This window comes from Falco rusticolus, chromosome 2, assembly GCF_015220075.1.
Source record: "Falco rusticolus isolate bFalRus1 chromosome 2, bFalRus1.pri, whole genome shotgun sequence".
Lineage (NCBI taxonomy): Eukaryota > Metazoa > Chordata > Aves > Falconiformes > Falconidae > Falco > Falco rusticolus.
In genome coordinates, this window is record NC_051188.1 from 31,680,133 (window position 1) to 31,752,221 (window position 72,089).

Here is a 72,089-nt window from a genome sequence, read left to right on the forward strand (position 1 = left end):
TCTGAGCAACCTCAGCTAGTGGAAGCTGTCCCTGCCTGCAACAGGGCAGCTGGACGGGATCACCTTCAACGGTCCCTTCCGACCCAAGCCGTTCTGTGAGTCTTTCCCACACCTCAGCCGCACAGTTTTATCATCCCCGCAACGCTGACCGGCTTAGGCCGAGGCTCTGGGCTGGCAAACCCACCTGGGGCGCTCAGAGCTGCCGGGAACGCCGGCCCGGCCGGAGCCCCCCGAGGCGCCGCAGTCCCCGCCGACGGGCAGCCCCCGCGCGGCGCGCGCGGCGCACACGACCCGCCTTCCCCGCCCCCCCCAACATGGCGTCTCTGCCGCTTCCGTCCGGCCCGCCAGCACCGCCCTCCTCCCCATGACGTCATCACCAGCGGCGGGGGGGCGCGAGGGCCGCCGGGAAGGGTGCGCGCGGCGGTGGCGGCGGCGGTTACCCAGCGGCCCTGGCGCGTGTGCGCAGGGCGGGAGCGGCGGGCGCCGTGCGGCTGCGGGAGCGGGTGGCGCTCCTCGTCTTCCTCTCCGTGTCGCTCCGCGGTCAGGCCCGGGAGGACGGACTCCCCCCTCGCCCCCTCCCACCCTCTCCGCCCCGGGCGGCGGCGGAGGAGGCGGCGGGGAGCGGCGCGGCAGCGGAAGGAGCAGGTGAGTGCGGCGGTACGGCCGGGGGCGCGGAGGGCGGGGGAGGGGAGAGGAGGGGAAGGCCGTGAGGGAAGGAGAGGCGGGGCGAGTCCAATCCGGTCCCTGCCCGGGGGCGGCGGGGCTCGGGGGCGCTCGGCCTTCGGAGCGGAGCTGCGGGGCGGCCGCGTTCCCGCCCGGCGCGGTGCGCCGTAGGGGCGGCCCGCCGGCGGCCGCGGGGCCGCAGCGCAGGTGCCGGTCATCCGGCAGTTTGCTTGGGGTGCGGTTCCGCCAGTCGGCGGCCGCGCTGGAGTCTGCCTCCCATATACTCGGATCTTCGCTGTTCGGGTTTTTTTTTTCCACTTCAATGAGGCTCTTGGCCCACTTTCTGGCAGTAAAATAGTTTCTGCTTTATGCGCTTAGAGGAACTACTAATTTCGCTTGTGTAAGTTCACTCATCACCATTTCTCTAGATAGTGGCTACAGCTAACTCCCATCCCTTCCAGAACTTGTAAACTGGGCATAGTGGGTTACTGTTATGGGTGGTTCGCTTAGGTCCTCACCTTTGACTTCTCTGCTGGATTATCACTCCAGCACTGATTTCTTGTCAACCTTCTGCAAGACGGAAGAACAGGTTTTGACAGATACTGGATTAGCAGCCAGGACCTTAAAAGGGATCTTGCTCTGATGGTGAAATACTTATGATTCCTCTGTGCAGATGGGAGTGGACAGCTCAGCCCATGAACTGAACGTATCTGAAAACTAGAAGTGTGTCTATATGTGGCTGTGCCTGAGATGATGCACCACATTTCTCAGCATGCTTGCTGGAGTGTGACAGTATGCTAATGTGGTGATCCAATTTACAGATTGGAGATACCAAGGGTTTTTTGGGATACATGTTATGAAGGCTGAGTGAGCTTGGATCTGTCCACACCAGTTGCATAGACTGTCACTTAGTCTGGTGAAACATCTTCTTTGAGTATGAGGACTCTGTTAGACAAGATATGGAATACTGTGTACTTTCTTTTGTGATACTAGGGCCTGATGGTTTAATTTATTTATTTACATGTAGAAAGCCAATCATGATTTTATACTTGTGAAAACATAATTAGCAGTTGCTTATCACTACTAATGGAGAAATAGCATATGTTAAATTCGAGGGATAGGTACAAGTTAATGTGGTGATGGGTTAACAGCACGGAGTTGTTGAAGTAAACTTGGAATAACTTCTAGTTTTCTGTCAAACAGGCTTCTTTGTGTGAGTTGAAGAGTGCTAGACTGACACCACATAAGTGTGCAACCAATATTTGACTGTTTTTTTTAAAGTTGGTTAACAATGTATTTTAGTATTTTTAGCATTATTTTTAGGTAGTAAACCTGTGGAGCTCCTTCAGATATCACTACTGTATTAGTATTGTGACATGGAAACATTAACTTTGTAATGAGAAACAAAACCTTTTCAAGTAAAAGCTCTTCATTTGGCAAAGTGAAGGGAAGCGCTGACATTTTCCTCTTCCTAAGCTGTTCTTTAGTTGTCCGCAGGAATTTAGTTTATCCTAGAGCATTATAATCAGTTTGTATCTCAACTTACATAGGATTTTAAATTTAAAATTTTGCTTGTTATTTTAAATAGCATATTTATCACTTCACAGGTAGGGGTTTGTAAGTGACATAATGTTTAGCCTGTGTATGGTATGCACATATGCATGCACAGATATTGACATGCTTACTAGTGATGTCTTCAACTTCTTAAAGAGATCTATATCTCCTTACAGTATTTTGTGAACTTTGCTTTTGTTCTGTTACATCTCAGTTTCTAATTTTCCTGGAGAAGCAGGATTATTTTTTACAGAGGACTGGATTAAGTTTTTCTAACAGAAAAACAGGTGTTTCAGATGTGTTTCTCTCGATCATGGCTTATGTAATGTCATACTTCTCTTGAAGAAAAATATTAAGCATGCTTGACACCAAAATGTAGGAGTACTGATAATAAAAAAATACAGAATTTCACTGAATATTGTGTCAATCATATCATACTTCATTGATTCCAATTACTTGGTTAGTGACCACTAGTTATACTCACTTCTCTCAAGTCTGTCTACATTTTAGATTAATTTGTGAAGTAACAGTGAGATATATTTTACTTCAAATGGTAGTATAATTAGTGTCATGAACAGACTGTCTCTCACCCTGGAAAAGTTACCTTGATTAAAAAATTAATCTGATTCATCTGTGAATAAGTAAATGTAGTGTTAAAATACCAAATTTATTTTTAAAGGTTCCCCTGGATCTTATTTGTGTACGGGAAAGTGATACCTTACACTTAAAGCCTTAGCTAAGATTTCTTTCAGGAATACAATGCTCATTTCACTTAGTGGTAGTAAGCTGTTGCAAAAGTTGCAGAAACTTCAGTGCCCCTAAGTAGATTTAGCAATGCAATGTCAGGTACCTGAAATAGAGAAGTACATAATTTTCTACTTAGAAACTTTTTATAAAAGAAAACTTGGTAGTAATTATTTGAAATGTTGAAATATGAATGCTCAGGCTCAGTCCATACTGATACTCAGTTCTGTCTAATCCATCTGAGTCTTTGGTAAGGAGGTGGTAGTTCAGAGACACAAGCATTTGGTGGAAAGGAAAATCATTGCCCTGGCCATCAGTGTGGGGTTGATAGCAGGACTGTGATATATCAAGGGTAAAGCAACATATGAGGAAAATGTGGGAGAATTGAGCAAATCATGGGAATTTTTATGGGATGTTCCATTTAAATTGTTCTTTATTATCCATTAGTGTGCAGTCTGAAAAACTTTGGAAATTAAACATTTCACTTAAATTTTTTGCCCTTCACACTACTTCTTTATAAGCGAGGAAGCGTGGCTGATATAAAACTGCCATTATGTATCCGAGATTTCAACAGCAGTATCGTTTTAATAGTCTTTACGTTTCAACTTGATTGGTCTTTGAAAAATGAAAGTGGGATTGATTGCATTTTTAGATACAGTCTCTCAATTGTAATGTTTGACATAGTGAGAATTCCTCAGTTTGCCTCTGAATAATGTGTCTGGACTCTTATCCTGCAGCCTGTAAAACAGCTGTATTCACTTAACGGTGAAATCTCATGCACTTCTGGTTGCAGGCGTGGGACCCTCATGTGATAATATGTGCATACAGAAAGTAATATGCTGTGCAGCTGCAGCATGCAGTTCTTGTTTGTTTAGAATAATTTCTCATGCAATATCTCCTGTATTAATAATTTATCTGTTCTTAGTTACAAACTGGTGGATATGAGCCAGAATGTAGGGATAGAATTCTTGAAATAGTACATTTATTTGTCTCACATTCCAAGTTTTTAATTTATTTAAAATAAGGGTATTTACAAACCTTAGAAGATTCAGGGCTGGGTGATGTTCTCTTAATTTCCTTGCAGGAAATTATCAGCTAAAATATAGGGAAGTTGGTAGCCGGAATTAAATTATCTGTTGAGTTATGATGATGTCACCCCCTTTATCCTCTCCATATTTATAACTATTCTTTTAAGCCTAATCATCATCATAACTTCCTATAGAAGTTAATTCCAAGAAGCTACTATTTGCTGGGTGAAAACTAACATTAAAAACATAAAGATGTTTTGCCTCTGTTTCTTTGAAAATAAAAGGACATTCAAATTAGGAGGCAAAATGAATGTAAATTTTCGGCATTTGTATACGGCTATCATGTCAGTGTGTACTGTACTTACATATTAGATGCATTCATTTTATCTGTCCTTTGTGTGTTGAACCCTCTTCCTATGCCATTGCCAGTGCCGTTCTTCTAACCCTTTTTGTTTCAGATATGGCTTTTCTTACTGTAAATATTTAACCCAAAATCAGTATTTGGTATATGATCGTCTTATTAAAAATGCTTTTGCATATGTCAGTCGATTTTTGTATCCTCTGTTAAAGGGTGTAGCTGCATGAAAACATAGAAATTTAGTGGGGTTTTTGCTGAAATGCATTGGGAAACAATCCTGAAATGGAAGGGTGCTCAGCTAGGTGAGATGTGGTATTGTTTTGCTTTCTAACTTTAATGGTTTATCCTGTCAGACTTTATAACTACTGCTGCACATTGAGCTGTCCACAATGACTCCTAATTATTTTTCTCAGAAGACTGGACTAATTTGAACTCATAAAGTATTTAGATAAAATAATTTTTCCTTGTGTGCATTACATTATATTTATTTGCATTTCATCTGCTGTTGTATTACTCAATTTTCTAACTCATTTAGATCTTTCTAGAAATCTCTATTCTCCTCAATTTTTACTAATCCACATAATTTCTTACTACTGGCAAATTCTACTGTTTCACTGTGTGCTTCCACTAATTGATGTTAACCATTGTTTTTAATGTCTGGTATAAACCACATGGTTAACTTCTACCCTCTCTGAGCATCTTGGTTAATGTCTTGGTTATCTGAACCTCATTTATGAGATAAAATTCTTCAGATAATCCGATGCTTGGAGAAGTAGTCGCTAGAGCTGAGCTGAGAAATCTTTCAAGTACGTAGTGTAAGCTTGCTTTCTTCTGTTTATAAAGGAGCTAAAGTGCTCAGCAAGAGCTTCAGCACAGAGTTTTATTTGTAGAAAGTGCACAGGTGTAAGACTTCCGGAGAGGTCCCGTTGAAGTAACCACAGAATTCAGATAATGATGTTTTACCAAAGTACAAGAGAGAAACCAGGTATTACCGAAGTATCGAGTATGTAAGTTACAGCAGTATTACATTTTATGTGCATTTGTCCACATTTATACATTATACATTTTTTTGCTGTAGAATGGAACCTTCCAGTCTGAATGCTATGGGAACATATTGCTCATCAGATCAGTGCAAATTTGTATTAGTCCACTCTGGTGGGTGTTAGTTTAAATTTGTATTATTCTGACTGTATGGGTGAGCTTTTTGCCATTTGTAACCTCTTTGTGCGTGAAATTAGCTTAAGTGTGTGTGTTCTAAATGCAGTGATACTTGAGTAGGAGCGGAAGAGACAGCAGTAGGGCAGGAGATTGGTGTTTAGCTAATCAAGTTATATTGACTAAAGAGTTCTAGGGTGATGGCACTTTGCAATATGACAAAGAGGTGGTTTTTTTGAGCTGTATCTAAATAGTCCAGCAACTGGCAGATTTCCCCAAAATTATTTTATTTCTGTGTAGATCAAGTAGCATTTTGAGAATGGACAGTAGTTTTTGGAGCCTATTTTGCCCTTTTTCTACAACTTATCTCTAGTGCTAAATATATATATATATTCCCTTTTTTAAAAAAATAAAAAAACACCAATGGTTTACTTTCTATATTCAGTAACTCCTTCCTTTCTCAGGTAAGATAAATTGCAACTTCTTATTTATCAGACTTACACTGTATTTGTTTTAAAATCTGTTTTTATTAATGAAAAGGAGTTACTTGAGAAGTGTGTCACTGGTGTGGGGTTTTTTGTTGGTTTTGGTTTTTTTTCTAAACTCGGGTGATTCCAAATAGTCATAGGATACAAACCAGTAACAAACACAGACTGTGGATGATATCAAGGTGGTTTTTCGGTAGGTTGTCACATACTACTGAGGAGGAGAAAAATGAAGCTCTCATTTTTGGAGATTTGTTTCTGAAAATGGGAGCCATTGTAGTCAAGAACCTGTTTCTGAGAGGTTGGTGAAGTAACATGAAAGGCTCTTTTCACTTGAAGTCACTTGAGTTCATGTACAAAACATCTATGACGAAGGAAAGCATCTGTTCTCTGTGGTGTTTGCTACCTAAATGGATATGTCATATGATCTTTCCCAAAGGGAAACTGAAGAATCCAAAGCAGGTCATAAAACAAAATGAAAAATTATCATTACTGATGTTCAGCTGACTAGTTTAAATCAGAGACATTCCTTGTTATTAGATACATTTCACTCATTTATGACTTCTTTTTCTTTCTTCATCACCTCTGCAGCAACTCTTACAACGTTTATCATACTATTTTATTCATGTGAGTTCAGTGTCGATAGCCCCAAACTGAAGGATTTTACAGTTTTGCTTTTTTTTTTGGTTGAAGTAGTACAAAATGTCAAAAATTAGAAGGAAGGTCACAGTGGAAAATACCAAGACCATATCCGATAGCACATCCCGAAGACCCAGTGTGTTTGAAAGGCTTGGACCCAGCACTGGAAGTACTGCAGAGGTGAGTTGTAAAAGCGTTCTTCTTTTCCTCCCCATCCCAGCATCTTCTTTTCCAGGATTTAGGTGGTGGGAAAGAGTAGCTCACAAGTGTCAAATACTCAGATGTCACTGATGTTAGTAAAGGTGAAAAGAACTCCTTAACACATGGATGTTCGACATACTAATACTAGAATTTTCAAATAAAGCGTGTTGTCCCAGCTTCTGGAGAGGAGCAGTAGTACTGTACATATAATAGTATTTCCACCAACCTAAATTTTTCTCTGCCAGACCTGATACTCATTGTTGATTATTTTTTTAATTAGTTATATTACTGGTGGACAGAAATTACAGATAAATGGGAGTTAATGTGGAGTCATTTGTTTGTTCTGTCACACTCACACCAATGGTATTTCCAGAAATGAGTGTGAAATTCACCCAGTAATGTCTGTCTCTTAGACACAGTGCCGTAACTGGCTGAAGACTGGCAACTGCCTCTATGGGAACACATGTAGATTCGTACATGGCCCTTCACCACGAGGTAAAGGCTATAGCAGCAGTTATAGAAGGTAAATCAAGAACTCACTTTGAATTCTTCACATGCTGTAGGAAAATAGCTTTTGCAACTATGTCTTCTGTTTTTGTTTTTTTTTTTTTTTTTTAAAGTGAAATGCTGTGGTGTGCCTAATGGTATGTTTCATCAATAACCAATTGCATTGTGAAGCTGCTCAAAACAATTAATTTGGCAACTTGCCATGGGTTTTCCCAGGATTTTTGTGTGTATGTAGCTTTATAAAATGGAGTCCGCTGGATACAGATTAATTTCTTATATTACTTCGAAATGGGAAGTTCAAGTACCTTAATTTTTTGTGTAGTGTCACTGCAGCTTCTGATATGCCTTTCTGTCCTTTACTAAATTGCTGTTTTGAAGCTACTTACAGCAGTACTCACATACTTGCAGCCCTTCTGCCTTCGCTATATTATTTGATGAATAAGTTGTCTATGCTTTCTCTCCTGTTGTGAGAAAACACTTCTCTTTAAAACATAGTTTTGTGACTTTCTCTGTTCAAATATAGAACAAATACCCTGTACCATAGGAGATCCAAAAAGCTACTTCATTTTTCTGAAGAGAGTATTTTTTTATCTGCCCCTTCGTGTGTTACTATAATTTTAAAATGTTTTTTTCAACTGTCCTTTGTGTAGCGTAACACTTAACTGAAACTAAATGTGGCAGTAAGTTTGTAATATTCTTGCTATAAAGGACAAGATAGTACAGTTTTAGCATAGTACCTCTGTGTGAAGGCTTCACATTTTACAAACAGCTGTGCTTCATAATGGTACAGTAATGTCAATGTTACCTCTAGATGATGGATGGGCACACTGAAGCATCAAAGTATAAAGCAACAACAGGAAGGTTGGCATGAGGTTAGGGTTCTGTTTCTGGTTCTTTTTCCTGTTCCTGTGGCATACTCTGAGGATGATCTTGACTTTGCTTGTTTGATCTTTCTTTGCTTCTAGGGTGGTAGCAGCTGGGGTACAAAATATATCACCGAGTGTAATGTTTCTTTAGGTGTGGAAAAGATTTTATTCTGTTCTGTACTGAGTATTCCAAATGGGAAAAATGAGTGATTTACTGATAGAAATTAAATTTTAAAGCTGTTAGAATGTCACTTTCTCCTGGCTTTCAATGTTTGAAACGCTCAGTGTGTAGTTCTGCTTGGTCATTGCAAGAAAAGTGACATTTCTTTTAATGATTAAAGCTGTGTTTCTGCTTCACTGTCACCACTGACATTTAAGAGTAATGTTGATTTACTTCATTTTATTGCTGACTTTTTTTTTTTACTAGGACTGTATGAAAAAGTCAAACGACAAATCTTGCTGCTTATTTGCCTGACATTCAGCATTTAATAAAGGTGTTCTTAAAAAAAAAAAAAAAAGGGTGTGGAAGCCCCTACCTACTTGCACCCCCTGCCCCCCCCAAAAAAAAAAAAAACCCAAAAACCACCCACACAAAAAAAACAACCAAAAAAAAACCCCAACCAAAACAGTCAAATGAAAAAACCCGTGTTTGTCTTTAGAAGTTTCTACTGATAGCTCTTGGCCAGGCACAGAAAAAGCTGGTTTATGTACATAATAAAATGTTGGCATTTTCATGCCATTTAACGTTACAGAGAGTTTTACAAATGTTGTCCCAGTATTTTGAATGCAGTTTTATTGGCTTCTTGCAAGCCAAGCTAACGTTGCTTCCACATCAATTGAGTTCAAGCAGTACCCTTGTTAAATTATCTGGGAGCTCAGCCAGGCCTGCTGGTGAAGTCTCTTGTCTGCTTTGCAAGCAGTTTGGTAGGACAAAGAACGTCTTGCTGCCTTTCTGTCTTGGCCCTTCAATTCCATACCTGTCTGAAATAAATACCATTGTTAATGGTTTTATCTGACCATAATGCCTTCCAGAGTTCAGAACATCACCAGACAGTAGGAAAACTTGACTCTAAAGTGTGAAAAAGACTCTTAAATCTAATTTCATTATAACACTGTTTCAGCATTAATGCTGTCAGCATGAATTTTAGTCTTGCTGTTACAAAAATAAAACCTAGCATGTTTTTACATATAAAGCTTTCCTGATGAGGATAATTAAGAACTTAGAGTAGGCATGCCAGTCTTCCAAGTATCTGAAGTAAGGAGAAGCTAGCAAGGAAAGAGCTGTCTATAAACATGATATCCCACAAGGAGTTTTGCTCTCTTGCTCCACTTGTAGATTGTTGGGTAGTTGCTTGGCAGCTTCCTGCTTGGTACCCTTATACTTTTGTAAGGATCTATGCCATCGTAGCATCCCTCTGTTAGCCCATCCAGTCCTCTTCATTCTGGATCATTACACTGGATTTAGAAAACAAACCAGCAGTAATAATAGGTAAGAACACATGGATTGTGCAGGGTTCAAATATTGTTGTGTGGGAAACTGAAAAATGGGACGATGTTTCCTGAGCATTCAGTAATAATGCATACATTATACACCAGTAATTGTCAATGCCTATACACACGTGTGTGTGCACATACACACAGGTATTCGCAGATAAGTGTGTTGTAATGTGTGCCTGTTTGTAGGTTGTTCCTGACACTAAGAGATACAGAAGCAAATGGAGGTGCTGGTATGAAAGTGCGTTTTCCTAACCAAGCCACTGAATATGGAGGACTGAACTGTTGCAGAAAGTGCTGCTGTTTAAAATCACTTAACTGCACTGCTAAAATTTCAAATTACGAAATTTTGCATGTTAGGCCTTACTTAAAAGATGGGCCCAGCGCAGAATGTTAAGTCATAAAAGAGAAATTTTTCATTGAGAAGTTTTCTTCTTTCAGTGTACAGGGATAATACTGTGGAGCCTTTTGTGTGAAAGGTTCTACCAGTTGCAGTCTAACCACATAATCTTAAACTGTAGAGGTAAAACTGTAGTTATCTGTTGAAATTCAGCAGTGTGCATTTTACCAGGAATAACCTAAGATCCCTTTTGGAGGGAAGCAGAGGGAAAGTTATGTAGAAAAGAAGCCATTGTGTAAAAATTAAAACTGTGGTACACCTGAAAGAAAGCAGTACCTACTACTACAGGTAGTAGACCAGCTTGTTTTTCAGTGCATTAAGCACTGTTTTCTGAAGTATCTAAAAATGCTCACAGCTTTCTGAGTAGTTATTTCTTAACATTTGACAAATTTTCAATCTTACTTTATTAGACAGTTGGGGGGGTTATGATGTGTTTGGGGAAGGAAGGGTAGGATGGTTACCATGAGTTTGCTCCAGCGTTCTCATAAAGCTGAAAAAAACCCGCAAACCCAAAGCAACAAAACCAAACAAAAAAACCCCAAACAAACCCCAGCTCTGAAGCTTTTTTAATTTCTGTGATTTCTTTTGTATCTTTTGTTTCTTTTTGATAACTTTTGTAATCTTTAAGTAGATTTGAATAATGTTTTGACAAAATGGGTTTTTTCTTCCTTCCCATACTGAAAAAAGTATTAATGGAGGGTGAAATAGTTTGGTTGCTTTTTCACTCCAGCATATAACTTAAAAAATAAAAAAAGATTAAAATATCAGATGTTTAGAAAGTACATGAGCTGCATTCAGCATAAGTTCTCTTGCTTTCTCCTTCAGCTACTGGGTTTTTTCCTGAAATTGCTCCTCTTGAGGAACAGTGTTTCTAGTACATTATGTATAATCTTTTTGCCTGTTAAATTAACTTTGTTTCACAGATCCAAATCCTTTGTGCCGTAGCTGAAATATTATTAAAAAATAAGGCATTGAATTGCCTTTTTAATGTTGAAGGACAGTTTATTTTTTTAGGTAGCTGATGGTATGCTTCAGAGAGTTTTGGTAATGCAAAGGAATTATCTTTCTAAGATGGAAAGAGGGGAAAAAAAGATACCTTTGCTAAAGCCAGTCACTTTAAAGAGGATATAATCATGTGTGCAAAGAAGATGACTTGTTTAGCTTTATATGCTGGATATTATTTGATCCTTAGTGCTGAAAAGAGCAACACGCTACTGTTTTGTACCTTTCCTCTGATCTAGATTGACCTGTATTTACAACTATATGAAGAATTAAATGCATTTAAAAATGAGAGCAGTCATTGGTCTTTTTCTTCTTAGATCCTAAAACACTTAACAATGTGATGCAGTTTAAAGGATTCAATATAGGTAACTTTGCAAAGGAGGAAGTGAAAACCAGTTACTGTTTCAAAAATGCACAGGTTGGAAATGACATCATACTAATTCAGGTTTTTGTATGCATAAGCTGTGAAAGACAGTTTACCCTTTGTGTATTATGTGACACAGGAAGGGTGGGAGAAAGAACGCTTTCTAAATGGAAACCCTAATTCAATCTGAAAAACAACAAATGTAAATTTCATTACTTAAGTATTATATATAACTCTTCTAATCAACTAAGGCAGCATCAGCATCTCTTTGATTCTTTAGTGTAAACTGACAGGTACATATCCAGTACTTTCATACAGCCAGTTCACAGAAGAATCTGTAATTATGGCTAACAGTCATCACAGAAATACCAGACTCAGGTTCAAGCCAGACTTACATGAAGAGAAAATTTGCTTTCTTGAACTGAAAGATCATTTGAAGCAGCTCATGCATCCCTTTTGCTTAGGAGCTAGTTTGAATGCAAGGGTTGTTCTCTTTTAGTGCATAAGTGTAAATGAACTTGTGAATCCATAGTAAGAGGTGACAAAGTTGTATAGATGTCTTGTGGTAGTGTAAGATGTTCCCCCTCTCCACATCACAGTAATACATTTTACAGGAAATATACCTTAGCTGTGTGACTTTAGAGTAGAGTTAATGCAATATTTTTTTAATTAAATAATGAAATAATTATGTTACTGCAAGATAGAAAATGGAAGAGGCCTCCAAGAGTGATTTTCTGGTGCATAGTCCTGCAACAGGTTTTTTTGTGGCACTCAGCAAGGTCATGGGAGGATGGCACCTAGATCCTGTTATCTCCACTTGCAGACTTCATCTGTATTCAGAGTTGTGCTTCTGTGTGACTATCACTGCTAGTCTACACTAGTTTGACTCTGTGTTAATTGTGTGTATATATATATGTATATATTTAAAAAAAATATATCAAAAATTGGCACAGCTTAGAATGTGGAGAAGGGTAAAGAATATCTTGAAAGACTTGGTAGGAGTGTTTGTGAAACACATTTGCATGATGATCAGAAAAAGATTTGTTCTGGATAGGACCACCTGAAGCTGATCTATAGTTCCTGAGTCATGCCATATATACATGCAGTAATTTCTCTTCTTAGAGTCAAGTCTTCCTGGTGTTCTGAAAGAGCTCGATTTTTAGAACGCTTAAGCTCATTAAAATGGAATCTTTTTTTATTCATCCACTTTGTTTCTGGGTGGGAGGTTTAGATCTTTCTATATATACTAATAAAAAAGATAATTAAAAGACAGATTGTATTCCTTTAAAAATAGTCCCATAGAACTGGTTATATTATGTTTCTGTATTATACAGGTCGCCAGAAAGACCCACTGGAGATCTTCGGGAAAGAATGAAGAACAAACGTCAAGATGTTGAGTCAGAGCCACAGAAACGAAGTACAGAGGAATCATCCTCTCCTGTTAGGGTAAGAATGGAGTTTGCAGAACTCCAGAATCCCTCAGTAGCAGTTGGGCAGTGTGTCCTAGAAACCTGATTGTGGTGACTTGTAATGTTTAAAATGTTTTAATGGACTGATCATTTTGTACATAGCATGTGGCATGTTTATTATGAAGTGTCTTAATGATTGTATTATTTTGCAATTTTATAGCACTTTCTGGTCTTTTGGTTCCCAAAGATTTTATAAATCCAGCAGACTAAGATATGTTCTAAACACTGATAAACAGGTATTTAATAACAGTGCAGACTCTTTGATTATTACCAAGAAAGTGTATTAACTGTTGTTCCAATCATCCACTGTTTCCCCCAACACTTATTCATGTCCATTGTATACATGCATCCCGACTCCAGTTATTCATCTCAAATTTGCTTTTGATCAGACCATGCAGTTACTGTTGTGCTGGTTCATTTTGCCCTCATCCCATACTCATCAGGCATCCCAGCTGCTCACTTTTGGATTTTGCATAAAATTCATTCGTTATTGTTCTCATTTTTTAATCATCCTTCTACAGCCCTATACCCCTCAAATATCAGAAGTTAACTTATTTTTAATTTGTGTTATCTGTTCCTTTTGTTACAAAAAAATAGGGGCAGAAGCTTGTAGTGTGACCCTGCACCTGTGTAACAATAGCACCAGTTATTCCTGTGTCATGTTTTTTAAGACCATCTTCATATGAATAATGATTACAAGTTTTTATTTGTGAAAAATTGGTTTTGCTTCTGCAGGTATTAACAGCATTTTTTTTTTTTCCTCGGTCGGTTCCTACTTGCTGTGTAAACTGGATTTTTGTCAGGTGTAAAGAAATCAACAGCAGCTGTTATCGTTAAATTAACAGAATGGCTTACCTTCCGATCATGTTTTCAGTTGCTGTTAATTTGTGTAAACTTTCAATCTTTTTACTCTTGAATGTGTTCCTTTTATTTTCTAATAGTTTGAATAAACTGTTCAGTTATTGAGTACGTGGTTGGTGGGAAAAGTGTTTTTTCCAACCGTTATTAAAAATTTACTGTAACTTTTTCTGTCCTGGTACAACTCTAATTTTGATGTAATTCTTACTTTTGGTTAGTTAACCCTGCTTTTTATAGTGTTCTATTAATGTAATAATAAAATACTCTTAAACAACTAAATCCCAAGTAAAGGTGAAACTGGAAGCAGGAATCAAAAGGAATTGAAGAATTAGTGGGTCTGTTCAAGTACCAAATAAGTATTTACAGGATAAGCATGCTACAGAGGAAAAAAAATGCTTTGCTTGAATCTCATAAAACAAGGCTGAGGAAACCACTGAGCTTTTGTATTATTTGCGCGGAGGCAACTCTCAAAATACGGGCTATCCAAAGGAAATATTCTGGAAAAAGTAGATGAAGAGGGGCAGTCGTCAGAAGTTGGCATTGCAAAGAACCAGGATATCTAAGCAAACAGAAGACCGAAGTGACTGAACTGTTAACATAGATCTTGCTCCACTGTTACAGCTACTACTATGGTGGAGATGTAGTATCTGATGTTTCCATCTCTTGTTAAAGCTTTTGGGATAACAGAGGAGCTGGATAATAAATCTTAACTTTGTTTTGAAATAACAAGTAGCTTGTTCAATAAAAAGTTTCATAATTGTGGGTTGTTTTTTTTTTTTAAAAAAAGCAGCACTGTTCCTTCAGACAAAGTTTGTGCTTCACCAGTCTACTAGCCTGAAACTTTAATAGAGGGTAGTGGCTAAGAGAACTGTCTGATACAGGTGAAACTTAAATAGCTGCTTTTGAAGCAAGGTTTTTGGGGGTGTGTAGGTAGTCAGAATAGCAGATATAATATTGTCGGGCTTATCAGCCAGCTAAGGGGAAAATTTTAGATTATTTTCAAATGATGAAGTTACAGAGGATGCTGTGGTGCTTATCTAAAGACCTATAACTTTTTAAGAATCTTGAAAAACTTTTGGACATCCCAAATGCCAAACTTTGCAGAAGATATGAAAACAGTAGTTGAGATACTGAAGTCTGAGGAATGCCATAGGGGTTGGGGAAAGATAGTTTCCAGCAATGGCAGATGAAACTTGCTGTTGGCAAGTGCAAGGTAATGCACAATGAAGAAAGCATTTAAAACAAAAAATCATGAATGAATATTTTAAAAGTAACTGAAACTATCCAGTAGAAAAAGAAGTTATTGTGGACAGCTCAATGAAACCATCTGTTCAAAGTGCAGTCACAGCTGCAGAAGCAAACACTCAGGTATATAAAAATGAAATTAGATCAATATTATGCTGTAGAAATTCATGGTCCCGTTTTATTTGAAATGCTGGTTGGTTGTGATCACCTGTGTGCAAGAGAATACAGTTGAAGGTCTTTTTGAAGTGGGCAAGGAGGTGAGAAAGACTGCAGAGAAGAAAGGACATGTGGCAAATGTATGTAATGTGTGGTTGAGAGAATGTAAATTAGATGCGTCATATTCATACTTTATCGTAGTAGAAAGAGTGGCAAATTTGAGAATGACAAGGTGAAATGCTCTTTATGTTATATATGACAATTCTGCCTGATTGCCAGAAGATACAGTCAAAAACCTGAATAGGTTCCACAAAAAGTTGAGACAGTGTAACTAGTATAAAATATTTTTAGAAGAGATTTCTTGGTTTTTGGAAACATAACTAGTACAATCTGTATATATTTAGTTAGAAATTTCCTATATGGACAGCTTGTAGACTATATCCCTTACTATTTCTTCACATCTTGTATTGTTATTTTCAGAGGGAATATGCTGCGTTACGTGGACAACTACATTGAACTCAGTTGTTTCTGTGAATCTCAGATCTGTATTCAGAATTATTTCAGCACTGTATGTTAGTATATCAATTATTATGCAAATAATTAGATAAGGTTACTGCCTTTATTGTGTTTAGTCGGAAATTTTTATGTTGCGTTTTTCTCCATATTATGAGAAGACAGTTACATTGCAGTATGTGAAGTATTACCTGGGAGTTGTGTGTAATTTGGGAGAAACAGTGGGAAGAACTTGAATGTACATTTAGGAAAGGTTTTTGTAAGGAATCTTTACCACTTGTTTCATGTCTGTGGGTTTTGTCACTGTGGCTTTTGAGTATCTCCACTGGAAATGGATAGTCAGCATTGTCTTGCATCTCTGAAATGGAAACAATACCTGCCCATTTCAGGGAAACTTCAGGTCCATTTTCTTCTATGTTTGTGTAGGGTGGTAGTAGCTTACGCTATAAAGGTGTTATACCTAGAGTAAAATAGTTTTGTGCTTGCCCAAAAGATTCTAGCTGCAATACGTGATAGCTTATTCTAGATTTAAAGGAAGCTGTGCTTTTGAGTTAGTTAATATTGCTGCTGCGTGTACGTGTACTAAGGCTGAAACTGAAGCTTCTGCCTTCTAAGAATTGTAGGCTGTAAGAGTCTTACAAATATTCTCTCCGTTGGTGTTGGCAAAATAGCACTTCTTGATCTTAAGTAGCATTTCTCCTGAATGTCAACATGAAACTGTAATCATCTATCCAGCACATGTAAATAGTTTAACTGTGAGCACATACCTGAAAACAGCATAGACAAAGTCTACTAAGTTGTTGTTTACTCTTAGGACAATCTACAATGTTTTTTTCAGTAAAAAATTATATTATAAAAGTTCATTGTTTCTCATCTAGTAAATGGCACTTTTTAGAGTCTGCAGTGGATACAGCATCTTCAAGTGCAAGTGAAAGACACGCTATTGGCCTTTAGGAGCTTGTCTTATATTATTCTTGGCTTATTAAGGGAGAGGCGAAAAAAAGCCTGTGTAAGGATATGAAGGAAAAATTACTCCCCATAGTACGAGGGGATTAAATGTGTTCTAAGTGGAACAAGTACAATAAAAGGAATATGTTGAAGATTTTTCAAAGAGAAAATTCAAATATGACTTCTAAACCATCATAACTTAAGTTCTTCATTTACTTGCCCCAGGAAAATATACTCAATTTCTAAACTGAGATTTGTTTTTCAAGATGCAATATTACCAGGATCTTTTTTCTTGATAACTAAACTGAAGTGATTTAGTGTATGAATGGGCTCGGATCAAGTTGTCTTGACTTGTAAAATAGCATGCTTGTATGAAAATTGTCTATTCCTTTCCCCTATATTCAGTAATGCAATAAAAATCTTTTCGTAGATGTTTTTGTTCTCAGTTCTGCAGAAGTATGATTGTGCCACTACTGAATCTCTCCATTGAAAGGAGAAAATACAGGCTGTTTCAGGATGCTTGTGGTTGGTTGTAAGTCTGGAGAATAGGCGAGATACATACAGGCTACGCAGTTTTTTTAACATGGGTTATTAAATTGGTCTTGAAGCATTCTGTCTTACCTGCACATTCTCTGCTAACAACTTATTTGGGGAACTGGCTTTGAGAAGGTTTTTTTTAAATCAGTATATAGAGGATGTCCTAACGTGTATTTCAGTTTGCTAGTAACAAATAGTGTTGAATTAATAGAAACCAGTATTTGTGTTTAAGAAGTTGTTTATTGTTTGTTTATATTCTAGGAATGAGTTGGAGTATATAGCAGTACACAGTTTAATAGAACAGATGCAGCCTTCAAGGAGGGCAGTCTAGAAAAATAAAGATACTCTTAAAAAAAATGGTTAGAGGAGAGGCTTGTTGATAAAGTTACAGATTTGCAGATCTCATCAGAGTAATTTTCTGGTAAAGCAGTGTGCTTTAAAGCGTAGTACAATTCTTGCTCTTCGACTGAAATGCCTTTATTGTGATGATGGCTTAGTTGATGTGTAGACTTGTCTGAGCAACAAACATGACTTGATAGTTTAGGATCTCATGCAACATTTTAGAGATCCTGTCATGAAATGGAGAAAAAAATAACTTTTTTTTTTTCCTTATTCTGCAAGCTGCTTTAAATTAAACATGACACAAATTAGTTCTTTAATGTGAAGTTCCTTCATGTTACATAGCAACTGGTCAGTTTTTTCCAAACTTTCTAAAGTTTTGAATATGATATACTGAATGTATCAAGATGAGAAGCTTGAAGATAACTGTGCATTGAAGCATCTGGTTTAGTTCACTAGGTAAAATAATTGCAGTACTTGTTCTGTCATCGTTTACGCCATTACACCAGAGATAAGATTTTAACATTGTTAGTGAATAAGAAGGAATAGTTGAATTTTACTCATTTGGGAGTGACTATCCACAATGTTATTTCCTTACTGTATTTCTAAGGTGACGTTAAGGATTTAATTTTACTCAAGATCTAACTCCCATTAAGGAATAGGTAGTGAAATTTTCAGGCATCTCCTTTTCTTGGCATAAAACCAAAGGTTCCTACATACCAACACTGATGAATCCCAAAAAGAAGGCACTATGGGAGGTGAGAACGAAAGGGATATGGGACAGACTTTCATTATTTGCTCTTTCTGATTTTCTACTTAATAAATAAACCCGAGATACTGCTAAGCTTGAATGTTCTTCCCTACCCCACCCCGCAAATAGTGGAAAAACTTTGCCCTGTACTCCACTGGAGCTTAGGTTGATTATTTAGAGAATGTCACTTCAGCAGAGGCAATGATGCAGTTGTGCAGCTTTACTACTGGAATTTAGCAGGGGGAGAAGAGCAGCACAGGTTCAGTTGCCTTTTGAAATTACCTTCTTTCCTGTAATAATAGTCTCTGGCTTCCTCAGGTGCCTGTGGGACCATCTGCCACATGCAAAATGGGTGCTATTGCAATAGCTAGACTTGCCTAATAGCTTGGGGACAGTGAAAGGTCAAATATAAAGCTATCAACAAAACTCGATTCCAGTGTGTTGCTTTAGATGTTTTTCCCCTTCCTTCTGCCAGCCAAGGGTCTCTGTGGGTTTTTTTTTCATTATTCCCCCCCACCCCCCTTCTTAATCCTTGGAGAGTTAAACAGCTCAGCTTCTGAGGCTCATCTGCATTGCCAATAAATATTCTTACTTACAGCTGAGAACTCTTACCCAGGCTGTTAAAATTATACTCTTCAAAGTTCATTAAACTTCTGGTCTCAAGAACCTGCTCTGTTCTTTCAGTTCGTGTTTTAAACTTTATTCTCTGATACATGCTTGATTCTTGCCCTGCCTTTAAACCCTCTTATGAATACTCTCTTCTCTTTTCCCCATCTGCTATTTGCATATTGATTATATGAAATTGCATTAGAACATGTTGCCTGTGGAGTCTCTGCTTATTTAAGAAGGTATTTGTTCAACAGCCTAAAGGGGAAAATGCTTTTTGTACTATAAAAAAGAAACAGCCAAAATACCATGTAAAACATACCTGCTTCTTCAGGCTTCTCTTAAAATAAAGTTGTTTACTCTAATGCAGCATTTTTCCCTTTATAGAAAGAGTCTTCACGAGGAAGACATAGAGAAAAGGAGGATATCAAAATTACGAAGGAGAGAACACCAGAAAGTGAAGAGGAAAATGGGGATTGGGAAACAAATAGAGAAGGTAAGTATAATTAAACTAGGAGTCCTCCTACAGCTCAAAGAATTGCAAGATTACTGAGCTGTGTGTAAAGCAGAATGCCTGAAGATCTGGTCTCTTGAACACTATTACACTGTAGCCATTAATGTTTATTTTTGGAGGAGAGCAAAGGAGCAATCTGAGTTGGACTGTTAAGAGTGGTAAAACCAACTTACTTTAAAAACATAAGCTTTTTTTTTTCTTGATTCCTGGGACAACAAGGAACTTGGCCATAGGCTACTCAGTGGCTGAACCTTTCACATTTAGATCACTAGTTGAATCCACATTACATCCAAAGTACTTTGGAAACTGGTCGGTCTGAGGAGAGAGCATAGCTTCTTTGAATTAAAAAGTCAGCAGGTTTTTGTTGCATAATTTGTAATGATGTGACCTGTCTCATTAACAAGGGTTTCATGAGAATAACAACAGCTGAAGATAAAATTGAACTAGTTATGTTCTGAAAACACTTGAAGGAGAGCAAGAATCTTGCATTACTTTCTGTTGTTTCTGTTTGGGTGTTTTTTTGTTTGGTTTAAGTGTTCAGTATTTCAGAAGTAGTTACAATATTGCAAGAGAAGATAGGAATTCTGATACATTCTGAGTGAATTCAGTTAAAATGTATGTATTTGCAAGAAAGTATATACAAGTTGTTTGTGGAATGGAGCTCCTCCATAGATCTCATTAAGTAGGTAGCTTTTCTGTAGTATGTGCTGTAAGTATTGTGAATACTGTTTTGCTGTATCGTAAGCACAATACACGAACAGAAAAGTAGCCATAATATATTTTCATTCCTTTCTAAATTTTGTGTTCAGCGTGATTTAAGAAGCGTTGACCTATGATATGTATGCATGGAAATAGAATTGAAGTAAAAAAAAAATTTGGAATATAAAACCCTCAAGTTCTATTTAAATATATAGTATGAATGTCTTAACTCTTAGACACTGAGGCTTTCAGCTTGAGGATTATGGGGTTTTTTCAAGATCGTGTTAATCATAGGTATGTGGATGAAGTAGAATTACTGTCTCTTAAAGTTCTAGTGAGTGCTATGTAAGCAGACAGGTGGTCTGGGAAAGAACCTATGTTGTTAGGAAATGTACCTCCCTATAAGCTGTTCCCGTGCATTTGTGACATATGAATGGAATTTGTAGACTTCAGTTTAATTATTGCAAAACCTTTTATATAGTTCCTGTGTGTAGGAAGGGGAGTGAAAGCTAATGACTTTTTAATGAAGTCATCTTTTCTCTGACAGTTATTTTCCTGAAGTGTTTTTTGAGCATGACTTAAATAACCATTAACAAAATACATGTAAACAGGGTGAGTAAAACTGCTGTAATTTTCAGTAAGATTTCAAGGCTTGAAGCGTATGGTATAAGCTAGCCATGACTTAATGAAGTAAGTGAAATAATCACCTTTTCTGATGTGAAAACCAAACAGTAATAATGTTGTAAAACCAGAAATAAACTCTTAAGATATGCATTTATCCAGTGAAAGAGGTCATACAGACCTCTTTTATTTTAAAATCAATTTGTAGATGTAATCAAGTGTATCAATTGATTTGTGGGATGCTCTGTTAAACAAAATTCTTTAGTATCAAGCATCACTATTTAAACCTGTTCCATGTGAGATTTCCCAATTAAATAGTGCTCTACATATTTTTGATCTTTGTGAAGACACACTCTTAATTTTTTTTTTGTTATTTAAATATAAATAAATGGTTTCCTGGGTTTCCCTTGCTACCTCAGCTTTAATAATTGATGCAGGTCTCTGAAAAAAGTTAAGGTGTTTTTTAAATAAAGCTTATGAATTTAACTGCAGGTTATATGGAACTAACTGGAGTTATTTCAGGTTTACACACATAATTAGAGAAAAGATTGGCTTAGCTTCATTGAGCCATTCATACACTGCTTAAAAGTCACAGAAATACTTATGCTTGGTATCCAGTATGCTACATATTATTATTTCATATGTAATTGTTTACTAATTATTTTCTTTTTTTTAAATAAAGACTCTGATAATGGAGATGTTAATTATGATTATGATCATGAGCTGTCTTTGGAAATGAAGCGCCAAAAGATTCAGAGAGAACTCATGAAATTGGAACAGGAAAACATGGAGAAACGAGAAGAAATAGTCATTAAAAAAGAGGTTTGTATTACGTAAATGTGAAATTAAAATAATAAGTCATCAGCTGCTTCATAAAATTGTTTCCTGGAAGACTTGAGCTTCCTGGGCTACCAATGTGCTATTGTGTTACATAGTAGCAAGTATGTAGGTGTATAACTTAGTATGTGACTTGGATATTAGTTGTGAGTATTCGGACAGTCATTCAGCACCATAACCAAGTTTTCTTTTTATGAAGTTAGCTATAAAATGAGTAGGATTTAATGCATGTTAATGATAAAAAGCTAACCTTTAACAGAGAAGATGTGTAGAAGAAAACACAAGCCATTTGCCAAGCTGCTTTTCCAACATGTCTTGTAGTAACAGAGTAGAGTGACAAAGGCAAAGCTGTAAGTGTTAGAAACCCTGACATTTTGGTGAAGATGTAAAAAAAAAAAAAAAAAAACAAACCACAAAACCAAAACCCTGAAAGGAATTCTTTCTTTTTCAAACTTGAGTGCTATATGGGAAAGTACTGATTTTAAACTTGTAGTAACAGTTTTTGTAATGTATTACAGAGTGCATCTTCTCTTCCCCCACCATTTTCCTGTTGTCTTCCCTTTATGGTGTTCTTTGAAAACAGTGTGGTTACTTTATTTGAGGTAGATGTGTACATGGTTAAGATCTCGGATGTGGGATGATACTGAATTTACGTATTTGACACACATATCAACATACAGTTAAGCTTTTGAGCATCAGTATCTTACCAGTTAATATATTCTTTTCCTCAAGATTTCTCCAGAGGTGGTTAGATCTAAATTATCACCATCACCAAGAAAGTCTAGCAAATCTCCAAAACGAAGATCCAGTCCCAAAGCATCTTCGGCTAGTAAGAAAGAAAAGAAAGCATCTACTGTGTCTTCCCCACTTTTGGATCAGCAAAGGTCAGTATGTCGATGCATCTTGTGAGAAAGAACAGAATGATGCGGATTTTTATTATTGGGGTTTTCATAATTAATATGGTTTTTCATTTTCCTTGCTTTCAGGCCTTTGATTAAATAACTTTAGGGGAAGGTCTCTAAATTGTGCACTCTGAATCATCTTATGCAAAAAATTGTTAGATGCATGTAGTTGTCAGTTGATTGATTTCATGGTTTACAAGCAGGTCTTTTCGAGTATCTAGAGTCTGGCAGGCGATAAGGAAATGCAAACCATTACAAAGTGGGAAGCAGTTTTATTTGAGATGCTTCAACCTGTGAAGTAGCTCCTGTAGACTGAAGTAAAATGTTTAAAATTTGATTGACTGCAGATTCTTTTGGTATTGCATATTGATGTTCAGGAAATAATGTTTGACTTTCAAGGCAGGGAATTTCTCAGAATTTAGGAGGGGAAAAGAAGTGGAGGATGTGGAGTGGGGTGGAAAGGTAAGGCCCAGGTACGTGAAAATCACAGGAAGTTGAAACTGGGCACCTTGCCACAAAAGGTCAATCTCCAAAACCTGTTTATAATTCTTGCTGGCTGCAGGACCTTTTCAGTCACTGCTTACAGCTTTTAGATAGGAAAGTAAGTACTGTAGCAGTGTAAGCAGACACTTTTGTATTTGCTAAGTAAAAAAACCCTTTAAAATAGGTACAAAACTATGTTGTGCCTGCTGCATGAGTGTACAGCATGGGCTAGAATGCTACTGACATTCAGCATGCAGTGATATTTGGTTTATAGGGTTTATGTCAGCAGTAGTTTATATGGAAAGATGTATACTATTTCATATTGTGAGATGCATATTCAAAAATATTTGGATGCTCTATCCTGTGTCAGGTAGCTAACGTTAAAAAGAAGACATGATTTTTTTCAAGTCATTTTGTGCATATGATTGGGGTATTGCATTGCAGAAACAGGAGTCTGAACAGGCAAGATACTCTGCAGAGTTCTGGTCCTCTGATGTGTGCAGTTCATGCAAGGGCATTTTGAGTTTGAACACTAGTTCTGTCTGAACAGGAGCAATTCCTGTTTTTGTTCACTTGCTTTAGAAATAAAGGTTTTAAATTGAAGAACTCAGTGTGAGTTTTTACCGTCTGCATTTACCCTTCAGTCACGTACAGTTACTGAACACTCTGTGCTAATGGAGTGGTGATTCCTATCATAAAAGCTCCAAGGTCCTTTACATTGTAACTTTCCTGCCAATACTGGAGAAATAATTACTTGAAATAGTTGACAGTCCTTCATTTTGCCCCCACCCCTGCTGTTAATTTATCTCTAGGAGTTCTAAAAGTAACCAGAGTAAAAAGAAGGGTCCTCGTACCCCTAGTCCTCCTCCTCCAGTACAAGAGGAAACTCCCCTGGGGAAAAAACACAAAGAAAAACATAAGGCGAAAGAACGTTCAGAAGAAAAGACAAGGGAGGTCAAAGAGAGAGGGCGTGACTTTGAAAGGCACAAGGAGAAAAAAGAGAAGCAGAGGTAAGTTATATTGCTTTATTAGCTTCTAACGTTAATGTAACCTTGCTTTTCAGGTTATTTTTTTAAACACTGAATAATAAGGGATTTATACCTGCTCTGCCAAGAACCTTTTCAATACTCATTAAATACTTTACGTGCGTTAGGTAGATTGATAGACTAGAACTATCAGATTGGTAGGCTTAATTACATAACTTAGTAAGCTTGTAAAGTGCCCTTTGGAGAGATTCACTACTTCTCAGGAAGCTGGACCTTCACCAATGGAGCAATTCATTTGCCAAAATCTTTATCAGAGTCGTTCACTTGTCCGCTTGCCTGCTTTTCTGAAATCTTTAGAGGACTAATATCTTTCTAAATTGGCAGTGGCATGTTTAAACTCTCCCTAATCAGTAAGTTAAAACTATTTCTGTAGCAGTCAAAGACTACTGCCATTTTAGCATTACTTCACTTTTGCTTATCTCTCTCTCTCTCTCAAATGGTGGATTACTATGACTATTCCCATTATTTTCTGAAGCATAAGCATCTATTTAAGTTGAAAAATAGATCATCGTCATTTTTAAGTCCTGTATTCCCTTGATGAAAATAGGGTATGTGTCGGTATATGGGTTTGCTTTCTAATGTATAGTGAAGACTAAGGAGTGGAAGACTGCTGAACTGTGTATTTTTAATTGATTAAATAAGTTACACCATACTTTAAAATATATTATTTCCTCATGCTTTAACACTCCATTACTGGAAGGAGGTCATAAGCAGTAGAAAAGAACATTCTAGGTAGTGCTGATGAAAGGACTAAGAGAGTACTTGGCTTATCGTACTATAATCAGATATTGCTGTAGTGACTACAGCCTTTTATTTCAGTGTTGGATTTTTGTGTCTTTTTTCCTAAATAATAATAATAATTAAGAAATAATGTCAAATCTTCATGGTGTACAGTAAGTGAAATAGTTGAAGGTTCCGACAGATCTCTCATCCATTTGCAACTGTGGTGAGTGTTTGAAAATGTCTGTGAGCTTGAGGCTTCTTAAATAAAGTTCTGACATTACAAAATTTTTTTAAATAGGGTTGCAAGATAATTCTCCATTGATAGGGATTCCATTTCATGGCCACATTAAGTATTAGGTAAAGTTAAAAGACTATATTTTTGGTTTTACATGTTCTAGTTTTCTATTTTACAGTCCAGTGATTAGCGAGAACTTTAGTGTATATCTTGCACTCTTAAGTTTTGCTAGATTAAAGTAATTTCATATGTGAAATCCTAGATGGAACAAATGACTCTAAGATAGTTCCTGATCTTGTAAGAACAGGTTCTGTCTTGAAGTTGTTTGTAATTTCTTAGAAATGTACTAATGCCGTATTACACCTGTTAAACAACCTGCTGTTTATGTTTCCCAGGGATCCCTCTGAAAGCTCCCATAGACAGAAGCGTTCTCCTAGTCCTGCAGATCATTCTGGCAGTAATTCTTCCCCTTCCAGGGAGTATTCACCACCTGCTGCAAGGCGAAGACAGACCTCCCGAGCTCCAGCCAAGTCAACCACTCACAAACATAACTTCTCACCCTCTCGCAGGTAGGAGGTCAATTGCATGTATTTTATTTCCATGAATAGTTCTAATTTAGAAGCTTCTTCTGTTGGTTTGACTACTTGTTTATGTGTGTCTGTTGTGGGTATGTGTGTGCCTCAAACACTTGAGCTCCGAGACTTTCGGGGTTTTGCCAAATTACTATGTTGAGAGTACCTGTCATGTCAAGAACACAAGTCATGATATGGGCTTCCGTTTATCAGTTCCTCTCAGCTGTTCAGCTTCAGGTGGAACTTCAGAAGTCTGATATGAGGCATAGTCTATGATCCTTTGGAATTTTTTTTTTTCTCTTTTCCTCACCTTCCCCCTTCTTAAAAAGTAGAAAATATGAGAAGTCTTCTGTCTTGGAGATGGGGAAGGAGCAGGGTTTCTCCATTCTAGAATGGGTAACAGATTTTGCCTCTACAAATCTTTCCTGAAAATCAAGCACAGCTGGCTAAACAGTACAATATGAGGACAATTTCAGAGACCACTCTTGCAGAAAGCTTCAGGGAAGATATCATCCTGCTAGTTCTAGAGGCCTTAGGAAAAAAATCTTTTACCACCCATTAAAAAGAAAGAAGGAGGCTTCTTATTTTGGGCTGAAGGAGTCTGTAAGCTTAGGTTTAGAAAGGCAGTGCTAAATACTGCTACAGTCCTATGTCCGTATAATGGAGAGGGAGGCATACTTATCTCCTGCACTTCTGTTGAAGGATGAGGGGAAGACGCCAGATGTCACATATATCTGCATGCTGATAAAACAAGCAAAATAAAACCCATCCATTCAGCAGTCCTAAGAGTCTTAAGCAAGCTCTTTTGCTGCTGTGGTGACTCAGTTCAGCTGGAAAAACTGTATTGTTTCAAGCTAGATGTCACTGATAGACATTTTCTCTAAATTAGAATGTTTATAGCAAAGGAATTAGAGCAGCCCATTCCCCCTGCAGCTGGCAGCAGTAAGGAGACTGAAAAATACATCTGCAGTACCCTTTTCCCCATTTTTTTCTGACCTATTCCAGTATTTTGCTCATTACTGCCTGCTTGGAGGTTCTGTGCAAATGTATCAGGTGTTGTGCAAGGGAATGTTAAGTAGGGAAGATAAATGGGCCTTCTGCTAGAAGCAGGAAAGAATATTCAGAATGTTTTGTTTGTCTCCAAACCATTGATAGCCTTCCATGCAAGCCAATTTTGATAACCCCGTGTTTCATAATAATGTTTTCATGACGAAAAGTAAATGTAGTCTTAGTTTAAAGACTGGAAATCATGAAATTATATTGTATTCTGTCAGGGTCAGGAAGGACTGACAGAATACAATATAGAGTGCTTTGGAAATTTTGCTACTAATTCCAGGCCATCTGTTTCGTTTGTATGTGACCGTGTGTACAAATTGTCATCTTAGACGTATGCAGGCTCAGTTCAAGTATTATTTCAGCCTGTCCTGCAAAAATTTTGTTTGACTTCTCTCAATCAACAAGTCTGAAGTGCCTCAACAATCAAGTCAAGACGCTTTCTTTGGTGAATATATCTGATTCTGTAATGGAATCTGGCTGTAAAACCACCATCTTCACGAGATTGGTCCTATGGTAATCAGCATACTACTCCATGGGGCTCTGAAGGTAATTTTCTTGAGTCACTGATATTGACTAGAAGGAAAGGTGAAATACTGATACTAATAGATTTCCACCACGTTGTCTTTTAGCTAAAAAAGACTTCATTACAGACTTGAGTTCCTACCTCAGATTGCCAGTGATTTCACTTCATTTTCCATTCCTGAAGCTTTGCTCCTTCGAAGCTGAATCATTGTTCTGTGTTCTTGACATGAGGAGAATCTGTTTACCTGCGGAGTCTGGGTCTTTAAGAAGCATTAGCCAGGAGATCCACTAATGAGTATCGTCGGCTGGGCAACTGTCTGTTTGGCTTTTAGATAGTGTCATGACAGGTTGCAAGTCTGCTAACCTGAATTATGCCAGAGCTCATTCTCTTCAGAGCTCAACTGACAGCAACTATCTTGCTGAGAAAAATTTCTTGCAATGTTTGCAAGTTATTCAGCAAAAGCTGCGTTACATATATATCTTTACCAACTGTTATGTTATTGTAGAAGATTGCAGGGAGGTACTACTGCCTTTGATGAAGTAGTCTGTCATTTGTGTGCCACCTGAAACGGAGAGCTTCATCTGTCTGATCTGGATGTTTATTTGAAGACACCAACACTGTGTATGGACATTCAAAAGCAGGGACTAATTTACTTAAAATTAAGTGGTATTTTTGAAGACGTATTATCCATGTGTGGTTTTTCTGACTCCTGTTCTTCTCTTTGGAGAATTTTGTGAAGTGGGAGGGAGTTGGGACTTAAGGGCAATGCATATTTCATGGGAAGAGATACTGGTAAGTTGCTTTGATTCTGATAAGGGAAAAAAACCACTACTGAACCTAAAGGCTTGAAGTGTGTGTTTGTCCGTGTTAGACTGTATGGGATAATGTATTATGAGGAATTTTTTGTACTGCTGTGTAGATAATCTTTAGTTAAGTGATGGGATTTCAAAGATGAGAGACACTTCATATGCTTTTTCTTATTCTATTAGATAAGAGTTTTCCCTGTTCGTGTAAACATTAATGCTCGCTAAAATATGAAGTAGATATGCATATGAGTTTTAAGGATCCAGGCCTAAATTGTTTAAAGATCAGTGCTTATAATAAAAGGAAGTAGTTAAAAAATGCACAAGGAGACAGTTTTGCTTTAAACAAAATGAGAAAAATTACCCGTAAGTAACACTGTGTAAAAATTATCTGCCTGATTTTACCATGACCTCCAAAAAGCATTTTACATTGAAGAAAACAACTGTTCTTGGTTTTGGGGTGGGCAAGATAATTTCTGACTCCTCCCTCCCTTCCCCAGGAAGGCGTTCTGGTAGCTGTGTAGTACTGTGTAAAAAACGTTTTGATTGGACGACTTGCTCTTGGATATTAAATAAACTGTAACCATTTAAAACTAAGTGTATTTTGAAAGGATATGCTTGGTACCCTTGAGGGAAGACTACTTTGATATTTTGTAGAGAAACAGCACTTATTTTCATCAGACAAAGGGAAGAGATGCACAGATTATTTTAATCACTTTTTTTGTAGGGCAGGGTAAGAACCTTTCAAACCAAGTTTTTACATGTGTGCCTATTTTGACTTTTCCTTGCAGGTCTGCTTCCCCATCAGGTCAGCATCATTCTCCCATATCCTCCAGACATCACTCCTCTTCATCACAGTCAGGCTCCTCTGTTCAGAGACATTCTCCTTCCCCACACCGCAAAAGAACTCCTTCTCCATCCTATCAAAGGACAGCTTCCCCGCCTGCAAGGCGATCTTCTTCTCCTTATCCCCCCCACTCTTCCTCTTCTCCTCAGAGGAAGCGAAGCCCTTCAAGACACCGATCTCCTGGAAGAGAAAAAGGAAGACATGATCGTGATCGGACTTCACAGTCTCATGATAGGCGCCACGAAAGGCGGGATGGTATGAATAAGAAATAGCACTTCAGAATAATTGTTACTTGTTTGCAAATTGCATTTTGAAATTTCATTTTCAGATTGTGGCATTATCTGCACCTATCCCAATGGCTAGGTGGTGAAGAAAATACTGGCAGTATTATTGTTCCTGTGCTGGTGGTGCTGTTTTCAAGGACTGTGCAGTGGAGTATTCCTGACAGGACTGCTTATGTAGGGTCAGCTGATTGTAAAGGTCCTGTAGGCATCTGTGTAGATGTGGTGTCAGTAATACGCAATGTTGGTGTCAGCAGGTAAGTGGTCTTCTCTTGGTGTCAGGCATATACTAGTGGATCAGCTGAATGGCAGCAGGATACTGTAAGTAACTGTTACTCTTTTCTGTGAGATGTATTGTCTTTTTAACTGACATTACCTGAAGTTTGTGCAAAGAAATGATCATTCTCTGGAAATCTGTAAAGCTGGTTGAGTAATTTGTAATGGGGAAATGCACTGCTCCTCTCAAAAGACAGATTACAAAGAGTATATATGTCAGCTTTTTTTAGACTGTCTGTAAACTTGCCTCCCTGTAGCAGTAACATTATAAACATGTAATTTAAAAAAAAATAATAATAATTCAGCAGGGCATTGAGGTCTTAAAAGCAAGTGGTCTAAATGTGTGTGTCTGTAAAAAAAAGGAATCTGATGGGAGGAGAAATGACCCTACCTTAAAATTATTGAAGTGTGCTTGCTCTCTAATGTGTTTGAAATTTATTTTTAGTATACTTGCTGTCTTTTGAACAGGTAAATATTTGTAAAGTACAGATTCAAATTCACAAAAAGATCCTTAAAACTTAGTGAATATATATGTAGATACCCAATATGATCTTCTACTTATATATTAATTTTTATTTTCTCTGTGTATGTCAGAAGTATGTTTTGACTGTATTACTCTTTTAAACATTTTACAGAAACTAGAGGGAAAAGGGAGAAAGACAGAGAAACAAGAGATGATCGTGATTATGACCAGGAGCAGAGTACCTCCAGGGATCACAGAGATGACAGAGAGTCTCGTGATGGAAGAGATCGGAGGGAGCCAAGAGACAACAGAGATCGGAGGGAGCCAAGGGAATCCAGAGACACTCGAGACTCCAGAGATACGAGGGATTATAGCAGAGATACCAAAGATAGCCGTGATCAGAGAGACTCGCGCTCCACACGGGATTCCCATGACTACAGAGACAGAGAGAGTCGTGATGCCCATAAAAAGGATGACCAGTATCAGGAGGACTTGCGCAGCTATGGAAGATCACATGGCAGAGAGGACAGCTCTCGTGCTGAAACAAGGAATGACTCCAGAAGTGACTCCAGAAATGAGAGCAGAAGTGATAGAACTGGCAGAAGTCGAGGCAGAGGTCCAGAATTATCTGACAAGGGTATTGCGTGATTTAAAAAATTAATAAGTGTCCATATCACTGGAGACTGAGTATTGATATTCATACTGTCGTGTTTAATATTTGTTATGGAAGTGCTGCCAAACAGTTCAGTGCATGCTTTTAAAGCTTTGTTCAATTCCATTGTCGTTAAATTGGAACAGTTGCTTAAATTTATAGCACTCCTGTGTTCTCCATTCATTAAAGTGGCATAACACTGGTATTCTGCCATCCCATTTTAAAACAAACCCTAACCCACCCTTACACCACTCTATTTAATGTTTCTGCAACCCTAGGTTTTCCCATGGGCTACACACACGAGAGGCTGATGTGTAGCAGAAGATTCATAGGGGGCAGTTTGTCTCCATGTACTGGACAGCAGGTTTTTTGTGTTCTCAGAAACAGCTGCATGTCTTGGGTACTTGCAAAACATCTTTCACACAGAACCACCTTTCACCACCCTGCCCCTTCTTAATTGACCAAAAAAAAAAAGTGGGATTTTAACCTGTGGCAGTAGTTTTGAAAGTCTGATGCACTTTGTAGAACAGCTTCACTTATCACCTTTTAGTTGCCTATAGTAAATATATTTTGGCTTTCTCAGGTTGGTTATGATGTTTTCATTAGGGAAATGCCATACAATTTGTAATTCTCCGCTTAGTCCTGCTTCACTGTCTATAAGCTTACATCCTACTCAGAACAAATGTGAACTGGCTTTTGGACTGTTATATTTCCAGTCAGGAGGCTTCATGCTATGACTAGGAGATGCTGATTTGGAAAGTCTTGAGTCTCCAGTATGAAAATAATAACTTTACAGTTAAAACATGAAATAGGAGCTGTTGCTTAAGTAGAGTTTAGTGCTACAGTTTCTGTTTCCATGAACACTTAATTCAAGTTTATTAGAAGTTACTACTTCAGTTGGTATAAAGTAGATTTCCTTACATGTGGAAACTCATCTTTTGTATTGATACATCTCTATTAGGAAGTCGGGGGACTAGAGGATCCCAGGTTGATGGTCACAGCAGTAGTGGAAACTACCATGACAGCTGGGAATCAAGGAGTAGCTACGCTGATCGGGATCGCTATGACAGTCGAGAACAAGCAAGGGATTCCTCCTTTGAAAGAAGACATGGTGAACGGGACAGGCGTGACAACAGAGAAAGAGGTATTTTAATGTATATTTTTACACATACATTTGTAGTCAAATGTATATGTATGAATATGTGTATTTCTCTCTCCTTCCTTTTTCTTCCTTGTTCTGCCCCTATACCACTAATTCATAAATAACTCATCTGGCACTGCACACTGATCCTAGTCCTATCCTTAAGTTACCTTCTGTAGTAACATCTCTCGTATTGGCAGTGTACATGAGTGCTATGGTCTTTCTCCCTCCCCATGGCTATATTTTGGCAGCTTCTGTCTTTATTAATCCAAGTGGTCTTTAAACAAACTAAATTTTTTCCAGAGATTGCATTGTACTATGTACAACTTCAGCGTAAAATATTTTTCGCCCTCTTTGCCTCTTCCTCAACTTCATGTACACACTTATAAATCTAAGCTCAAAATCACAATTGTATTTCATTACTTGTTCTGTTTGTCTGTACAGAAACATTGTACTTTTGCACTGTAAATTATTTACGCGTGTTTTGGGGAAGGCCTGACTACTAGACTGACTTAATTATGGACTACTTACTACTAGAGTAAGTTACAGTTTAGGTTTATGATTAATTAAAAAAACCTAATTGCCTAGGGAATTTAGTAGTGATGAATGCTTTACTGTGGTCAGTAGTAATTGGCTAGTAAATGTTGGTGCAGATACCAGTGGTCATGGAAAGAGTATGAAAGACTGTTCTTTTAGACATAGTATGCAAGATGTCACACTTCTGCACCTGAAGGAGTACTGTGTTGTCTCTAGTGCCAACTTTCACTCTGGAAAATTTGTATTGCTTACCAATTAAGAGAACAGGAGGAGTCAGGGAAATTAAAATAGCATGGAAATGAAAGGAAGAGCTGTGAGGAATAAATACAAAATTACAGTGGGTTTTTTTTTCTGTCTCGAATTTTAGTTGGGAAGTGACAGGTATGTTCTAGCGGTTGTTTAACTGAGTTTTTCAAAGGGATGTTTTGTATGCTACTTTGAGAGATGCATTTTGGCCTGTTGAAATCTGTCTGTTGCTTGTTCTTGTGGAACATTCTGCTTTAGATTCTCTCTTGTCTTGAAAGCAGGATTTCAACAAAGCAGGCTTCCTTTTTCTTGTCACCTGAAAAATCCTGCACTTTGAATGTGTCCTGGGGGTTGGCTTTTGCAGACTAGCTTTCATCTCTTCCACCTCCCCACCCCCAATAAATCCTAGGTATATTATAATGTAATTTGTACTATTCATATCATACAGAGTTCTTAATTTATTAAGAACTAAAAAAACCCACAACCAACAACAAAAAAACAGAAAAAAACTTTAGAAGTAAAACATGACATCATAACAAAATAAATTTCTAGAAGGGAAGTTGCTTTGAATGAGTTGTTGTTTTCCTGGAGAGGGGAAATATAAAGAGCTTGAATGGAGATAAGATTTGTTGGTTTTTTCCTTAAAAATTTAGGTCAAATTTTGTAATAGTATGTAGTCAGAGTCACAATTCAAGTCATAGTTTCCATAATTAGACCACAGTCTTAACATTTGTCATTCAGAGAAAAATCCAGATACATTTTGGTCGGTACTTAGTTCCGATATGTAAGGAATCTTTTTAGTATGATTTTAAAATGCAAGCTTGCAGATTTGGGCCATGTTTATTCAACTAAGGCAAATAGTAAGTCTTCCAATCAACCACTGAACAGTGCTTCAAAAAATGAAGTCACAAGAAGTGCTGACTATCCACATTAAGTTGTCTAATATACTTCCAGTATCTTAACTAATGTAAGACTTTCATGTGGATATTTTTTCACCTGATGTAACAAATAGGAGTTACAGAACTTCTGTACAAAATCTAATACTTAATACACACGGTAAATCATACAATGTTACAGGCATCATCAAAAGAATGTGAAACCTGTTCATGGAACCAATTGCGTGGATTGATGATTTGCCTTTTTTAAAATAAAGTGTTACATCCACTTTGCTCAAGTTTGCTTTTAATTTCACCCGGTAACAGGGGAGCTTTAAGTCGCTGTTAATTCACTCAGAAATGAAAATTGATTAAACTGATGGAAATGCATGTTTTATTGATTTAATCCAGTTCAAACTCTCACGGCTCGCCCCTGGTGGATGTTGTCTTCATTTACGGTGAAGTGTATTCTGAGCTTCAAAGTAATGGACCACAAAATACCAACCTCTGTTCATGCTGGGTTTTGCTCTTTTGTATAGTGCTTTTAATATATGTTGTGGAAAAATAGTTTTATTGATTTGTTGTGGTTCAAGTACTACTAACATCAGCATAGAAATTGTTATGAAGCGATCTGAATTTATAGAAATACTCAAAAGATATCCAAAATATAATTAACAAAATGCATTTAAATCTATGGAGAGTAAATATAATCTAGATAAATCAGGTTTCACTGTCCTTTTGGATAAGCAGTTTTCTACATAAGTTTAGTTTTCTCTCTGACTCTATTCCACAGTCTGAACAATGAAAAACTTGGCTTCTAAAACTGAGACTCTGCAGTGAATATGTATGAAAACATACAGCAAGCAGTTTTCTACATAAGTTTAGTTTTCTCTCTGACTCTATTCCACAGTCTGAACAATGAAAAACTTGGCTTCTAAAACTGAGACTCTGCAGTGAATATGTATGAAAACATACAGCAGTTCTGCTTCCTGTATCTTATCATTGCCTCTCCCTTTTTCATGGATTTGGTTGTGTATTTCTTTGCAGGGTTCTCCTGTGATGAGACAGGCCAGTATTTCTTACTTTGCAGTAACTTACGTATGTATTAGTGTGAGTTCCTGTAAAGCCCATGCCTTTTTTAACAGGTTAAGGAAGTAAAATTTTTGTAGAGAAGTCTTTTCATATATATGTCATTTTGAGCTTTTTGGGATCTTATACCAGATTTTGAATTGAGTAATGCAATGGTAGTAGCTAGGCTGTGAGGCATATAATTACCTTTTGAAGCCATTCAGAAAAATCTGATAGACAATAAAATCTTTGTAGTAACTTTTGGTTAAAATAAGGAGAGCCCACTCGCTAAATATTGAAAAAATCTTTCAAAATTAATACCACTTTTTGTATTTTCCCTCCCCAAAGAGAGTTTTCATGTTTCTGCAGAGTTGCTTTTCATTTAATGCAGACCAATACCTAGATTGTCGAAACAAAAGCTTTGGGGTTTTTATTAGTGTAGTGGAAGCACTTTATGTCCCCTTAGCACTTGGTAATCAAACCTGCTTCTCTTTGCAGATCAGAGAGCAAGCTCACCAGTACGACATCAAGGACGAAGTGATGACCTCGAGCGCGATGAAAGAAGAGAGGAGCGAAGGGTAGATCGGTCCGATGATAGGAGAGATGAAAGAGCCCGGGAGAGAGAGCGAGAAAGGGAGAGGGACCGAGAGAGGGAAAGAGAAAGAGACCGGGAAAGAGAAAGGGAGAAGGAAAGAGAGTTGGAACGAGATCGTGCTCGGGAAAGGGAGAGGGAGAGAGAGCGGGACAAAGACAGGGACCGCGAGCGGGACAGAGACAGGGACCATGATAGGGAAAGGGAACGGGAGAGGGAGAGGGAGAAGGAACGAGAGCGAGAGCGGGAGCGGGAGGAACGAGAAAGGGAGCGAGAGCGAGAAAGAGATCGAGAGCGGGAACGAGAAAGGGAGAGAGGTCGAGACAGGGATAAAGAAAGAGACCGCCAGAGAGACTGGGACGACAAAGAAAAAGGAAGGGAGGACCGCAGGGATAAGAGAGAAGATACCAGAGAAGAAAGAAGTTCAAGAGATATCCATGAGGAAAGAAAATCCAAGTGAGTGGATCCAAATGTTACTTCCATCAAAGAGGAAGGGGTGGGGGTGGGGGGAGGGGGGCAGGGAAGGGGAAGGCAGTCTTTTACTGTTGATTTCACTAAGTTAGTAAGGAAGGGGGAGTATCATAAGGAAGGAGATACCTTGTTCATGCAGGGGCCTGGTATGGAGCCATGGCTCGCCTGCATCTGTATGGCATATACTGGTGGCCCCACAATCAGTGCTATGCTGGTGAAGTTAATCCGATGCCTTGTTAGTGCGGAATCATGGCACTACTCAGGAGCTAACAATTGAGTTGGATGATGTCATTTTCCCTTCTAAGTATACTTGCATGGTCTTGCCTTTAATAATGCTGGAGTTTTTGGGAACATAATAGCAGACTGTGGTACCTTTTGAAACCTGGAAAGTCAGATAGCAGCTAACTTGGTCAGGGTTCATGACTTTATTCATTACACTTCTGTGGAACGTGCATTACCCTTTGCACTACTAAATTTTCAGTACCAGAAGGCTACCAGCGAAGGTGTGAATATTATCCCAAATAAATGTGTGGTGTTTCCTTTAAGTGTGTAGCACTGATTCAGTTCTTTTTTTTTCATTTAGTATACTAAAATTCTCATTGTTCTGTCAATAGTAAACAAAACAGCATTGCCTTGAATAGCTGCTTTGCTTGGAAATGATTAGTTTCTTTTGTGTGAAGGAATTGTGGATTCCCATAGATCATCTAACACGGGCTCTCCCCTATCCCAATGAGAGGAGAAGTAAGCAAGTGTCTATGTGGAGGCTTAGCTGCCAGCTGGGTCAGCTCACTGCAAGGATCATTGCCACACAGAAAAATTGATCTTGGTAGTCTTTCATAACTTCTTCTAAAAAGTTACCTTTGTAAGTGTTAGAGTTTTAGTTTGAGGTATCTTACAGTATGGTCAGAAAACTGATCATACTTGCTGTTTTGGAAGAACAACTTAGAAAACTACAAAACTTTCTGGCATCCTTAGATGCATTGTCTTCTGTATGAGGTGCTTAATTTCAGGCACTGTATTAATGATAAACTCAATTAATGAATAGTGTTCTTTAAGGAATCCTGAAGAAATTTAACTGTATGTGTTTCTTCCGCAGGAAGCGTCACAGAAATGAAAGCAGTCCAAGTCCTCGTCAGTCACCCAAACGTCGCCGTGAGCACTCTCCCGATAGTGATGCTTACAACAGCGGAGATGATAAAAGTAAGTAAGAGTGAGCTCTCCCTGCAGCTGGATCCGGCTTACCCTCTACCTATGGCAAATAACATGCAATCTTTAGGAGAAATATGGCGAGAGCTTTTGTAAGTGTCCTCCTCCCCTTATTTTTATAAGCAGCACCATTTTTCTTAATCTATATATTTGTCTTTTGTTTTGTCACTATGTTACATCTGCCAGGTGACAGTGACTTCGACATCTATTAAGATGCATGTTTACCAAAATGGAAATAGTCTGTTGCTATTGCAGCAGCAGCAAAACTTAAGAAATGTAACTGAAATAATGGATTATGTGTTTTAATAGACACTTTGTGGCATGCACAAGATACCAAATGCTCACATACTCAACTCCCTAAGCAATACAAGTAAATTCTTCTTTTCCCGTTTTCTAGATGAAAAGCACAGACTTCTGAGTCAGGTTGTGCGGCCACAGGAATCACGGTCACTGAGCCCCTCTCATGTTACTGAAGAGCGACAGAGTCGGTGGAAAGAAGAAGATAGAAAATCGGACAGAAAGGAAAGTTCCCGGCGTTATGAAGAACCAGAGTTTAAAGAGAGGGTTTCTTCGGCAGATAAGCAAAGAGAGCAACCAGATGCTTCAGAAGGCTCCCGCTCCAGGATTCAGGAAAACCTTGGACACCATCCCTCTGAAGAAAGAGATGCTTCTGATAGAATGCATGATGACAGCAAGAAGAAGTCTAAAGTACAGAAAAAGGCCACAAAGAAAAAGAAGGATGATGACAGTGGTGTGGAAAGGTATGCTAATGAATCAACGACTGAAGAAAGCCAGGTCTTTTCACCCAAGAAAGGTCAAAAAAAGAAAAATGTAGAGAAAAAGCGGAAGAGGTCCAAGGGTGATTCTGAAGTTTCTGATGAAGAAATTGTTCCACATCATAAAAAGAAGAAAGGCCCAAGAACCCCCCCTGTAACAAAAGAAGAATTGGTTGAAGCACCACCTGAGAAAGCCGTGGCAGATGTCCCTCCAAAAAGAGAAGATACAACGTTTAGTGACTGGTCAGATGAAGATGTTCCCGAACGTGGTGACATTGTTGTTCCAGAACGAAGCACTGAGGATTCCCATAGGAAAAGTCACAGAACGAGGGGAGAAAAGGTGGAAGCACCTCATGTTACTATAGAGGATGGACCACACCGTAAACCTGTGGATCAGAAGCGCAGCAGCAGCCTTGGTAGTAATCGGAGCCATGCCTCAAGCAGACTTAGATCCCCTTCCAATGAGTCAGCTCATCGCAGTGGAGATGACCAGACTGGACGGAAGAGGATCCTGCACAGTAGCTCTAGGGACAGGGACAGGGATAGGGACAGGGACAGGGACAGAGAGAAGAAAAGCTTAGAAATCACTGGGGAACGAAAGTCCAGAATTGATCAGTTGAAACGAGGGGAACCCAGTCGCAGCACATCTTCAGGTAATAAGATACATTTTAGTGAGACCAACCTATATAATTTCTGTATAAAAGTGCAAAGGTACAAATCCCAAATCATTCTTGTATGGCAATATTCCCTTTTCATTTGTAATCAGTGTGAAGGGAGAGGGAGGTGCTCTGCCATTCATTGTAGAACTAGAGTGAATTAAGATTCCTGCAAGTGTTACCATATTTGAGAAGGTGATTCTCAGCGGGCAGGATTACCACTTTGTTTACACCAAAACATTCAGTCAGATTCAGTTAATGCTAACTCGGGAATAAAGCGATTTGTAGGACAGAAAGAACTCTTAGAAAGAGAAAATGCTTGTGCTAACAGAACATTGAGGTAGTTTTATTATCTAAATAATGTTCTTAAATTCATTACTAACATTCATTTTGATATGGAAATACTGAAGTTATGCAAAATGAAAATGTCTCTTCTTTCTGAAAGAGAGATCCATTATCATCTCAGGAGCTACTTTCACTGAGGTAAATCTGTCATGGTTCCTCTTAGGCATGCTTTTAATGCATATGGAAATCATCTTTGTTGCAAATCAAAATAATCGCAATTGACTTGTTTTATTTGTGTAGTTCTTGTAAAAAAAAAAAAAAGGGTAAAATGTTTTAAAATTTAACAGCATCAGTAGGAAAATATCTTCCTCCTAAAGCACTAGAGCTCTGTGTTCTCCTCAGGGTTACATGCCTGAAATTATTTTTCTGAATTCATCATTGGCTATCTAAGACATTCCTAGCTTTTGGAAGACATCTTTTGAATTTTGAGATGATTCTTTTTTTTTGTTTGTTTTGGTTTTTTTTTTTTTTGTTTTGGTGTTTTGCTCTCCCCCTTGCCTAAATTTCTGAGTTAAAATGATGTGCCTTCAGTTTGGCTTCTGTCATAGTAGGAAGTAACCACTAAAAATCTTCCGTGAGTGGAAGAAATACCTTTTATTTTTAAGTAAGGTTAAATTGATAGGCAATCTGAAGGCGTTACTGATTTGAAGATGATGCTTTTGAGAAGTACATTTTCATACCTGAATCTTCAAAATGCTTTGGTCTAGTAAAATGGTATTACATTTACATGCTGTAGTCACTTATATATTAAAAATATTTTATTCAGATCGTCAAGATTCAAGAAGCCACAGTTCAAGAAGAAGTTCTCCTGAATCAGATCGTCAGGTCCATTCCAGATCTGGGTCCTTTGATAGCAGGGAAAGGCTTCAGGAGCGAGATCGACATGAACATGATCGTGAACGAGAGAGAGACAGGAGAGAGGGAAGACAGAGAGACTGGGACAGAGATGTTGACAAAGACTGGCCAAGGAGCAGGGAACGAGAGAGGCTCAGAGAACGAGAGAGGGAGAGAGAAAAAAGACGAGAGCTGGACAGAGAGAGAGACAGACAACTACCTGATACTGCTGAGAGAGAGAGAGACAGAACTGTTGACATCCCCTCTCAAAAAGAATCAACAAAACACAGTGAAACGAAACTGGACAGAGATCACGAAAAGGAATTTGATGGTGTTTGTCGGGATTCAGCGGCATCAGAGAAGGAAAGAACAGACAAAGACTTAGGACCTTTACAAGGTTATGAAGATGGAAATGAGGCCGAAAAGGTAGAGAGTTTGGAAGGTGAGATATTTTGGGAAATAACTTGGATTGACAAATGTTTTATTCTTTCTCTTTTAGCATAGTGCTGAACTGAACTATATTAGAATAATTTTCTACTAAAAGGATTGTTGGCTCCAGCTTCTCTACTGTGGAAGCAGACACAGCAAGAGAGAAATCTGATGGCATCTTCCTTAGTGTTAATTATGTTAGTGCTATTTGTTAATTTCTGAAGAAGTCTTGAGGCAAAGAAGCATAAATGATCTGAGGTATAATGTCACCAAGGTGTAGTGTTTCTGAATAAGCAGTTTGTTAAAGAATAATGCCAGAGTTTGATTGCCTTGTTATATCATTGTAAGATCTATTTCTTAGTTGAGAAGTGACAGGTGGGGGGGGGGGGGAGGGAAGTGTTGACTTGGATCTGTTCTTTGGGTTTAGTGGTGGGTATTTTTCTGCAGAGCCCAATTATCATAGAAATGATTGTCTGATGAGTAGGTGAAACATATGTGTGGCTTGGCACAACAGTCCAAAAATGGCTTTCCTGAGGTAATCTGATTAAATGCAGCTTCAGTTTCCTGGCCGTAATTGTACTGGGGAAAACGTGTTTAGGATTAATAAATAAAGTAACTAAGAGGCAGACAATAACAAACTCTTGTCACATGGATTAGACAGCTTGAGCTTTGCATGGATAGGGAGTTTGGGAAGTACTTTTCACCTATATCAACAATGTAGAAGAAGCAAGAGTCTGAATCCAGAGTAACTGGTGTATGTTACAGTTAAGTTCAGTTAAGTTGGGTATTTTTGGTGACTGCAGAAGTTTCCTTCTCTAAAATCTGTTGAAAGGAAAAAAAGCATTGTAGGATTTGGAATTTTTGGCTGTTTAGGATGGTAAGACCTGAAGTCCATAGTCTTTAGAAGCAGAAAGAGAAACACGAATCAAGCTTTTGTAGTTTTACACAAGATAACAGGACATTGTCTCATCATATTTGTATTCTTAAGAAGAATTGTCTGTAGTGTTCGTTGTTAATTTGAGCAGTTAAATGTTGTCTGGAGAGGATGATGAGGAATATTTAATACTACTTATACCTCCTACCTGATTACTCGCAAAGTGGTCATTAGGGTTGATTGATTCAATTGAGAAAATTGCATTTAAGGAGATTATCTGTAGAGTAGAAGCACTTTTCAAAGATCATATTTAGAGTGCGCATGGGAAAGTCTGCTCTGTTTTGCTGTAATGGGCAGAATTCAGTGATTTGTAAGCTAGAGGAAACAATGGTGGAATAAATCTGAGAGTGCAGTGTGGTAACTTCAGAAGAGAGTTGGTGAAAGGCTACTCCTAGGCACATTACCTGTTTCCAAGAGGGCATCTGTAACTAAACAGGCCATGCATGTTGAACGTGTTCTTCACGTTCTAGCCTTTCTTGTAGCAGACTTCTTGTAAGTGTATGAATGTGTGTATTGTTTTCTGTATTTTTCAAAGGTTATGTTCTTAATTCTTTGAAAATTATCATCTGTAGGAAGTTATGCTATATTTAGGATTCATTTTGTTTAGAAAAATAAATGTCTTTGGTAAAATATTAGAGGGCGTTCCATTTTGTTAAAGCATATGTATGTAGCATGTTTATGATTTTCTGAGGTTTAGTGTACTTTATTGTCTTCCATGACTTTATTACTCCTGTTTACCTTGCTTCTTTTAGATGACTAGTATGTCATGTTTTTAATGCAGGATTAATGTAGAAGTACATTATTGCAAAAAAGCAGTAAAGGTAATGATAGGGTTATAATTAGAAATTACCAGACTGATTTGAAATTCAAAATTGAAAAAGTAATCTGTGTTAATCATGTATTGAGAACTATGGATTATTATTTTTAATTGCTTAATACAGTAATTTTTTTAATGGTTCATCTGTGTTGTCTAAGCACATAGTTATGGTGAGCTAGTGTATCCAGTAGATCAGTGTGGAGGCAGAAGATGGATCATACAGGCAGTGAATATTTAAAATCCTAAGGCACAAAATAAAATCTAGTACCGATCACCTTATTTTCCTTTTAAAAAGGAAGAACTTTTTAGAAAACTAAATGCAGTTTCCAAATCTGATGAGGTTAAGGAGGTATCTGGTATTTACTTGGACAAATTACTGTAGTATATTATCTAACAAAATGTGTGAGGACGTAATTACTAGGTTATTGTCATGCCGTGAACCTTCATGTGTTTGCTCTAGGAGCAGGCTTAAATAATGCCCAAGATGCTATATGCTTCCTCCAAAGCATTGTCAGGTGGTCTACTAGCATGTCTTTTACTTGCTTTTTCCATGCTGATTTTTAGGTTAGTTGAGGTAATTTAATAATATTTTTTTTCTCTTCCCTATCTGTACCTTTTCCAAAGGCAAGCAAAAAAAATATTGGGGGCACCTTAAAATAGAGGCCGTTTCCCTTCTGGCTGAGGGATCTGGAAGATACTAGAATAGCTGGCCACAGGGGAGAATCCCTATTAATTCAGTCTAGTTTGTATGGCACAACTCATTGAGAGTACCATGGTGGAGAACCCTAAGAAAGCCTGAGTTTAGAGCAGTGTGGTTTCTAAATACTTGAATCAGATCTTTCAGTCTTGGAGGTGAGAGAATACCTTCAGATGTTCCTTTCATGTACAGCAAAATGCAATGTTTGAATGTCTTGTGTTTACAGATTTTAAGGAACATGTTTACATATAACAGCACAGGTATTTGTTATATGCATATAGTACATGAATGGAGGAGCATAACAACTGAAGAAGTTTGGCATGGCTTTCTAAAAGCTCTTCTGGTGACTTCCACAAAGAGTCTAAAACTCTGTGAATAATTGCTTCATTCAGGGTATCTTGCAAGTTCTTGTATTTTGGGGGTTTGTTACTTCTTTCTCTTGTAGAGCCTTCAGACTGAATCCTGAGCTTGAATTCATGTACCTGAAGCACCTGAAAAACTTTGTGGTGCTAACTTAGATTTGTATTATTACCTAAATATCAGATGATCAATATATGTTTCTTCTGAATATGGCCTTCCATGTGCAGTTTGACTAACACTACATCCAAAAAACCAACAGAGGTACATAAAATTTGAACTGCTGCATTGTGTATGGGAGAAATAACTTCTCTGTTTCCATGAGTTAATACCTGTTTTCATGTTGAATTTACTTGTCCCCAAAACCTAACAGTTTAGTTTGCTGAACCTCTTTGTTTTCAGGCTGCTTGAAGTGTGTTTAGAAAACAAGAATTACTGCTTTAAAGCTACAGTATTTATCTGTCTCTGTAGGAGGAGATGAAGAAGCTAAGATTGATGATGTGCAGTCACTGGCATCTGGTGCTGGAGAATATGAGCCAATCAGTGATGATGAACTGGATGAAATTCTGGCAGGTGATGCTGAAAAGCGGGAGGATCAACAAGAGGATGAGAAGATGCCTGGTAAAAGTATAGCAAATCCCCTTTATGATTATTTGAATATAAAGATTAGATTAGTTTGCGTATAATGCTGTTGTGACGTTGACAGTATTTCTGAATTAGGAATGCAGTTTGTATGCTCTTCAATATTTCTTGTTTGTTCTGTAATAGTCAGGTAAGGCTGAGAAGTATAAAGTAAGAAAAGAGTACCGGGACCTGTATCGTGAAGTAATATTTATCTTGTTTTACATAGCTAGAAGGGTAAGATTTTTGTTTTTATAAACATGTTTTCATTTATCCCATTTGGTTTTGATAGTTTTTCGGAACTGATATTTTCAAGCATGGATAAAATCTGTTCATAAATGCTTCCCAAATGCACTGGGAAGCATGGAATTTTCTACTTGCTGTAAGTTTAGTTGTTGGGTCATCAGGGTTGTATCAGCAGTGTTTATGTTTTCTGTGATAAACCTACTGGACAAATGCAGTTGTATGGTTATTCAATAAATAGTATAATATCTCCTTTGAAAAAAAATCCAGCATCCAGAGTTGAAATACTAGCTTTTTAAGCATTTAATTTGGATTTGTCATAGCATGTTTAGTTGTACTGGGATTTTTGTGCATGTTTAAGTTGTGCGTCCAGATCTGTGGCTAAGCAGAGTCCGAGCAGCTTTCCACAAAGGAGTTGCAATGAAAATGAAGCAGAATATTAAGGTTGGGGGTTTAATCCAAAGAGTTTTATATTTGTATGTTCCTTTTTTCCACCAGTCTAAGTGAGTTTTGACGTTCTTAGCTGAAGTGTCCAAGGATCTGGCTTGAGAACTGCAGAACAATATTAATCTAAAATATATTGCTTTTAGGAGACGGGGATGTACACAGCATGTGAAATTAATCAACTGTTGTAAGGGATGATGACATGGTAACTCATTCTCTGTCAATGTTTTTGCAGATCCTGTGGATGTTATAGATGTAGACTGGTCCAGTCTCATGCCAAAGCAGCCAAAAGAACCACGTGAGCCTGGGGCTGCACTCTTAAAATTCACACCAGGTGCTGTTATGTTGAGAGTTGGCATTTCCAAGAGATTAGCAGGACCAGAACTCTTCGCCAAAATTAAAGAGACTTGCCAGAGAGTGTTAGAAAAACCTAAAGGTAATTGTTTCTGCAGGGGTTGAATTGTCTTTTTACTCAGTGAAAGTCCTTATGAGATGTGCATTAGTTCATTATTTTAAGTTTCAAGGCCACAGAAAGTGTATAATGAGTATTGTGTGAAAATTACAGGAATGTAATGCAGCTGCATGTCAATCAAATTAGTATTTTAATTCCAGCATGGTGGTGAGGTGTTGAATAATAGCCTAATCAAAATTTTTCATCCTAGTTGGAATACTCTTTTTTGTGAGAGCATTCGTGCTTTCCTAGCCTAAAGCGTCAGCAGTTTTTTTGAGTGCTAAGTGTCTTCTGCAGTGAATTAGCAGTAATACTGCAAGAAAGAATTAAGATTTCTTATTTTCTGTGAAGGTCCTCTGCATGTTTTCTTAGTTTCCTTCCGAGGGTCCTCTCCAGAACACATAGATAGGAGTTTTTGGGTCAGAATGAAGGAGCTATGTGAAATTAGTATATTATGTCTCTGCTAGCAGTGGGAAATTAAATAATACACAGCTCTGGCATTTGGACAAAGTGTATGGCATTAGACATGCACGATTGGTGGGATGGACGTGAACTGTACCAGTGCAGTTTACTACAATTCTGTACTGTAAGCAGGGCTTGTGCATGAGGGAGAATACTGATTTTTTTCTCTTTGGCATCCCAGGAACCAGCTGAGCTGCTTGCAAGGACTTGCATGGTGGATATAGGTTTTCAGGACTATGAAACAATTGCTTTCTGTAGGATCTCTATGCAAATTATTCCAGGATCTGTATGTGAGAAAATTATAGCTTATACATAATGGTATCTGTGGAGCCTCTGTTTTTAGCAGATTTTTCTGATTTTTTTTATTTTACTCCTAAATTTTAGTTCTTAATTTGAAACAATACTTTTTAATTTTTTGCAACGTTATTCTTTATGCAGTTGTCTTGTTAACTTTGGAGTCTCAGATAAGTGGAGAGGGAAAAAGATAAACTTGCTTCTCCCAGCCTTGTTAATCTCCATGAATGTCACCGCCTGCTTGAGCCATTTTAATTGTGTAACTACTAATCATAGGCTGTTGCTACTGCTTCTACCTTTTTTTGAAGTCAAATTAAATGCAAACATTCTTAATGCATCATAGATGGTATAATTTGAGGTGTGTACTTGGTATTAGTAAGTACTGTAAATGTCCCACTGCAACGTTTGCAGCTCTTTCTGTACAGTATCAGCTTTCTTCTAGTTTTAAAAAACCCTCAGCTCTTATCCTTAAGAATTCACGTAACCAATGTAATTGATATAATGTTGAGTCTTCCTGAGTTAGCAAATTGTTGTGATACAGTAAAGGCATGAACTATGTCTCTCTCCCTGTAAGCTTTAATTTTGCTGCATACTACTAAAACACTTTTTACTAGGGATTCCTTGCAATAGGAACGGCAGTGCAGGATCACTCCACCAGGCTATTAAAAATGATACCTGAAATAACCTCAGCAGTCCTTGCATGCTTCTCTAGAAATAAACAGAAAGTCCGTAGTGATAAAAGGAGGCTCTCCAGCACTGCCTGTGGGCTGTTTTAAGTGTACTCGGATTGAGCAGAACTTGCTCTGGAGAGGAAGGGGGGTTGAAGTGCCTTCCTTGATTTGCCTTTGGTGTGTGCAGTCTCTTCACGCATTGGAATTGCTACACGTGGAACTGCCAGTAGGCTTGCAAATGTGTGCATTTCTTCTGTAATCTGCAAAGCGAAGGTTCCTTGTAGAGTGGTTACACAGCCACAGCACACACATTCTAAACAAAGGCACAAATGTGGTGCCCTGAAAAGTGAATGGATTTGAGCCAGATATTCAGTGTGTTACAGTGAAAATGTAGTGTTTTGACTTTAGATTTGCTCATGGTAGTGTAATTTGTTTCCCTGTTTTACTTGCTGAGTTTTGTGTTCCCTTCGTTGTTCTTATTGTGGATGAATTTTCTGGTAATACAGTGAAATGCAGGAAAAAGGAAATGCTTGCTTGTTTCAGAGATTTTTTTAATTATTTGGAAAAAAAAATCTGTGATACATGATAGAATTAGATTTGTAGCTGACTTACCCTTTATCTGTTAAATGCAATTGTTTCCTCTAAGGATATGGACATGCTTACGTGTCAGATATGCTCAGCATCTGGCACCTAGGCACACTCTGCAAGCTGTCAGTGTTACCTTTGAAGTGGCCTTTTTGCATCTTGTCACTTATTTGTGGTCTTGATTGTCCATTGAGGTCATCCTGGTGACTTCAGTGCAGTTCTCTTTAGCCTGACCTTGATTTCATGTAACTTTTTTGTTTCTTTTCACCTTGTTTAAAAACTAGTTTTACTCAGCTTCATCCAGATTTCTCTGGGTGGGTGGTACAAAAATGATTTGTTCTCTTCTGTGTGCATACTGCCAAACTGCTGTAGCAGTCTTTGCTTTTAGCTGCTATATTTTCCCCAGGTTTATTGTTGCCTCTAGTAATTCTTTGCTAAACACCCAGTATTTTAATATAGAGAGCCAGCTGGATTAGATTTAGCTTACATACCTTACCTTTTTTTTTTTTTTCTCCCAAATATATCATAATCTTCCTATTTATTGTAAAAGGATTATAAATCAATGAGCTGCAGTCTGGCCATGTGCACACTTTTTGTCTTTGTCTGCATGTCATAGAAACAAATTTGTTGCAGAATAAGGCTAACCCCAGGATCTGTCTTTTCTTGAAGTGGTTAGTGTTCTAGCTGTATACTGTTTCTTCTGATAAATATATTAAAAAACTAGTCCTGCCACTTTCAGTGCTGCTAACAAATGCTTTAGATGAGCGGGTAGGAGGATATAGTTTGTTAGCATCTGTTGACTTGTTCTCCAGGTTCATCCACCATGTATAAAAGAATTACTCTACATAGTCGTATTGCACTTCTGCATAGCCATACAGACTCTGTGTTGACACTGGTACAGTTGTCTCGTGTCTTGCAGAGAAGTGAAACTTAGACCACTTCCTGATTAATGCTAGTAGTAAATACCTTTTGTCACACATGTCTGACCATAAATGATACCTTCTCGTCTGTCCCACAGCTGTCACTTGACTTTTAGGCTTCTCAGTGCTCGCTGTCTAAATACTGCTTTCCAGTGCTGAAGCTACATACGAGGGTACCCATCCTTCCCTTTAAATGATGAAGGATTCAGGCCATTTTATAAATGGCTATATCCTTTTTCCCAAACCTTGATATTGTTTAGAAGGCAGAAATACAAATATTAAAACTTTAAGGAATTTCATATTAATGTACATTACTGTTCAAAAATACCATGCTTGTGATACGCAAATATCAATTCCTTGTAGATGCAGAAAACCTTTTTGAACATGAACTGGGGGCCTTGAACATGGCTGCACTTCTACGAAAAGAAGAGAGAGCAGGTCTTCTCAGTAATCTGGGCCCTTGCTGCAAAGCACTGTGCTTTCGAAGGGATTCTGCAATTCGTAAGCAGCTAATGAAGAATGAAAAGGCAAGTGTTTTGTTTATAGTGCTTGGTCAAAATACAGAATCACAGATTCCACAATGCAAAAAAGCATTTCTCTAGGGAGATAATTTTTGTGGTTGTTGTTCTGAAGTAGACCTAGTTCTTCAAATAATGGAGAACAGCTGTTTCTTTGAAGAGGTTGTAAGGTGTTTATTTTTTACTTAGGATGAGAGATTAAGACTGAGGCTAGAAGTAGGTGCTTTTTCTCATTTTGAGGTTTAGATTCTGGAGATATATTTCCTATATTTAGAGAATACATCATAAAAATAATTGTTTAAAATACAATTTCAAGGACCATTGTTGAATAATTCTTCTGCTTGAGATTCCATGTACTTTTATAAGAATTATAAGATTCTGTTCTTCCAAGTTAAAATTGAAAGAAAAAATATTTTAGCCATTTTTTTGCACTGCAGTAGGTTTTATGATCTTGCATGCTAATAGAAAAATCATTAATTCTTAGTCTTTTCTAGTGAATACCTATGATTAAAGCTCTAATAATTATTGAGAGTACTTGAGGTTAATTTCTGAGTTTGCATGTTAAAAGCCACTGTTTTCAGTTTGTTCTTTATTTTTTATTTTTCATTTTTAATTTCAACAGGGTGCAACAAAGCAAACATACACAAATTCTGCAGCAATGGACAGCGACCTGTTACGGTTGAGTCTACGGTTATTCAAACGAAAGACTGTGTGCCAGGTTCCTGGGCAGGAAAAGACAGAGGATAGTAAAATTCCGCAACCAGCTATCCAGCAAGAAGCGTGTGTGTCTTGAGTGAATGACCACAGTGGCACTTTCTAGTTGATGTCCCACTACCAGTGTTGGTACTGATTGATATTTAGAACTGGTTCATTGGAAAGCAGCTCTTAGAAGATGGAAGAAAATAACTCCGTTTGTACACAGATAAGAATTACTGGGTTTAGATGTAAGTAAAAGGGGTAAAAAATAAAGACTTCTGTGTGAAGTTCTCTGTAAGTTTTATAATATTGAATCTTACACTGTAACATAAACCTCTTTTATGGTGCATCAAGTGTAATAATGTGAAGATGTCTGGGTTTAGCAGTTTATAACACCACCTGACATTAAACTGAAGAAAACTGTCTGTGTATCTTTTTCCTTATTGTGAATGGGGTTTTCCACCATCACCCTGGTCCTTCAGTACACATCTGGAATTTCTTAAATAGCTCACTTACTGGGAGTTTGTCTTCCTCCACTTTCCAAATCTCTTTCTTCTCACAGAAGCCTCTGTTGTGGATCTGGATTTGGACAAAACTCTAGCTCTTTGCCATCTTTCACGTAGTTTCCTCTTAATTTCTGGACACAAAAATCTGGTCTAGTCATTTAAGGCTCCCCTTTTTGTTGATGAAAAGAACTAAAAAAAACCTTCCAGGAAATTATTTATGACCAGGTTTAGATGCCTATATGTGAAACTAACAGCATTTTCAAAATTCCTGCTGCTTACAAAAGGAGGGCTAGTGCTATATTGTACATTCTACTAAGTATCAATCCCATGCAGCAACCTGAGGGTACTTCACACTCGATGAGTTTCAAGAGTTTTCAAATGTGAGCAGTAAAGGCAGTGAGCAATGATGTTTTGCTGGGTGTTACAGATTTCAAGGGCCTGATTAGAGACTTGTCAAGCCTGGGATCAATTTTGTAAGAATTGTTTTCAGTTTGAGAAGTTAATATCTTGTGTGGGATCTTTGAGTGATACCAGTAACATATGTTTAAGTAGTCTGTGGAGTCCTCCATGTGAAAATGAGACTTCTAAAACTTAAGACTAAGTCTCTATACACCTCTCTACTTTTCCTGGGTTTAATCCTGAAGTGTTGCTTTGAATTCTGCTTGTGGAGGGTAGGAACGAAATCCATAGTTTAACCTTGATACTGCCTTGCTGCAAAGCAGCTTGTTTTCATTGTTCTCATTCAGGTTGAAAATCAGTTGTGAACTACTACATTTTTTGACAGTTGTTTTGTATTAATTTCTTACCTTTTTTGTCCGCGTGGAAGCAGCACACTGAGGTGGGATGTTGACTGTGCGCTTTAACAGCAGGCCTGCCTCACATCTCTTGTGATTACTGACAGTTGTATTGGCTTCAAGCAAAGGCCTAAATATGAATAGCAATTCAGTTCCAATACAAAGATTTCTTACTGTAGTGCTTTCCTATAATGCCTAGTACATAAGTGTTCAGTAAAATGTTCTTATACTATGTTTAAAGTATTATTAAAGAAAATGTGAGGGGGTTTTATTTATATTTTTGTAAGTGCCCACACTAGTGTATATGTACTTGTATCAAATAGAAATGACTTGAGAAATTTCTACCATTTGTTTGATTCTTATTAAATTGTGTGATCCAGGCAAAACTTTTATCTTCTGAAGTTTTTCACTTGTTGAACATTTTTAAGGGACTTCATGACTATTATTTTTAATATCATCGGTGATTTTATGTATGCTTATAAAAAATAGTCTTTTAAACACACTAGTGCTTTATCCTGAGCAAGAGTTAACAAACCTGTTGCACCCAGCATTTAAATGCATTCTCACCTATTTTATAGCTACAATAATTCTGCCTTTAAGCTGAAAGTATTAGATCATTGCTTCCAATTATGTTAAAGTGTGTTTTAGTCTCAGTCTCTAAAAGACATAAAAATGTTTGATAGCTAGAAACAGCCGTGTCTAAGACTGCAGTACACAAAATAGATTCACTGTGTGGCGTTTAATTACACTGTGCTTACTTAAACACTCTTCCTGTAAAACAGTCAAGGTGTATATATGCACTTAGTTTGCAGAAGAATATTTCACATTACCCTAGAAAATACAAAATAAAGTAGGCTTGATGGGCTACTCTGAATGTCTCGTGAAGTGATAGTGTCCCATTGAAAGGCAAAGTCAGTGCTGACTTGTACTGGTTTTCCATTCTGCTACGTATCAGGGCAGATCAATCCCTGAAATTACTGGAATTACACAAAAATGCTGAAATTGCCGTTTACACACCTTTGTTTTGATTTGATTTGCAGCACTTACAGGTGCAGAAGTACATCACGGTACTGGCAGAAAACATGCCTGTTCCTGTGGGAAGCAGTAAGAATCTTTTTCCAAGCAATTCCCCTCTTGCCTGGCAAGAGTTTCTGCACAGGTAGAGCCCAGAAGTGTGAAGTTCCTGTGTAGGAGTATTTTGATTTCCATTTTAACAAAAAATAGTGTTTAGTTTGCAGGGAATGTGAGTTACAAAACTCATCAGGTAATTTTAGAATAACTACAAAAAGGAAATTTGCCCACATCCCAGTTTCAGAAAAAGGTATGAAACGTGTTTGAATCTGAGAACTTGCTTTAGGACCTTCCCTCCCCTCCCCTGTGTTGCTCATTGCTTTCCTGATGGGGTCTGCCTGCCCTTTTAGCCTCTTCCATCTCTTTCTTTCTTCCCATTTCCCTCTTAGCTTTATTTTGTGTGGAAAAAGAGTAGATGGAAGAATTTTAGTCCAGTTCTCATTTTGCAAGGCTTCAGCAGGGGACACAGGAGCTTGTGATGTTTCAGGCAGTGGTGTGTGGGCAGGGCTGAACATACGCCTCAGATGCCATTGTGTGCTCCAGCTCCAAGTCTGAAAATGTGGGGAGGCACGTGTCCATACTCAGTTTCTCCTTTTAAGCTGTGACAACAACTTTAAAGTGGTCCCTGTACCAAAGCAGATGTCAGCCCTTTTTGCTGCTAAGCCCATGCTGTGCCTAGTTGGATGATAAATTAGTTGTAAGTATCCCCGAGGTGCTGTCTGGAACATGGAGCTGCAGGAGAGCAAGGTGCCATGTATACTGGTGAGATGTGGCAGGCCTTCACCCAGGTGAAACACCATGTGCAGATCTTGTAGCCGTAACGGATTCACAGACAGAGCAGATTTTAGAGCCTCGAGACACAAAGGGGACTGACCTGTATGTAGGGATATTGTCACGTTCATTATCTCAAATAATATTTCAAGGCTATTACTACTTCGGCTAGTGGAGTGAGATACAGATTTTGACAGTGGACCATCTGCACAGTGTACTCAAAAGACTGAGTTCAGATTATTTTACTAAACAAAGGCTTTTGTTTGAAGTGCTTTGATGCAGTTGTGTTCTCCTTTTTCTGCCATAGGGATGCCCTTCAGCAGAGATGCTGGCAGGAGCTGCTCTACCCATATGAGGTCAAGCACGGGACATACTCAATTTGTACAGTTCCTACCAGCTTAAAGAGTTCAGGAACCTCCTTTGTTTTGCAGTGACAGACAAAGTCTGCTTTTCAAAGGGTCTTTGTACAAAGCAGTTGTTTCCACTGTACAGGTCTTCAATGCTAAGGGGAAACCCAAGGTGATGGTACCAAATGCTTTTTGTTGTTTTGTGGGCAACCAAGGTTTCTGGGATGCAGTTTCAGGAGGCAGCTTAAGAATAGCAAACGTACTGTTAAAATAACAACAAAAAGCTCTTAAATGAAGCCCTAAACTCAGAAGTAAAGCAATGTAACCAAGCATCAATGTGCAAGGGATTTCTTAAACCAAACTGACCTCCTAAGAATTTGGAAATTTGTCCCATCAAAATCAAGTTCAAACATAGAAGAGAGGCAAAGTCTAAAAAAAAAAAAAGTTAAAAACAAACAAGTAGCTGAAGTTGCTTGGAAGAAAACTTTTTATAATGAACAGGCACTATCATTTGCTGTCAGTAGGAATCAATCTATGAAAGAGGGGAGATAAGTGTATTTGGGGAAGTTTAATTTCTTGATATAACCTTTCACTGCCAGGGATGCATCTACCACAGGCTTGCTTCCCACACACCCCCCCCCCACACACCCCCCCCCCCCCCCCCCCCCCGCGCTTAGTAATGAAGTCAAGGTGTTGCCTTTAAAGACTGAAGAGTCAGACATGCTAGAGCAAACTGCTGTGGCACAAAGCAGTGTGCTGCCAGATTTTAAGTTCACATGTGAAAGGGTTGCGCTGGTTGCAAGCATGCAGTTCCTGAACAAGAGGGATGACTGAAGTATTGGATGGGGATTTTCTGCTTCATGATGGGGATCATCTACCCGATAATTAAATTTGTTGTTTGAAAATATTATATGTATGAGGGGTGCTTGGGGCACTGTGCGCAAAGTACTTGAGGAAGGGTGTAGTAGAAATGGGACAGAATTGAGTAGCATGGGTTGTAGTTGTCAGCCTGGGAGAGTGACTTCACACTTCTACAAGCCAGGAGCTCACTCATCACAATGAAGGAAACAGGAGGATCTAGGTGCGCTAAATGAGCGCACAATGCACTAGTGAAAGAGCTCTAGAAACAGGCAGTGTAGCCTTAGCTAACATGGCTCCAGAGGGGTGTTTCCAGCACGGAGAGGAGTGCTTTTACTGCTCTCTGTAGTACCTACAAATTCTTACCTGGTCTGCCTTGCTCTATACTCACAGAAGTTGGATTCAGCCTACAGATACAGCGAGCCATGAGTCAGGAGAAGCATGGAGTATTAATGCCGTCTCCTGAAAAAAAACGGGAAAGTGAGAAATAGGGAGAAAAAACTGAAGGTCAGCAAAAAAACCCAGGTGAGCCTAAGCTGCCCATGTGTACATTTAAGATGGATACTGGAAGCCCCCGAAGGACCTGGAATAGGTGCATGGAAGATTTACTTTCTCTGAATTGTAAAGGTGCTTTGTGTCAGCATGAGAACTGCAGTTGCCTCTGTCTCGGATATCATTCCTATGTCTGTCTTGCATGCTCACAGAAAATGTGTTGGCAAGAGGTTTCAGAGGACTTTTGAAACGTCTCACACAAGGTTACTAGAAAAAATTAAACTGTAGCAAGTGGAGGATAAAGAAATGACATGAATTAAAAATTAACTGAGAAATTGAAGGTAAAACAGAGGATTAAATGATCACATCTCATCACAAACAGCTCACAGTGGTGACCTCCCTGTACATTTGTGATTTGGGAAGGAGTTGACTGAGAAGTAAGATGAGAAAATTTGCAAATCACAGTTAAAACCAGAGAAAAACCTAAGGAGATGCATTTTCTCCCGTGTGGCACACTCATTTAGCTTATTTCAAGTCCTTCTGCCAGTCAGCAATCAAGATGTCCAAACTGACTGTATTGGGTTTGTGTGGCAAGGTGTTGGTAGCAGGGGGCTACAGGGGTGGCTTCTGTGAGAAGATGCCAGAAGCTTCCCCCTTGTCCGACAGAGCCAGTGCCAGCTGGCTCCAATATGGACCCAACCACTGGCCCAGGCTGAGACTGTTAGCAATGGTGGTATCACCTCTGGGACAACATATTTTAGAAGGGGGAAAAAACCTGTGCAACAGCCTGCAGCTGGAGAGAGGAGTGAGAGCAGGTGAGAGCAACCACCCCGCAGCCGCCATGGCAGGCAGGAGGGGCAGGGGGCTCCAGGCCCGGAGCAGAGGTTCCCCCCAGCCCGCGGTGAAGCCCACGCTGAGGCAGGCTGTCCCCCTCAGCCCGGGGAGGCCCACGGAGGAGCAGATCCCCACCGGCAGCCCCTGGAGGCCCCACGCCGGAGCAGGTGGGTGCCCGAGGGAGGCTGTGACCCGTGGGCAGCCCACGCTGGAGCAGCTCCTGGCAGGGCCTGTGGCCCCGCGGGGAGAGGAGCCCGGGCTGGGGCAGGTTTGCTGGCGGGGCTGGGGACCCCGGGGGGACCCAGGCTGGAGCCGGCTGTGCCTGAGGGACGGCACCCGTGGGGGGACCCGGCTGGGGCAGGGGAGGGGTGTGAGGAGCCGCCCCTGAGGGGAAGGAGCGGCAGAGGCAGCCTGTGAGGGACTGACCCCAGCCACATTCCCGGCCCCTGGGAGTGAAGTTGAGCTCAGGAAGAAGGGAGGGGTGGAGGAAGGTTTTTTTAAGATTTGCATATATTTCTCATTATCTTACCTGTGGCATATGAAGGCATGGACCCCAGATGAGATCCCCCACTGCATACATAAGCACTGCTTATATACAATCACTTACCCAGCCAAGTTCTGCCCTGGAATACGCCTACATGCAGCAGAGCACCTTTGCAGCCAGCTCACACACCGCTGAGCTGTTTGCTCCCTCCATGCTCACCTGAGGAGCTCTCTTCTTCCCAGGTCAGTATTTAAGCTGTGGGAGGCTCTGGGCACACCCCCCATTGGGAGGCTTTGGGCAGCCCCTCGTTGCAGGCGGGTGGGCACAGAACTGATTTGCAGGGGAGCTCAGAGAGCCAGATGTAGTGTTAGTTGTTTCCTCACTACATTTTAAGACATCATCACTCTGCAACCTGGCACCCAGACAATGAACAAAGCCTTTCTCAGAAAGGGCCCTGATATCTTGACCTGATTTGATCCGTAACAAACTAATGTCCCCAAGCGGAGCCTGCCCTGCCCGTGAGGGTCACTGCCAAGCGATCTCTCCCTGCCCTCACCTCGACCCACCGGCCTTTCCTTACATTTTCTCTCCCTGCCCAGCTGAGGAGGGCAGCGGTAGAGCCGCTTTGGTGGGCACCTGCGTCCTGCCAGGGTCAGCCCGACACATTGACGTATCACTCACAGGGAAATTTAATCAATGTCTATACCTTATAGTGCCATAAGTTAGCGATATCAGCGCCAGAAGGAAACCTACAGTTCACAGAAAATTTCAATCTGTTGTAGAGAGATACGTGTAAAGGCAAAACCAGAAGAATACACAAAAAGATGATGTATGCAAAGGTAGAAGCTGTGCTATGAGTAGGCTCCTAATGCAAGAAAGTTTACTGACAAACGGGAGAACTCAGGGAAGGCACAGAAGATCTTGTACTTTCTATAGAAGATTGGGACTATGTCCTTAGAAAGGAGAGGAGTAATAGTAGGTAAGATTAAAATATATGAAATAGTCGTCCAGAAAAAGGAGGACAGAAAATACTTTTTTACCTACTCCTTATGACAGAGCTCAGCTGTAATTCAGTAAAATTAAAGAGTGGCATAATTGAATAATAGAACGGAAATTCTTGTCTTCCTCACAGTGCCTAATTAGGCTTAGAGTTCAAGGACATTGCAGAAGTTAAAACTTAGCAAGATTTTCAAAAGGATTGAGCATGCTGCCAATATACACAGTTGTTCCTGGGAAGTAAACCAAGACTGCATCTATAGCAGCCTATATTACATTAATTTATACACAATTGGGAAGGCTCTCAGGCATTGTGAGCTCCTAGTACCCAGCGGTTTGCTTCTGTATGAGCAAGCTGCCCTGGTTCCTGAAATCAGGTGGCTGCCTGTTGGGAAAAGCCCCTGACCCAGCTGCCAAATTACACAGGGGATTTGTGTGGCGAAGCGTTCAGGCTGGGACAGGCCACGTTCGGTCACAGAATCATCCAAACGGAGCCATCCTGGGCGTGTTTGAATCTTGCAGGATGTCATATATGTGGGACTTAATGTATGTGAGACTTAAACGGCTCATCTCTTGGAGACTGTAAGACCTTGTGAGAAGGCTACATCAGCCTGTGTCTAACTGGTAGAAATTAGGAGACCCTATCTGATGGCTTTTGAATTTTACTTTGAGGTGTCTGGTTAGGACAACTGTAAGAGAGGGATGAATTAACAGATAACACACCTGACTGGGCCATTTTTCCTGCACAATCTGAAATTTTTTTTTTCCTTTATGCAAAAGACTTTCTTGCCAGCTTATCCAAAAGCAAGTTGCCCAAATAAATGCACTGTTAAATTCACACTTAGCAGCAACTATTCTGCTTTCCACTTTCTTGAAGCAGTGGTACCCCTCTTTGCAAATTTCATCTGATGCATGAACTGTCAAACGTAAATGGACAACCGTGACTTCTCCTCTGTCTGCTTTGGAATGATAGCATAATCTAGTTGCTGTATTCATCCCTTTAATTTCCATTTTTATTGCTATAATCTATACTCCCCCCCTTTTTTTTTTCTTTCTCGGTGCACAAATTATAAAGATGGCCTTGCCTATTCATCAGGAGACTCTAAGGCGTGTGTGGTCCGTGATGCATGATTCTATCTTGTTGTTTGATCTAGTTAATGCTGCATTCATAACTATACATAAAAAATGGAGAGTGCTGTCTGATGACAGCTTAGTGTAAATCTTGGCATCCTCTGACCCAGGTGGAAGCATGGAATCTTGGCAGATCTGAAGCTTAAAAAAAAAAAAAAAAAAAAAAAAAAGACTGATAAACCCCGCTTAATTTAAAGTGTTTCTAAACCTGTGAAAACCAGCTGTTCTGTTAAGTGTACATGTTTGAATGGGCACATGAGCCTTTTCCTGGAACACAGGACCAATGGCATCACCATCTACATGTTAATGTCATCACAGAAGTGCTGCATAACCACAAGGCTCATTCATAAGGAAACACTCAAATCAGGGTCCCACTTCAGCAGCATTTTAGGAAAAGCAATTTAATACTGATCAAATACCATATGAGCAGAAATCAGCCTGATTTTCCATTAAATTACTGGAGCCTATAATAAAATGTGCTGGGTAGTTAATAAATAAGATGACTGGATAGAGAATTTCAGAGTCAGACTTTCTTTTTTCTTTTTCTGGCAACAGGCATGTATCAGTTCCAGCCTCAGCTCAGCCATGCACATCTGGACAGAAAGAAAAAATCACATTTATGTACGGGAGATTCAACTCTTAATTTTCACCTATATAAACCAATGTGAACTGTGAAGAGAATGACATGATTAAATTGATATACTACCAAAGTGATAAATCCAATATCTGGAAAGATGCTTTCCTTCCCTGCTTGCTTCTGTACCATAGAAATTGGGTTTCAGCTCTTCACCTGAGAACAGTAGAGGAGAATTTGTCAGGTGGGGGCTTTTTTTTTTTTTCTTTAGAAATATTTTGTGTTGCTCTAAAAGTACCTGATAGCTGTTGTATTGGTTTGTGTATTGAAAAAGGAATATTAGGTACAGAGCTAAAGGAGTTTCCTTGGCTTTTGTCCCTTATTGTTACTGAAATATATACATATGTTTTTCCTACAGTTTCCAGGGGTTGTTCTGGCCACAGGACAGCAGAGTGTGGGCGGTCACCTGCCTTAGACTTGCATGAACACAGGCAGCAGAGTTTCTGCCGTTGTGCAGAAGCGTGTCGGGTGCCTCTGCGGTGGTCTCGGTGGGGCCCATGGGCTCAGCATGGTGCTTCCAGCTGTGCGCAGGAGAGGCGGCAGCGCTGAGGAGGAGCATCAACATGTTGGTCACTACCCTGCAAGGCTGATCACGCTTTGGGCTGCCTATAAGCAAGGGCGTCCCAAATGTTTGCAATCTGCATCTTTAGGAGGATTTACATGGTATCACTGTTTTAAAGCAAGGCACAAAAGCACAAGGTCCACTCATCTGGAAATGTTGTAACCTACTTTGATAAATGCTGACACTGTCTCATAAAGGGATGGAGGAAACACCAGTGTAACCCTAAACTAAATTGAATTGCTGGTTTTTTCCCTCTCCCTTCTGCAAGGCTTGGGTACCTTTGCAATTCATCACACGTTCCCGATCAAGAGCTGGGAAAGTTTTTTTCCAGCCTTACAAAAATTAAATTTTATGCAGCTTTTGACCTGGATTAGTAGTGGGCAGAGCAATACAAAGCCTGATCCCAATTTCTTCTTAGCTGTTGCTTCTGCCCTGCTCCTCCCTCCACTGCTGGGCATGTGCTGCTGTTTGCAGCCTGGCAGCTCCACACAGGCTGTGCTGGAAAAGGAATCACGGAAGGGTTATTAGACAGCAATAGAAAGGTGTTGTAAATAAAAACATTCAAAAAGCCAACAAAGGTCTTAGGCACATTTAAAAATACTTTATAAAGAACTTTGCAGATACCGTTGTAGAGAGAGTTATCTTCAGCATGGCCTTCTTTCTAATTGAGTCTTAGACCCCTGCTGGTTAAATGACTGGCTTTCTATCTACATGGTTAAATCTGCTTTTTTTGCAGATAACTCTTTATGAACACTGCTCTGGTTACAAATTATGAAGTACAATTTATATTGGCAATAAAACTGTTAATAATTGCTAAAACAGTTAACCAGCTCACTAGAACATTCCCCATCCTAGATCTAGCCTTAGGAAGTTAACTAACATGTTATCAACCACTGATGAGGAGCTGTTCAGAAGAGATTATTGCTTAATTAATCTTTGTACTGAGCTAATAAGAGTGTTAAATGGGCCTCTCTGTTGAATTGGGTTGTTAATACAGATTGCAAGTTCCCTCAGGGGGAACTCTGAGACCAATATGACATTAAAGTTAGCCATCCAACAAAGTAGATATTTTAGGCATTAAAAACAACAAAGCCAAACATCTTCATTAATAATGTCATAAGATTCATTGGCTATGTGTATGAGTGAGTGTACATGCGTGTATGAGTAACCGTGCTCTTTCTACTTCTGATAAGAAAGCTGTACTAAAAATCTTATTTAGATTCAGCGTTTTTCACCACTGTTCTGTTGCAGCATAATTTAAACTTGTCACACTTCTCTGTAGTAAGCAGGTTATCCTGATGAGAAAGACAGAATCTGAAGCAAACTCTAATGTCATCTGCTTATCCTAAAAAGACAAACAAAATTTTAAAAAAACTCTTCATATTAATGAGTTTAATAAACCTTCTGCTTGATACAATTTGATGAAACAGTAAAAGGCAGTGACCAGACTGTCCTTGTGCTTCATGGCATTTTTATAGTGAGCGCTCAGGTCTTAGCCACGGAGCAAGGTGCTCATACTTAATATTAAACTTGCACAAGAAGTTACCTACTGTCTTTTAACTCCCTTTTAACATACAGGTTACATGTTTTGGGAGAAGAGAAAGATTCCATAAAAAGAAAGGCTGGAAAGGAGTAATTGGTGCTTAAGTGTCTGGTGTTAGCAATTCAGAGCAGATATCTCTCTGTCACTACAGTTGCTTCCACACTAGTCCCTGTCCTTCATGAGACCAGCTTCCATCCCTACACCCAACTTGAAGATGTTGACTCTGTGTATGCCTGCATGCCATGATATGAATATTATACTCAATGTGTGATTACATTTATTTTGTATGAAACAATCTCAAAAAGACTAGGCAAAGCATGTATGAGATGAAAGTAGTGATGTGACAAAAATGCATTCATGCATACCCGTATTTTTGATGTTAGGGTTTTATCTTGTCTGAATTCTTGCTGGCTTCAGGTTTAATATATTGCACACCCCCACCTCACCAAAAGCCTGGGCGTGTCTAGACAAGGTGAAGTCCCTGTTTTCCTGACTCCTCTGTGACTAGCCTTTGACATCTAACAGGTTTATTTTATGGTCTTTTGCTATGCACACTTGAATATTGATGAGAAACTTGCACTTAGGGGATGCGGTCATAGTACAGATCATCGCTTAGTGGTCTGTTGACTGGTTTCTCTGTTGTCCATGCTGACTCTAATGCATCACATTGAAGCACCAAGGCAAAACCTCCTTGATTAGCATACCCTTGGAGACCTCTAAATATTGCCTCACTTCATTACTACTGCAAAATGATCAATATGCCTCACCAAAATTAACTGTACTTTGGATATCTCCCTTGCCTGATTACTGTGCATTTTTTATTCCTCAAAGATAAAGGAGGGTTGTTCCCAGCCAAGATGTTATCCTGGTTGTAGGCACAGCTGTGGCGTCCCTCTGTGCCTGTGGCCTTTTCAGGGGTGGGTCTTAGCTGCTAATCAAAAATAGTCTTTGTACATGTGCACACAGTTTGTGTTTGGCGAGTATGAGCTGGTATTCATAAATGGGAAGTGATTGATTAGAAAAACATACCCCTGTGCTTTTATAAACATTGGGATGTGGGCTGGACTACCTCACTCCTGGCTGTCTACAGCGTAAGTCCACAAATCAGAGATGTTGTTTTCCTACCCCTCGTTTCATGCTGACCTTTTAATGGACTAGCCGAAGCTAATCTTACATGTACAACAGCATATTGGCTTGATGTATTTGTTACAGATAATTAATATTGCTCTAGCCAGCCATCTTCTCAATTATTATTTCCAGTTGCTTCATAGTTATTAAACTGTCACATTTCAAGTGCGGACAAGTGTCCATGATGATATAGAGAGGCTGGTTAAGTGGAAAACTTTTAGATGCCTTTTTATTACTCAGATTCCCCAAGGAATACCGCTGTGGTCATGCTGTCTTCAAATATATATTTGACCTATGCTTTGTATGCACAGTTAAAGGTTAGAATAAATATGCATGTTTTCTCTGCTTATTAAGCGAAACTCTAGACATTAAGAGAACATGAGAGGAGTTTCCACAGATCTCCCGACTAACAAAGTAAAGTGCTCATGCTGGATGCACCTGCCTGCCTCAGCTCTGCTCCACTCATCCATGCTGCTGTGTTTTCCGTACATGCATTCACAGAAATCCATTTGCAAGGAAATACAGCTCGCTAGTTAAGCCTTTGCATTGTAAATCCAGCTTTAATATTGTCAGCAGTGCTCCCTGCTGTGCATCAAGATCTGGTAAACCACTCCTTTGTGCTGTGGGTTAGAGGACTCATTGCATGTCCTGTGTCTTCTAGGCTCTTGCAGCTAGAAGTATGCCTTCTCCCACAAGCAATGCCCCGTCCCTCTTGCTGCAGTGGAGGCCAGCTGAGCTGCTGCGGTAAGGGTGAGAACCTTCTAGACACACCACCGCAAACTTGTTGAAGTGTTGGCCTCAGTAAAATCTCCTTATGAATGCTTTTCTTGCAGGATTGTTTCTGTGCAGGAGTTAGATCATGATGGAGTGTGAGCTTCAGTGTGGAGGTCTAAGTGACAGGGTCAGAGAGTGCAAAATGCTGTTGTCCCCTGCCAGCTCACCACCACATCTCTGGTCCTGAGCCCTGACAGCTAGCGCTGAGCAGTGACAGTGTTCAGGAAAAGAGGGAAGGAAAGCTGAAATGGAAAACCAGGGGAAAAGAGTATGAATAAATGTCTGGAAAAAGAAGCAAGAGAGTGAGGAGATATTGTTAAATCTCTGTTCACCAGCTAGTCAAAAGCTCCCCTCTACACAGAGAAAAATCTTTCACTCTCCAGGACAGACCCAGCTCCCAACACAGTCATGTTGGATTCAGGGATCTGTCCTTCACAAACTTCCTTCCAGGCAAAAAAATGTCATGGCTCTTTACTGAAAAAAATCTGAACACCAAAAGTAGTCAGGAATCCAGCTAAGGATAATCTTCAACTCCAGTAGTCCTGCGTGTCCAGGACAGGGCTCCCTCTCTGCTGTTGGACTCTGGTATTTCATTTTCTCACAGCTGTTCAGGAGACCCTTTTGTTCCCAGCCACAGCCCACCGGCTGCAACAGCAGCCCCCCAACCCCTTTCCCCTCTCCTGTTTAGGTACATTTCCACCACTGCCATGACCTTCAGAGTTGATGTATGAAGCATCCCTGCAGGATTGTTCTCTTTGACATTGAGCATGAGGCTGGGCAATAAAATGAAGAATTAGCAGGCATTTACATTCGCAAGTTAATGATGAGGAGTGTGAGCCTTCCAAACATCTGTTTCCCCTGTTTTCAAGGGGGCCTTCAATTTACTCCTGGTTCTCATCCATGCAGCTATTACCATTAACCATCAGCCAGCAGCGCCCTGGGTCTGGGGAACAGAGACTGGATTGTGGAATAAAAACCCTCTAAATCATGGTATGTCTTAGTTTTGGGGGGACAATTGTAACAGCCATGGGGTTAGGAAACAGTTGGAGACCTTCTTTGGAGGTGATGAGAGAAACACAGAGAAAGCTGTGCTCTCCTCAGGCCTGGAGCTGGACTGAGGGCTATATAAATGAAGAAACTGCTCTGCAAGCGGCCACGATCTCCCCCTGCCAGGGCACCGCTGGTCTGCCTCTTCTGCCAGCCTGCTAGGTCCTAAGGTGGTGACTGTCACCCAGAGAAAGAACAAAGCCCTGACCCTAAAGGTGAAAGAAGGGCCAGAAAATCCAGAAATTGGCAACTTGCGGGGAAAAAAGATTGAGAGTCAAAAAAATAGTAAGAAGAAAAAGTGTGTAAGGAAAAAGAAGTCAGGAGGGATGGATGAAGGGAAATTCTGGGTAATGACCACTGTTTTGAGATGGACCCAGTGGACATAAGGGCAGAATGCTGTTCCCCAGTAAAACACAGGCAGGGGTGAAGCTACCAGAGATCAGTCAGCTCCTGACCAGGGAGTGAAGGGGGAAAAATGGGCACCCTGGCATCTGGTCAGGGTGTCAGAGCAAAACTCAGAAGAGACGCTTTATGGAAGAAAATGCCTGAGCGAATTATAAAGGCCAATATAAAAATAAATCTTCCTGGTGCCTCTGACTTTGACTTTCAAACCCTTGTAAAAGGGCACGTTGTTCAGCTGTTACACCCCTCCTGATTTAGTGACACTGGAAGTAGCCTTCACCTCCCAGAGTCCCCCACTTCATTGCCTTTAATAACCTCATGAAGGGTAATGAAGCATTTTAGGTTTTGTTTTAAGCGGGTTGGTGTGGTGGGGGTGGGACATGCGGGCTTTGGGACACCTGGTCAAGGTTTCAAGATGTCTTTGAGAAAGGGGTCTGCGGTGGGGATGAGGCACCCTGGGGCTTGGCCTGGGTGACAGGGTCCTGGTGCTGCAGCAGTTTCACTTGAGAGCCTGGGGAGCTGCCCCCACGTTTGGTGCCAGCTCCACATGCTTTCCCAATTTCTCCCGTGGCCCTCCATGACTTTTGCATGGAAATCTGGGGCTGAGGCAGTACAAAGACATGGGATGGAAGGGACCCGTCTGAGCCTCACATCTGCTGCCCACACACAGGCAGAGCTGGGGGTGGGTTTTAGCATTCCCCTTTGTCAAAACAGTTCCCTCTTCTCAAAATCTAAACACAGTAATAGCCGGGGGGGTGGGGGTAGGGGGGTGGTCTTTAAAAGCCTGATGCCAAAAGCCACTTTCATTATCCATCACACTTGAGTGTGCTTGCAGTTATCCAAAGGCTGTGATGCCAGTGTATGCCTTGAACTATGGATCTGTGACAGCTGGATTCAGCACGGAGGTGTGGGAAGCCTTTGTGGTTTACCAAATAACAGGGAGAGACAGGAAAATCAACATGTCACACCAGTGTCTGCTGGCAGTCCAACTGATTTAACTGGCTCCATGCTTTTTAGCATTTTTGCTGGATTTGCTTGCCTTTTAAAAACAGATGGACTTCCAGGCTTGCAGCCATCTTCAAAGCAAAAGCCCCACACTGCCTCTGTCCCCATCCTCTTCTGAGACGCTTTTTGGCTGGCCCAGGTTATCTGATGAGGATTTGGTTCCAAAATGGTGCATGCAAGGTTGTAATAGAGCTTTTTCTTTTTGGCTGTTTCCCTTTTAAGCGATGTAACCAAGAAACCCTAATTTGCACCCGGGAATGCTGATTGCACTAAGTAGTTAAGTCCATCAAGTTCCCCTTGACACTTTCCGTCTGTGAGTTTCAGATAAAGCCGGGGAGCTAAAGTAGCTTAATGGATTAAAGCAATTGCCTTCCCCACCTAGGCACCTCAGCTGGAATCAGATTTTGGTGCTCAAGTGAAATTGCTCATTTGCTTCAGGGGAGGGAGGTGGGAACAGATCACCTGAACTACTCCAGTGGCCAAAAGCCCCGGTCTAGTAGCCAAGGAGTGGTCATCGCCAGGACTGGGGACGTTGGTCCTGGTACACGGGACAGCCTGCTGATGCATGTGTCCCTGCAAGTCGTTCCCCTGCCAGGTGCAGCAAAAGTGGAGATGCTTGTCCCACTATTGAATGAATACACTGTGACAAATTCTGCCAAATTCTCATTTACTTGGAAAACAGTGTTCAGACTGAGGAGGTGCTAAACAGTTAACCTTTCCATCAGACCAGGGAGAGGCTCTGGCTGTGAAAGCACCAGTAATTTACCTTCCATTAAGATGCTGCAGCTTCTCATCTATTTGAAGGCTGATAGAAATTGTTTTCTAAATAATAAGGCTTTCCCTGTAAAAAATACCATGGGTAATGGAAAGATTAAAACAGAAGTTGAGACATCACCAATCTATATATTCAATCAATGCCAAATGCTTTATGCAGTCATTCTCTGCTTCCCGATACATGTTACTAGGACCATACCAGAAAGCTCAGGAGAATTTCCAGGAACTGCTGCTGGTTTCACTTTTTTTTTTTTTTTTTTTTTTTAAGTTCAGCTTTGAGGTCCAGAAGAAAATAATTGAAAGTTGTCCAAATGACCTGAGAGATCAGTGGAAAATCTTGCAAAGAACCCATGACTATTTATTTACAGACCTAGGGCCACTTCCACAGGAGGCAACACAGCTCTCAGGGCTGTTCCTTTCACTCAGTGTGGCTGTAAGAAAAGTGGACTTTCTGGAAGGATCTGGTTGTTTCGGTGTGTAGCTGAAGCCCATCACTCCTTAGTTCCCAAGACATCCCAAAGCACCTGAGAAAATATATCCTGGAGGGTGACCTCTTCACTACTGTCTTCTCCAAGGTGGAACATCACAGTTTTGTTTGGTGACAGTACACTATAATTTTCACAAGGAGACAATTTGTCCAAGATAGCAAAATTTTGATTAGGAAGAACAGAACCAGCCAAGCTGAATCTGAACAGTCAACACCCCAGTTTTGCAAAATTTTTTTTCCCCATCTAATATCTAGAAAAACAGTCTATGAGAGCAGTAGGGAAGAGGAATCCATTTCTAACCTCTGCAAACACAGGCCGATCCCACACTGCTGGTTGAAGCTCATGTGAAACATATCATGGCCAGTGTTCACAGGAACGATGCATCTGTGTGACAGAGGAGAGAGACAGAAATACCACTTAATGCAAGATTAATCCAACACGATTTAATAATAAGACACAAAGGAACATAGTTGTCATTTACCATTGGCTTTAAAATGCTTTGTGTTAACCACATTTACTCCTCCATCTGATGTAAGCTGTCAGTTTAAACCCTCTTGACATGTTCTCTCTGTTATCATTTCTTACAGATCCCTGTTTTACTGCCACTCTCCTCTGGGCTTTTCTTGCTCCAACTTTCACTGAAGTGTGATTGGAGCAGAAAAATGGCTCAAAAGCTGCTACAACGGGGGATCCATTTCTCTCCTCTCACATTATCTAGAAGACTGGCCTTGACACAGGACACCGAGTCATCACCTCTGCCCTGTGCTACATGGTGTGACCATTACTCCCTCTCATGAGGATGTAGGAGAAAGCCTGCTCTGCAGCACTAACCAAGGAAAAAGTTTTCCTTGCCACTGAAGTGAGCAAACAGGGTGGGAAATTGTTCTTGGGTCCTGTCTGCAGGGCTGTTTCTAGACTGCAGCCAGAATTGATGGGGATTCCCACCCACCCCCCATGGAATTAGGGACTTCTGTTGTCCATGCTGATGTTTTCTCAAGTTTCTCCGTGAGAAACCCACTGAAATATTTGGGAGTTTCTTGGCAACGAAAACTTTTCAGATCATGAAAAATTATTGAAAGTAGCATGTTCTTGAAAATGTGTATTGAGTGGAAAAGCTGTTTTTCACTGGAAAACGTCAGGAACAATTTTCTTCTCCACTAGCAGCTCAAGTCACCCCTGTGCTTGAGCACCTTTTCTACACTGTTTGATTTCTGTTTATTTTGCCTTCTCTCCCCCAGATTCCCCCAGTGTCACTGGCAGGGACAGTGCCATGGTCAAAGGGTCAGCACTCCCCAGCTCAGCCCCCACGGGACGCTCACAGTATCCTTTAAATATCCAGGAGACCAGTGGGATTTTGGGGTGCTCTGGTGTCAGGGTGAAACCACAGGAATGATCCCCCATTTACTTCTGACTCTAAGAAGCAGGAGAAAGCTGAAGCCAGAAAGGGGAGCAGAGCTGTGAAATTCAGGACTCAAGGGCTTTCTTCTAAGCTCTCTTCCAGGCACTGCCCAGACTTTTTGCGCAGGGAGTGATGGGTCATTTAACCCCTGTGCCCATCTGCAGAGGGAGGCTTTTGTACTCACTACCAACCCATCCCCATGCCCCTTCTGTCCCCTTCACTGTCACATAAAGACTCCAGGGATCCTCAGCTGAAATATGATGGTGCAGTGACAGTATTACTAGGAGACGGGTGTCTGCCTTACTCCTATCTTGTTAGTTAGGATCCACTAGTTAAAGAAATTGCTATTTACTCCATTCAGTCACTGAACACTGTTTATTTAACTTACAAAATGCAAATATGCTGGTAGTCAGAGGGTTAAAAGAAACTACTAAGTACTTGTAAATTGATGTAGTGCCCTGAGGGTACTTCTGCTGGTAATAAAGTGCATCTTATAAACAGATCTGACTCCGTGCTACAGTCCAGCAAAGCAAAGTGGAGTGGATCCATCCCAAATTAACCGTAAATGAGAGCGACACTAACACAAATCAAACACTCCTCAGGGCTCCGCTTACTTTAATTACAAAGCCTTGGAAAATGATCTAGAAGGGATTTCTCTTCTCCAGGAGAAATTAAGTGAAGGGATCTCCAAACAGTGGAAAAAAATCAGATGTACAAGAAACAAAAGCCATTTAAATTCTTTTCTTTGCCCACCTTTTTCGTAATGAAAACCAATAATATTAACAATAACCGCTACATGTAAATTCATCTGGATGCGGTTTTCCTCCCCTAACTCTCTACTTGCCCTGACATCTGAGGTGGAGAAGTCCATCTCATCCACAGATGTGACCATTTCCAGACATGCTACAGGAGGCAAGAAACCACTGCTCCAAGGCTGGTGGCAGGAGGTAAAAGGGGCTGTGATAGTGAAACCCATGTCAGGAAAATGCATGGGCTGGGAAAGGCGAGACTCCTGAAGGGGCGTGAGGACACCCATTTGGGCTGCGAGTACCCCTACAGCTGAGATTGGGGTGCCATGGGTTCCCCCCAGCCCTGTCTCCCCTGGAGCACCCAGATTCTCTCTGTGCCCAGTTTTACTACAGGAACAGGCCCTGCATCCTGGCTGCTGCCACTCCCAAGCCCTCCTGTGGAGGGGCTGCAGTCCCATATGGGTTCAGCCAGGGATCAAAGGGCCAAGAGACACAGGGTGGCCAAGTCTCCTCCAGTGATGTTTCAGAGGAATCAAAACGTGCATTTTTTTCTTTGCTAGAGGGAAACAGGTTTAGCACCCAAGAACATGAGAGAGGTCAGGTCCTCCCATCATGGCTTTGTCCCACTTGTGCATTGGAGCATCTCACCCTCAGCAGACATGCAGACAAGGTGGCAACCTGCCACAGTGCTCTCAAGACTAGCCAGCTCCATCAAGGTCTTTTACCATCACATACCAGGTTAACTTCAATAAGTAGTTAGCACACCTTGCCCTGGCACGGCCACCAATCCCCCATGAGGTCTCAAAGATCCATCTACTGTTTCTTCAAGCTAGTCCCTCTCCTTACTCTGCATCTTCCAGATCTCTCTTCATTGGCTGCTCTTCATATAGTCCTAAAGAGCTATTTAACTACTTAGCAGGAACCAGCCACAGCTGCACCTTATCCACATCAGCCAACCCACCGCCCCTGAAGCCAGCCCACAGCTGTATATTATCAATGTTCATTAATCCAGCTTCATCCCTCTACAGCAACCCCTGAGCTGTACACTGGATTAGGGGCTGAATGAGGTTTGGATCCAAAAAAATGCAAAAAACTTCCTGATCTGAACCTTGGACTGCAATTTGTCACAGCTCCTCCAGGTACACCCTGGACAGAGAACAGATTAAGAGCAGCCCTGAGGAGAAGGATTTGAGAGTGTTGGTGAGAAGCTCAACATGACCTGGCAATGTGCACTTGCTGCATCAAAAGAAGTATGGCCAGCAGGTCAAGGGAGGGGATTCTCCCCCTCTGCCCCTCTCTCATGAGACCCCACCTGCAGTACTGCCTTCAGCTCTGGGGCCCCCAGCATAAGAGGGACTTGGGCCTGTTGGAGTGAGCCCAGAGGAAGGCCACCAAGATAATCAGAGGGCTGGAGCACATCTCCTGTGAAGACAGGCTGAGAGAGTTGGGGTTGTTGAGCCTGGAGAAAAAAAGGCTCCAGCGAGGCCTTATAGCAGCCTGCCAGTGCCTGAAGGGGCCTACAGGGAAGCTGGGGAGGGGCTTTTACAAGGGCATGTAGCGATAGGGCAAGGGGGAATGGCTTTGAACTGAAAGAGGGTGGATTTACATTAGCCATTAGGAAGAAATTCTTTCCTGTGAGGGTGGTGAGACGCTGGCACAGATTGCCCAGAGAAGCTGTGGATGCCCCATCCCTGGCAGTGTTCAAGGCCAGGCTGGATGGGGCTTTGAGCAACCTGGTGTAGTGGAAGGTGTCCCTGCCCATGGCAAAGGAGTCAGAACTAGGTGATCTTTTAAGGTCCCTTCCAACCCAAACTATTCTGTTTCTCTGATTATATGATTCTGGTGATGGGCTGTGGGGTCAGGGAGGGTGGTAAGTGTTCTCCAAGGCAAAGTGGCTCCTTTTGACCTTTGATTCAAAGCCACCACATCAGCAGACAGAGCGGCAAAGGTGCTGCTTTGTCCCTTATCCTCCAAGCTCTGCTCCTTTGCATTTCAGATGCAGGGGCATGGTTTATAATCTAATTCCAAAACTAAGACTTGGCATCTAGTTTTTTATGTTTTGTTAAGTAGCCTGTTTGGATTTTTATGATTCAACTAATATTTGTGGGTTTTCTGTCGTGAGCAGCCATCCAATAGCAACATTAAATAAAAAATAGAGTCACTTTATTGATTTGCTTTTAGTTAAAAGCAAACATGTCATATATAATCGAGATGTACACTGCTTGTAGATCGTAGAGAGCACATTTATAAAACCATCAAAAGAAATAATTAAATGGAATATATCACAGCCACCTTCTGAATCATCTGAACAGGGATGTTACAGACATAAAATGCTGATAGTCCTTCTGGCAAACTTTTAATACAATCATTTGGTTTGCACTTTAAATGCCTGGCATATTTTAACCCTGGAGATAAATGAATCTCAGTGGGATTGCTGAGTAATTAAGAAAAGTGTCTCTGATGGGCTTGCTTCATACAGAGAGGTGAAATAACACTGGGAGAGTCTGCTGATCATTTGATATCTTTACATTAAAAAAAAAAAAGAAGGCAAACCCTGAGGCATGCCATTGTCATGCTGTGCGACAGGGATTGCTTTCAAACAAGTTGAGTTTTCAGTGTTAGCTGTGTCCTGGTTTTATAAATTGCCATTTTAAATGTAAACCAGTGTGCATTCTGCAAGGAAGTCTCTGGAGTCTCGTCCTCCTCGCCCTGAGCCAGAGCACGATGGCCTCAAGGCCGCAGGTCAGGGTTCATCTGCTCAGTGGGGTTTTCCTTGATTGAGGGCAATAGCTGGGTGGGTGGGTGGCAGTGGTGGAAGGGCTTGGGGAGGAGTGGTTTGCTGCCTGCTAGCTAATCAGTTGCAAAAGGTCCACAGGAGTTGTTTATTTTCTAGTAATGGGTCAAGATATATTCAGGAAGGTCTCGACAATCTACTTTTAGGGTTTGTGTTGAGCTATCTGGATGCTCAGTTTTATGGAAGGAGCAGATTTTTTTGGTAATAAATGCCAAATAGCAATTGAAACACTGAGTCCCTGAAAAAAAAAAAATAATCAAGCTTTGAATTACTGCCTGGCTCTTTGATGTGCCATGATTAGCAACGCATGCAGTTTTAGTCCCAGTGCTATTACACACAAATCACCCTGGGAACTCTCCCTCAGCTATTACTGCCAGCAGAGGGATGTTTTCACATCAAGACATTTAACTCAAAATCGTCGCTTTGCCAGAAAAATCTTCTTGGAGAGCAGGCTCTGGGAGTTTTCCCTTCAGCATAAAGTAGCAGAGCTAAATCCCAGCCAGGCTGGGAGCTTGCAGCCTTGTTCTCTGCTGGCTGCACTGAGGTCAGGCTCTGCTCGCCTCTCGGGAGTCAGCTGTATCGCGGTCAGAAACACGTAGCATCAGCTGGGACTTTCACTGGCGATACTGCGCTCGGTTTCAGTGCGCATCCCCCAGCATGAAAAGCATTCCAGGAAGAAGGCGGTTGTATCCCCAGAGATGATAACCGATCTTATTATGAAAAACGTTACTTATTCTCTGGAACACAGACCCAGAATTAAGCCATTAGGCAATTAGGACAGTTGTTCCTTTAAATAATTATTTTTTACTTAAAGACATTGTTATTATTGGTGGAGAGGTGGCTGCAGGAGTAGTCCATTTGACAATTGCATCTGAGAGCAGGGGACAGAAGTGCCTGTTTATTTGCTATATAAATCAAATCAATTTAGTTAAATTTACAAAGGCAGGAATAAAACCAGTAAGGTCTGTCCTGTGGCTGTGACCCAGAACAGAGGCAACATTGTCACTATTAAAACTGCTCTCCCCAGGGAAACAAAGAGTGCCATGTGGCTGCAAGCCTTTATTTGTTTGTTGTAATTTCCAGTGCTATATATTTTAAATCTATTTCAAGCACTGTTGAAAACCTATACTGGTGAGAAGCCACCTGCCCAGAGGGACCCAGTGGAGTGACATGCCCACCAGTATGAAGGGGAGTTGTGCCATCTTGCTCCGAGGAAATCACGAATTAAGGGTTTATAACCAAGGTTAATAACTCCAGATATATCTCCCTCTGCCACACAAGGAAGGTAGATTATTTACAGGCACGTGTTCTGGCCCCCTAACTCTTACCTCCTGCTCCTCTCCCCCTGCGCCTTTCCACTGCTCTACCAACACCCCTTGCCCTGTCCGTGACTCCAGCCACATCTGAAGCATGGCACAACATCACTTTGTGATGCAAAGAGGAGGTAAAAAGAGGTCATACTTTGACAGTCTTTCCCAGCATTTCTCTCCTTGGTGTTTGCTGTGTTAGTCAAGGCAAGACAGATGTGATGGGTCCTGGACATCACAACCTGTCTCTAGCTCATGGGGCGCTAGTCCGGATGCAGAGAAAGAAATGGTCACTGCAGGACTTAGCCCAGAGGGAGCTGGGTAGCTTACACTGTGCTGGCCAGCTGGTGATGGCAGGCATCAGTCTGCATCTCTGCTGACCTCAGCGTAATTGTAAGAGCACATTAAGCTGAAGGACAGCCCAAAAATTCATTTCAGAGAGGACTAGCCACCTCTGGATTTTCCTCCTGAGAAAATCCTGAAGGTGAAATAAACAGTCTAAGAGTGAAATTCAGCCATTAGATACCTGTCTACAAATGCCACTGGTGTTATGGGAGCACCACGTGTGAATGTGGGAAGGGATCTGGTGCACTAGATGAGGTCCTTCTTGTTGAGCATCTTTTTTTTGTGCACACTTTCTGGGCAGATGAGTCCCTGCACCACCTCTGACCTAGGTAGGCACAACCTTAGCTATCTTTGGGTTGAAAAAATGCCACTGGCTGCCAGGATGTCTTTGATGCATGTACAGATGTGAAAGAGCATGGTCCAAGCAAGCTGTTGCCACATTCAGCTCATGAGGGATGGATACCTCTGGTGATACACTGGGATATGGTAATCATCTTAACAGCACTTGGCACTAAGTACTGCCTCCCATCCATGTCGCTCTCCAAATCTCTGT

At 40.1% G+C, this 72,089-nt stretch overlaps 1 protein-coding gene across 8 annotated transcripts; it reads left to right on the top strand.

Moving 5' to 3' along the window:
• Positions 1–346: 346 nt before the first annotated feature.
• ZC3H13 (zinc finger CCCH-type containing 13) lies at positions 347–48,726 on the top strand. 8 transcript variants are annotated; one of them, XM_037377705.1, is made up of 20 exons: positions 450–645; positions 6,684–6,806; positions 7,241–7,350; positions 12,795–12,906; positions 19,270–19,378; positions 21,399–21,538; positions 22,286–22,437; positions 23,751–23,948; positions 25,338–25,511; positions 28,688–28,998; positions 29,936–30,400; positions 31,377–31,559; positions 34,781–35,330; positions 36,442–36,545; positions 36,949–37,980; positions 39,095–39,604; positions 42,868–43,023; positions 43,940–44,140; positions 47,451–47,614; positions 48,228–48,726. In XM_037377705.1, exons 2-20 carry the CDS (start codon positions 6,690–6,692, stop codon positions 48,396–48,398), a joined length of 4,959 nt encoding a protein of 1,652 aa, XP_037233602.1. In that variant the 5' UTR covers positions 450–645; positions 6,684–6,689; the 3' UTR covers positions 48,399–48,726. The 8 variants fall into 8 exon arrangements, with proteins under 8 accessions (XP_037233596.1, XP_037233598.1, XP_037233597.1 ...); XM_037377704.1 differs by having other exon boundaries at positions 531–645; positions 6,681–6,806; XM_037377699.1 differs by lacking the exon at positions 7,241–7,350 and having other exon boundaries at positions 347–645; positions 6,681–6,806.
• The last annotated feature ends 23,363 nt before the right edge of the window (positions 48,727–72,089 follow it).

Bases quoted from the DNA above. Each gene is read 5' to 3' on its own strand.
- ZC3H13 (XM_037377699.1), top strand. From the start codon at position 365: ATGACGTCATCACCAGCGGCGGGGGGGCGCGAGGGCCGCCGGGAAGGG. The intron at 25,512-28,687 runs GTAGGAGGTCAA...TTTTCCTTGCAG, and splicing joins AACTTCTCACCCTCTCGCAG to GTCTGCTTCCCCATCAGGTC. The intron at 36,546-36,948 runs GTAAGTAAGAGT...CCCGTTTTCTAG, and splicing joins CAACAGCGGAGATGATAAAA to ATGAAAAGCACAGACTTCTG.